The sequence below is a fragment of the Crocodylus porosus genome, unplaced genomic scaffold, assembly GCF_001723895.1.
Source record: "Crocodylus porosus isolate Cpor-Errol unplaced genomic scaffold, CroPor_comp1, whole genome shotgun sequence".
Lineage (NCBI taxonomy): Eukaryota > Metazoa > Chordata > Crocodylia > Crocodylidae > Crocodylus > Crocodylus porosus.
In genome coordinates, this window is record NW_017728936.1 from 4,874,931 (window position 1) to 4,940,000 (window position 65,070).

At 42.1% G+C, this 65,070-nt stretch overlaps 1 protein-coding gene across 2 annotated transcripts; it reads right to left on the reverse strand.

Annotated features, from left to right (window-relative positions):
* Nucleotides 1–12,633: 12,633 nt before the first annotated feature.
* ZBTB44 (zinc finger and BTB domain containing 44) lies at nucleotides 12,634–57,715 on the reverse strand. Of its 2 annotated transcripts, none has more exons than XM_019547008.1 (6): nucleotides 57,694–57,715; nucleotides 39,895–40,963; nucleotides 32,743–32,827; nucleotides 24,651–24,814; nucleotides 20,927–21,227; nucleotides 12,634–18,523 (listed from the first exon to the last, which is right to left on the reverse strand). In XM_019547008.1, exons 2-6 carry the CDS (start codon nucleotides 40,910–40,912, stop codon nucleotides 18,241–18,243), a joined length of 1,851 nt encoding a protein of 616 aa, XP_019402553.1. In that variant the 5' UTR covers nucleotides 40,913–40,963; nucleotides 57,694–57,715; the 3' UTR covers nucleotides 12,634–18,240. The 2 variants fall into 2 exon arrangements, with proteins under 2 accessions (XP_019402553.1, XP_019402554.1); XM_019547009.1 differs by having other exon boundaries at nucleotides 18,430–18,523; nucleotides 21,144–21,227.
* Nucleotides 57,716–65,070: the final 7,355 nt, after the last annotated feature.

Consider the following 65,070-nt stretch of genomic DNA (forward strand, 5'->3'; position numbering starts at 1 on the left):
GGCGCTATTTACACTTTGGGGAGGTGGGGAGTGCATCCGGAAGACCATGCACGTGCAGTTCGCAGTGCCTCAAAGCAGTTTGAGGCACCGCAAACCACATGCGGTGCACGTGCACCTGTTCACCATGCTGCTAATTTGTAGTAGGGTGGGTGTTTGTGACACTGGGAGATCCCAATGTTTAAAAAAAAAAAATGCTGCTAAAAAAGCCGTGCAGAGCACATGGCAGCAGTGTTTGCCCACAGAAACCAGAGCCTGGTGGGCAGAGACACTTGGCCAGGCTCCGAGCGGCTGGCTCGGTGCTGCTGCTGTCCCGGGAGGCCCCCAGGACCCCAGGCAAGGCTGCTGGGACCACCTGGGTCACTTTGCTGTGTGCGAATATGTGCCACTGCTATTTCTCCCGTGAAAAATGTGCATTCATTGGGAGGTGGCCAACTTGAGCAGCAGATCAGGGAAGGGAAAGGGATTGGAGTGGCACCGAGGGAGGGTGTGGGGATAATTTATAGCTCACCTGCCACAAAGGTTGGCCCTCACCGTGGACCTACAAAGACTCACCGATTCAGCAACAGGGTACCTTTAAGCTGGGTTGTCCTTCAGAGCAGCAGCATGGAGAAACTCACACTGTAGCTGTAACCTGGTCTGTAAAGGAAAATCAGTCCTGAGGGCTGCATCAATCTTTCACCACCAATAAATTCACCAGATATACATATATCTTTAAATCTACATTGGATATGTCTTTAATTGCACATTCATGCCACTGAGCCAACATCACACATTTTATGACTTGTGTATTATAGCCACAGTTGGAGGGAATTTGCTCAGGAAGGGATTATTAAAACCATTAAAAAAATCTGCCGTGAGCAAGCTGCCGAGTAACCCCCAAGCCTTTTGAAGGAGGAATCAAAGAGCCAACGGTCAGCAGCCACCCAGCACCGTCACTGTTGGCACCGAAGCAACTCCCAAAGCAATGGTGCTCAAGCTGTTCCAATTCAAGACACCCCTTGGAAAATGCCAGCTCTTAGTTTCCGTTTGTCTTTTGACTACAGAAAAATAATAGAGCAATTCTTCTGTTGCAAAGAATTGAGAAAGACCCCAGCAGGTCAGAATGCTTTTAATACCAAGGATCCCTATTTGAAATCTCTGGGTTTATCTTGTGAATCATGTTTGCATACTTCGCAGTGGTAACATTGCATCCGATAGCCCCCTTGAAAGGATCTCAGGGCACCCAGCACCATGGGTGAGACTCACTGTGTTAGAGGCTGCAGCGAAAGTTGGGGCCCCGCTGTGCTAATTCATACACACAGCAAGAGGAAGGTGGTAAGTTCTTCAGACCGGGGACCGGGTGGACAAGGCAGACAAAAGTGGGCAGGACCACCGAGGCAGAGAAGTGAAGCGACAGGACTGGAGCTTGGGAAACCCAGTTCACTGAGCCCCACTGCCTCGCCACAAAAGCATTTCAAGCTTGCCCCAAAAGCATGCTAGAAGCAGAGATCTTTTAGGGCTTTGCTCAAGCCTGTGCTTCAGTAAGTCAGGACCCACCAAAGGTGGCAGGATGTTTTGTGCTCAGGGTCAGATGTACTGAGACTGCTCATCCATTTTGGCTTTGATGCCCCACCAGTCCCTGCAGCTTCCCACCTTTGAGACAATAGGGGAGAAGAACTAGCGCAACCAAAACGTCAACGTACTTAAGGTAAAATTCAGCCCCGAGCAAGACTCATAATAGCAAGGATGCCCTTTCAGTGTGGCCTGTGTGTGTGCAGAGCACGCTTCATCCACAGATCTCAAAGTATATTGCACTTTTTTTCTTTTGCTGATAGAGGAACTGAGCCAGGGACTAGGGAAATGACTTGACCTATGTATCATGGCAAATCAGAGTTGGGAGCAGAATTCATTCAGGCTTCTTGATTCCAAGTCTGAGGGTTTTTTTTATCATTTAACCAATAACCAGCATCAGACAAAATGGAACAACCAAGAAGGGAAGTCTACGTTGCAGGGTCAGGTAAAGCAGCAAAGTCCCCCCTAAAAGGTGTGGATGCGCACAAGTCACGAGGCACCAGGGATTAAAGGAGGGGAAAGGAAGGAGGTTAATTGCCACCTATTTCTCAAGCCATTCAGGTTGGCTGAGATGACTCTGTCAGCAGCCCAGTAATTGAGCTAATGAAACACCTCTGGAGATACAAGAGCACAAGTTAAGTTCAGTCCTGGCTCAGCCGAGGCCTGAAGATCATCACTCAGAAGGTTGCCCAGAGAGGCAGCCGCTGTGTTTAAGGTGTGTGTGCGGGGGAGAAGGGGAGCTGCAAAACCAAGGCTTGAACTGGTTTGACTTGAAGGAGCAGGGACCTGGTTTCTTTCAATCAAGGCTGTTGGACTGGGGTAATTAGGCAGATTGCTTCGCTATTGACAGTCTCCCAGGACAGGAATTGAAACTCCTGTAACACAGCAATGAAATTTGCTAAACGTAGCAGAAAATCTCTTCCTTTGCCCTGCTACTAGGCTAATGACTGAGCCATGAAAAACAGAAGTTAATCACCCAAGGCTAGCAGGCAAGCAGACTGTTTCAAGGCTGTGCCAAGGGAAATGCAACTGGTTTGCTTGAAGGGGGTTACGAATACTTGGTCTGCCTGATGCATTTTTCAGCGCGTTGAATCTCAGCTTTCAAGGATAAAGACAGAAATAAAAAGATTTCTATCCTTTGTGGTCATGAAGAAAACCTTCCAAATGCGCACAGAGGTCAGCAATGAAGTGTTGCCTTCCTGAGTCTGCTGATAGCTTCCAACTGAGCTGCTCAGAAAACAGGATCTTTTCTTCCTCTGTGAGGAATTTTGGCATTTTCGAATCAGTTTCTGGTCCAAATCAGATCAAAAAGTTGAAATTTTAAAAAATTCCCTGGAATGAAAAGTTCTGGAGAATTTCAATTGGGAAATGACAGAACGGAAAAAAAAAAAAAATGGCATTTCTGCCTGAACCAAAAGAATTCAACATTTCAAGCCGAACATTAAGCCAAAAGAACACGAAAGCTGTTGTCTTGCTTTGAAATGTTAGTTTGAAAGAAAATTTGCTTTTGGGAAAAAATCACAATTCTTAATGTTCCTGTCAAAAAATGTTAGTTTCCAAAAACCCCTATAATTTGGGGCAATTTTCCACCTGAATGAGCTGCAGTTAACATCTCTGGGCTGCCAACTCTGAAGCCCAACACTGACCCTAATGAAAGGCTTTTTGGTGCAACTTAAAAACGAGTTAAGTCCATTAGGGTGAGGACTGGAAGGTGGTTCAAGGAAGGGAAGGCAGAGGGCAGGACACAGGAAAGACGAACGCAAGGGAAAAGAAGAGGAACAGAAAGGAGCAGTAGTTCTCAATGGTTTTCTCCCTGTAAGAGACAAAAATGAACTGAATAAATAATTAACATTTTCTATCCCCAATCTCTCTACAATCTCCCACTGACCTTTGTGGGAGAGTCAGCATATGTCTCCAGAGGAAAGGGAGCATTTCCAGCCTTAACATTATGGCACAGACATGGTATATGTAATAGAAGTGCTGGCCAAGGCTCTGTACTTAAGCCGAGTAAAGCAGCAGTGCTTTCTCTTTGTTATGGATCAAACATATGGGGTGTCCTTTCCTCCCCCCTAATGACAATGCTTCTTCCTTGGCCACAGAATGAATTTTCTAAGCACTCTCAAAGAAACCACTTAGTTGGATTAAAAATGGATCTTTTCAGAAATTGGGGATCTGCCTTTTTCTTTTTTGCAGGAATGGGGGGAAAAAATCTAATGTATCTTCATAGATTTGATAGACATCAGGGCTGGAAGGGACCTCGGGAGATCACAGAGTCCAGCCCCCTGCCCCAAGGGCAGGAAGTCAGCTGGGGTCAAAGGATCCCAGCAAGATAAGCGTCCAAACGTTTCTTAAAGGAGTCCAGAGTAGGTGCTTGCACCATTTCTGGAGGCAGTCTATTCCAGGCCAACACACTTGAGTTGGCAAAGGTGAGCGGGAGGCTCCCAAGAGCTGGTTCCCTCTGGTCACCTTGCTGGTGTTTCCTGCTGTCAATGGGAGGTGAAGTACCCGGAGCACACCGCTCCACGTCCTTTGTGCTGCCAGTCTGCACTGGGGCATGAAGGCTTCTGCAGAGACTTCAACAGCAGCTAAAGGTCACTGCCCTTTCAACACAGACCTCAGCGTTGAGCTTAACCGCTGTGACGGAGCAGGTTTAAAGCCTGGCTGAAGCTCACGCACTGACTTGCAAGGAGGACAGAGGACTAAAGTCGGCACAAAGTTGAACCCTGTGGCCTTCTCCATCTGCCCACTTCCAATGCTGCCAAGTCCTCACGAACAAGCCAAAGCACTTTCCAACTTCAGTCTCAGCTCCTGCACCAGGATGACAGGGGAGCAGACCAGCCAGAGCTCTGAATCCTTTCAGGTACTTTCCAGAAAGCGTGAAGTTTTTTGGTCTGCTTCCATTTCTTGCCAATGTCAGAGGACTAGCCCCACCCTTAACGCCCCAGGGACACGCCAGGAGAGTGTCTCGCACAATGGAAGAGGTCCCTGTCCTGGGATCTAACAAGCCTTGGGGACTTGGACAGTAAAGAAGTTTTCCCTTATGTCCAGCCTAAAATGGCTTTGGAGGAGTTTGTGACCATTGGTCCTTGTCATCTCTTGGGGTGCTCTGGTGAACAGATCCTGATGCACACCCCTGATATACTTATATGCTGCCATCAAGGTCACCTCTGAGCCTGTACTTTTCCAGGCTGAAGAGTCCCATGGCTCTCAGCCTCTCTTCATAAGGCCTATCCTGTTGCCCTCTGATCACGTGCGTGGCTCTCCTCTCTTCAAAATTCAGTATAATCTGATCTGGAGCTACAAGCCTCATTAGGGATTAATTTGAATTGGACAGTTATTTCCTAGGCCCCTGCCATAATTTACAATAGTGGTGTGATCAGGATCTGAGGAATGTTATGCCCCATGCCCAAAATCTCCTGCCCTGTGCCAGACATTCATGGCAGGAAAAGTGATCCAACTGTACCTCCAGTCCAAACCTTCAGATTGGGCAGGGGAAACCTCTGTCCAGAACACCAGGGTTGCCCTGTGCTCAATCCCAAAGCTCAGATGAGTACTGGGACTGGGCATGGGCAGCTCTAGATCCTGGAGACTGGACTGGGGGCAGGGGCTGAATGTCTAGGTAGTCCCAAACCGATGCCAACAGTCAGGTGATAGCATTGGCCCAATCATTGTTGATACCAGGGCTGTCCAAGTCCAATGACAACAATCAACTGGCACAGGTGAGCAGCCCCATTCTGGAATACAAGACATGGCACATATTCCACTTCAGGCACCTTACAAACTATCCACAAAGAAATTTTATATTATATGTGGAACATCATTATGGCTGGTTTGCCATTTTATGACACCATAAATTGGCTGAACATGTATATGCTTTAATTTATGGCACAATTAACACATGAATCATGGCATAAATGTAACACTTGCCAGATGCCCTACTATCACCACAAGGCAGACTTAAGAGTGCACGGATGCGTTAAATACGCACTGCTATAATTTAACATGTTTTAGATTTCTTTAATGTTAGACCTTGTTGCTGAATTTTCTGAGTTTGTAAAGTAATTGTTATGGGGATAATTACAACATTGCAGTGATATTGTTTCGCTAAATTATTCATAGATACTCTTAATCTGAACTCCACTTTAACTGCTCTCGTGAAAGGTACTTTTGACACCCCTAATTTATTAGCTCATACATAGTCATAGAAATACAAATCAATATACATTGCTCCCAGCCCTTAAATGTATCAGAACTGCTTCTGGCCACTCTAATAATGCAAGAGAGCACTACAATGATTTAAATGCTCAAAGGAGGATCATCCTGTGTTGAGATCTGGCATGGGGGTTATCTGACTGGTGATCTTGTGGTACCTGAGATACTTGCTAGTTCATCTCTCCTAGGGACTGAGGCAAGGGAGCTGCTGGGGAAGACGGTGGCTCACAGAGCTTAGAAGCTGGCTTCAACCCACACCAGTAGATTCGATTGTCTCTCAGCACGTCCAAATCAGAGGCACTCTTCAGAAAAAAAACAGGAAAAGGATTTCCAAACATGAGCAAACTCACTTGAGTGCAGGAATTCAGGCCTGGATCCTCCTGGTATCATCAAGCAACACGGTCTTCATCAGCCAGATTCTGCTCTTGGTGCACAGGTGGCTGAATTCAGTGAGGTTGAACCATTTGGACTGGCCAACCATTCTCCCACTGAGACTTGAGACAATGGAACCCAGTTCCCTCTCCCAGAGCTGAACCAGCCTCATGGTGCTGACAGTATAAAAAGCAGCAGCAAAAAGCTGCCTATTAAAGCTACTGCAGTGAACAGCAAGGACTCTGAATACCAGCAGGACAGATCCGCTCGATTGAACTAAATGACCACAACCAGAAGAATCACATTTTAGAGGAAACCTGTATCTGAATACAATCATGTATAATACAAACCATGTATTATTCAAGCAGCTGGAGCTTTCCATTTTGTATTAATTGCCCCTTTTCCCACTGTACGTGTTTCTATCTAATCCACTGATTCTTTATTTGTCCCTCCCCCACAGAGCAATGCATCACCCTTTAAAGGGTTACATGAAGCTACAGGGAAGGGTGTCTGTTTTGTGTTAACTTGGCTGCACCAGACTTTAATAAAGCACCCGTCACAGCTCCTAGCCATGCTGTAGATCAAACTCCTATCATTCTTTTTAAGTCTCCATAGAGAAAAGTGAAGTAAAACGTAAAACTTGACCTTCCAATACTTTATTTCTCAACCCGAAAAATGCTGGAGTCCAAGTGAACTTGCAGTTTTTCCCGTCCCAGTAAGAGTTCACTGTGATAGGTTAAAGTGTGTGGGAAAGCGCAGGGTAACAGCAAGGGCTGAACGTTTTCATGTTACTCAATAGCACCGCAGAGCTGCCATCCAAGCTGCTCAAGACTGGGGCTGATCTTTTAGAGAAACAACATAAGTGACTACTCGAAACTCTCAGCCTATGGAGAGTCTGTAGCTCAGACAGGTTTCGCGCCCCTGCAGCCCGGGTACTGCTGGTGGGTGAACCCACCTTCAACGCTTCCATGTAAGGACTACCGAAAACAACATATGGGTGGATCCCCTTGCCTGGCCCTGACGTAGGTAAAACTGGCCACAGCTCTGGATTCTGCAGTTTCTCTTGGTGCTTTATATATCCGGCCTGCTCTGAAGCATAGGGAAGCACTTGCTAGGGAAGGATTTGCTGGTGTGGGAGGCAGTCCTAGTTGTTTCTCCCATGATGTGAGCAGCTAGAGAGGCACCAGTCAGAAGCAGAAAGAAGAGAGAACAAGCAACCATGGGCTTTTTTTCTATCCCCCAGCTCATCCTAAATATGAGGAATTTCTCAAATCTATACAGAATGTGTCTTGGGGAGAAAGGAGGCAGCAATAGGATTCACTGGATGCAGAAAGATCCATCATCACATATGGTCTGGTATTGCTCTGCTACGTTTGCCTGGTGATGGCACACTGAACCTCAGTGATACTCACACATGCCTGCACAATGCCCTTAGGTATCGCTATGAAACACGGGAGAAGGATGTTGGGCAGTGGTTGTGTTTGGCCTCAGAGCACGGAAAGTCTGCGGTTACACGCCACGATGCAGAAGGTAGCAAGTTCAGTACAGCTAGGACTGTGTTTTTGCCATTACAGCCAACAAAATAAGGAACTCTTGTGCTCTCTTTATTTGAATGCATTCTCTATTCAAATAGGGATTTGGGGATAGGAAACATTCCTCTCAGAGATATCAAATGATCACTGTGCAGCGTACAACAGCCTTACTGACTTGATTTCCATTAAAGAAAAAGAATCGGGTTTGCCAGATGGTAAACAAAAGGAAACACACAGAGACACATCATCAGATGGTGCAGATCAGCATGGCTCCACTGAAGTCATCCACTGAAGATCTGGTCCCTATATGCTAAATAATTATTAAGAGTTTTAACCCTAGTAAAAGAAATCAAAATAAAATTAAATTGTTAAATTACACAGCTGTTCCCTTTCAGACAGAAACCATTGCATCTCTCGGAACAGGGATGTCCAACTGGAGTGGGCACAAGGGGTTAATACTTGGTCCCTGGGCTCCTGGCCAGCTGCTGCTCCCTGTTTCTCTGGATGCTGCTGCAGCCTGGGTCTCCAGACTCCCTGCTCCAGGGGCAGTGCAACCCAGAGCACCAGGGGAGCACATGGCACAGTGCAGTGGGGAGCTGAATTGGGGGGTCGTGTGTGTGTGTGTGTGCATGCGGAGGGGGGAGCAGCAGGGGGTGCTACCTGTACTGTGCAGTGGGGACGAGCCGGGGGCCGTGGGTCACGTAGTGCGGCCCACGGGGCCACGGAGAAGCTGGACAGCCTGCCTTGGAGCACGGTAAACGAGAGCTTGCCTTTAACACAAAAGAAGTTTTTAAGAGCAGCACACTTTATCCAGCTGTTCATCAAAGCAGCTTTTTCATCCCGGACTCGTGTTAGATTTGGAGAAGGTCAACCTGCAGTTTTTTTTAGTATTATAATTATTAATCTGAAGCATGACAAGTTCCCCAAATGGCTCCTCTTTTTGTTTGGCTTTTTCTTTGACTGTATTAATTTCAATTCAATCATCTGCAAGGTTACATAACAGTTGTTTATAATTGCTGTCACGTCAGCCCTGAGACCGATCGCTATAGCTCTGAAGTTACATAAAGATTGGTTGTTCTTTTTTCAAATTGCAGGAAAGACGAAGTCCAAACTTGGAGGGATGTTTTTGTTTTTTAAAGCTCTGCTATTATATAGTGCCTCAATGCCATCTTTCTGTGGAGTCTTATTTTACACAGTACATGGATCTGTTTACACACAAGAGCTCACCAGTCATATAATTCCATGAACCCCTTTAAAAGCTCAAAGTTCAAGGGTACTTGAACACATTGCACTCAAATAAAAGCAAGTCAGGGGAGATACTGGCAACAATAAGCCCCAATTCAGCAAAGCTCTTCAGGATGTATGGTGGACTCCATTGAGCGCACAATCCCTTGGCCTGCCAAAAGCACCAACTTTACCAGAACTCAGTGTGAATAATGCTAATTGCCCACATGAACAACTCACTAAGCCTTTTGCACCTTACTGGTACTCAGCACTTCTCAAAATCTTGAGCTTAAACAGCAGCCTAAATTTTCGACAGGACCCAGTCAGTTTGTTTTAGAAACCTTGAAATTGCTAACCCCAAACCAGTTTCACTGATTAGACAGTTCAAGGGATTACATTTACAATAGTGGGATCCAGATTCCCGATACACTTACAAGTGTACGCACTTAACTCACACACAGATTGACCAATATTTGTTTGAAGATAAGGTACAGGCAATAGGTGCCGTATTAGGCAGTAAAGCAAGTTGCGTGCTTTTCTGATCTGCATTTTCTGGGCCAAGACTAGATACAAGAACAAAGAGAAAGATGTTCCCAACTGCAATCCATGGGCTTACTTTCCCAGGAAGCCCACCCGTCAGCATGAAACCCCGTTGCTTTCTGTGGGGAACATAGTTTCTTAGAACCATCCCTGCTGAAGTTCGATGTAGGCATGTGGTCCCTCTCCCCCAGCAGAAAAGATTATTATAGAATATAGGCAGAGAGCCTTGTTGGAGACAAATTTGTGCCTCAGCTGAACTCACTTTCTCTCACCAAGCTTAGGAAAAGCTCCTAAAGAGGAGGAGGAGGGAATCAAAGTAGTACTAGTAAGAGCAAGGTATTGGATAGATACTTCAGCCTCTGGAAAGCTCTTAACTCTTTTCATGACAACCAGAATCAATAAAATGTACAGCAACACCACCTGTTTCTTTCAAGAACATTTTCTTTGGCAAGGGAAGATTTAGACAATTCCACACATTGTGTAAATCATTCATATTCCTAATGAATGCACATATGCAGATTCTGTGTGTGAACCTGTATTGAGGGTGGTATAGCTTGTTGAGAGAAGGAGCTGTTCTGATTTCTTTACTAGGTCTAGGTCTTTGATTTCAAATAATGTAGGCAAGAATGTAGGTCTTCCAAAAGAGAACATATGCACCTGGTTGCATAAGATGGGACAGCTGGTTTAACTGGGCCAGCAAATTAATTCGCCAATATACTTCCACCACTCAATAGTTAGCATTAACTGTTCTTCATATAATGCTAAATTCAACTTAGGCAGCTGTACATTTAATAAGTACTGGATGCTAGCCCCTGAATCAAGCACAGAAATAAGAGTGCATGGCTGAGTATGTGACAACTTTTGCTGTAAATTCATTAACCTTGCACTTCGAAAGAGTCCACATTTTTTGTTAGACCAGAAGCAAACAAGTTGCCATGGAGCCCCATTAATAAGTGAACTATGATGACCTGTACTTTTTGCTCAAAAGGTAGCCAGGGCTGGTGTTACACAGGTCAGGGTTGATCTCTTGAGCTGTTTCGTGCAAGGGGGTAACGATAAAGCTGGGAAGAAGGAATTCCCCAGGTTGTAACCCTAGCTGTGACAAAGACACCCACACCCTTGGACCAGTCACTTGCTCATTGAAAACCAGCAGCAAAAGGAAAATGCTTAGATGTCATGAATTGACGCTCACAGCAAATAATTGTATCATTATGATCAGTGCTCAGGAGACATATACACTCTGCCTGTGTGCGCTAGGACTGGCTTAAGCAAACGCCCTTAGCTAATTCACCTACTTCGGCCTTGTTATCCCACGGAGAAGACAGGTCCAGTGGTAGCTAGGGAGCTGGCCAGGGACTTGGAAGAAGCGGGTTCAATATCCCACTTTGCAACATACTTCCTTTGTGACCTTGATTTCCATCTCTGCCTCAGTTCCTCATTGGTGTAAAGGAGATTATCCTTCCCTATCCCACTGGGGAATTGAAGGATGCTCAGACCGTCCGATGACGGGTGCATACAAGTACCTATACTCATGACGAGTACATTGATAGGGGACTGTTACAGAAATTTAGGCATACACTGGGCATGTGGACAGTAGTGATACATTTGGATTCTGAGAACAGGCAAATTCAGCACGTTAGCTCTGTGACAGGAGTGTTTGTACACGGTACTGTATTGGTCTGGGGCATGTGACACTTTGTTCGGGGTCACTGCACTGTCCCCCTGCCAAATGAATGACTTCGTAGGCACTAAAGTTCTCCCTTACTCAGGAAGCAAGACCAGAAACATTTCAAAAGTTGCCAACTCAGAAAGTTAGTCTGAGCAAAACCTGTACAAAAAACTTCCCATCTCAATTATTGTTGCAATAAAATACACCAAAGATTTAGCTAAGATCTTCTAAAAGGAAAGTAAGAGCATGGAATATGTAGAACCCAAACCGCTTAATCATCCAATCTGAGGCTCAACATGACTGCTTACCCAGACTCTGGAATCTCACTGGCTTTTCCATTTACTTTTCCAATTCAATTTTCAGATGCTGAACACATCAAGGATTGGATTGCTAGGTTATTCAGATTTGGCAATCACACCAGCCTATAACAGGAATGGCAAATATACAGGTTTATGGGTAGAGTTTTAAACGTTTTAGCCAAGCAATTACAAAACTACTGCCTTGTCACTTGTTTCCAGCTCCACACAAACCCTGCCAGGGTTTCAGCTCAGCCAGGGAAAGGTGGATCTGCTGGAGGCAGCCTGATTTAAATGCAAAAGTTGACAGAGATGGTAAAGTTCAAGTCCCCTTTCTTTACTACTCCCTCATAGATAAACTGAGCTCCAATCAGAGACACTGCGCTGCTGTTTTAAACATCAGTTTTGACTAATCTGGATATGCTGGTTTCCACTGGCTTTCCATTAGAACAAGCCAATTCAAAAGGGAGCTCCCACCTCTTTTGGCAGAACACAAGCCAGAAGAAAGCAAGAGCCATTAACTAAGGGAAACGTTGCACATATTGGAAAGTCAAAGGGTGTCAGGTACTTTACTCTTAATGCTCTTTACTCATGCAACCTGTAAAATCACCCACTATTACTTTGTTTAAATGTACCCTGTCCGTCTAGAAAGGACTTGGACACACTGGGCACGTTTACACAAGACATTTACTGTGGAGTTGCCTAAGGCTGGAGTCAAGTAATAAACTTTGCAGCAGGTTAGTACTTGTAAATACAAATACTATTCTACAGTGGAGTTTTTTGTACTCTACAGCAACATGCAGGTAGACAACGAAGGGGCTAGCTGGGGCATGAGGGTGCTTCAGTTTGAGGGCCGCCTGCCAGCTAGCTCCGCACTGAAGCACTCTTGTGCCCCAGCCAGCCTCTCCGCAGCATGCTGAGCTGGGTCAGAACAGCCCCAGGCTGGCAGGTTGACCCCCTGGGCCCCTTGCCAGCTGGGGCTGCTCCGACCCAGCTCAACGTGTTGTGATCAGAGGCGCACATTCAAATGCGGTGCCTGGAAGCAATAAACACTGGCACAATATGCACCAAAGAGCTCCTACCTTACTTAATTTCTCTGAGCCAAAGCCAGCTCTAATGTCAGAGCCTGCAACTGGACTGAGAGAATTGCCCCAGTCCACAACAAAGCTGGATCTGGTTGTCTGTCTGTACTGTAAGACATACCGGTAGGGTTAAAAAATGACACAGAGCAAGTATGTACTCCATAAAACATTAATATTTTAATGAAAAATCTTAGCTTCATGTTTCTATCCAAAGACACTCAAAACTAGTTTTTCTCCCCACTTATTTTTGACCTATAATGTGACCAATCTGGAGATTTTTTTGTATTTTAAAACAGTTTTTTTTAAAGATTAAACAACCAGGCTAGCAAAAAGGTACCCAATACATACTTTTCTTATATCAAACAAGCTAGTATTTCAGTACAATATAACTATACAGAATATATACATTACACATATGATCACAAAGCAAACACTACAGGCTCAGAACAGATTGAAAAAACATGATATTCACATTGATTACAATAACTCTAAAAATGATTGTAACGTTGAAACGGCACTTAGTTTACAAAAAAGATCACAAAAATATATATAGCCACCAAGAACTATGGTTCCTGAAAAATACTAATAGCCAGATAGTATTATATAAAATGTGAAGTGTATTTAAACATCGTATACATTAAAAACCAAAACCAAAAAACAATTCTGTTAAGTCAATAAACATGCCAAGTAATCTAGCTGTGGCCAGCATCAACAAGAGAAGCTGTACTGTGTATGAGATGACAACTGGATATACGGCTGGTGACTGGAGACTGGCACAGTTAAGGGGGTTGCACTGTTACTAAAATGCACAAAGAAGCCCAACGATAATTTAATTCACATTTTTCCTCCATCTTTTACCCTCTCCCCTTTCAAGAGTTCCACCAAAGGCCAGTGCCCAGAGTCAAGGCACTGCAAAAGGAGGGTAAAGAAGCCACCCAGGACTTTTTTGTAGCCGGGGCTATAGTCAGAATATCAACAGCATGCATCAGTGAAACAAAATGGTTAGTCAAAAATCACTCCACTGGGGATTTTAGCAACCCCTCAGGAAGACTGGTTACAGTGTCCACATGGGCTGGCAGCACCAGAAACTGATTCAATTTTCTCTTTAGTGTAATCAGATCTGCATGTGAGCCCTGTGGGGTACTGAATTACTGTGGTAACACATACTGAGTTAACAAAAACCCAGAGCTTCATTTGAACAATTACCATTGCATTACAAAAATTCACATTTGTTTTATGGTATAGTCCCTATGGAAATTCTGCACCAACTCTTATTTGCTGGTGATGTGCGATGTGGCTGATGCACAGCCTGACTTTGATCATCTTCTTTGTGAATAAGATGCTATGGAGCTGACTATGCCTATAACGAGCTGAGAATCCTCCAAAACTGGGATTTCCTTTGTAAGAAAAATACAAAGCGAAGTTATTTGAATGGAGTTTGATATTCTTTATGCTGATGGGGTGAGAATAGCACTTTCTGCTGCCTGCCACAGACCTAGGACCAGAGGTTGCTCCTAAGCAAATCTACACAGGTTGCACAAAGCCACAGCTCTCCCAATGCATATAAGACGCTACAGGACATTCAGGATATGTCCTAAAAAGAGGCTGGCAATAGTCTTATGCTCTAATGTCCTGGGGCTGGACTGGAAAACAAGCAACCAAGTAGTGATCGAAGCCCTCATAAAAGAACTTAAAACCACATCTTAAAAACGATAATATTTATCCCGTGAGGAACACAAGGATTATAGTTTTATAAAATATATTTTTACTGCACTGGCAGCTATTACTTTTTATTTTAAAAAGCTGTAATTCACACCTTCTAGACTCAAGATACACATGAACCCAGAACCATATTAAAAGACCTAGTCAAACTAATCTCTCAGTATGAGAGACTCAACCATTTCATCTGCCAGTCAGACAACCCAAGTCAAACCATAGTGAGAAAGCCAAGCCACTGGGAATATGATGCTTTTTAACCCACACGATAAGGAAAAAGACGTGTTTGTTGCAAGGAACCGACACTCCATACAATACCTGCAGGAAGCTTAAGCTCCTCAATGAGAAAGTAGCACCTTGGATATCAATGGAAGCTGTGCAAGCATGTATGCATCCTACCAGACCACGACCTGCTGCAACAGCTGAAACAGCCACCCCTGACTCCTTCTCCTCTGTGTGTGTGAAAGGGCCAGTCTGTCTGTCCCTTCTCCAAGATCTATTCGGTAGGGTTTCTCCTCCCCTCCCTCAACAGAACTATCCTACACAATATGAAGAGGATAAAGATCCAGTACAGGTTCCCAGAATTTCACAGAAAGGTAAGGCTGGAAGGGACCTCAAGAGACCATCTAGTCCAACCAGGGATTGAACCTAGGACCTTGGTGTCATTAGCACCACATTCAAGCAACCAAGCCAATCCTTCTTGCCCCCAAGCACTAGAACCATTCACTCTGTGACAGCTGAGACCCTGCATTTGCAAGTTAGCAGCAGAGGAAATGTTTTTTCTCTAAATGTGCAGAGTACTGCTGGACACAAGAAATATATGCAAAAGCAAAACGGAGTCAAACTACTTTGTGAATACATCTAGAGAATATGCACTGTTAAAAGTTGCTGCAATGGATTCTACTTCTTTCAGGAAACAAAATTCCCTCTATTGGAAAGCTATTAAATAACTTACTCGTCAATGAAAATACAAATGCATTCCTAAGAAAAAAATTTATGGAAAAAACAGTACAGGAATCAAATGTTGGCATTCATGTGTTGAATGGAATTTATGTATTAGGCTTAATCCCTTGTGTTGTCTAAGGCACACTTCTTTTAGCTTACTTAGGCATTTAGCTTGTTCAGTCTGGAATCTAAATATCCAGCAGTAAAGCCTGATTTAAAATGCTCTAATATTTCACCTCTCCTGTGAGAGGCATTAGCACACTCCAAAGAACTATGCATTTCCAGAATGTCAAAAAACAGAAAAATGAAACAAGATTTATATTCCATTTGTATTCAATTCTTTGGAGAAGTGACACAAACTAACAGGAAACAATTACAAATGCCAAAAAACCAAAAATATTTATTGCTCTGACTAAGAGTGAACTGTACTGTTCCCTCAATTGACTCAGAGATTTAAAATAGTGAAAAAACTAAGCTTTCACGCCAACATTAGGGGTTTTGGTATGACAAGGTAAAATACTGCAGTGAACAGTGGGCCAATGACTCACCTGGCACTGAGGCACTGACACTAACTATACTCATGTCTTTCTCTGGAAGAACAGGTTAGAGCTATAATAGTCCTTGTAGTAGGTTTTCATGCATTCTCTATGGTATTCAGAAAGTAGTTTATCTTCTGATACAAAATTTATCTAAGGTGCATCTACTTTGCATCTGCACATCTCGCAATCATTATGTGTTGTGACACATTTTTTACTGGGTGGAAACCATCTGTTTGTGGCAGAAGGAATAGGTCCAGCCATGTTTGAGGCGATAAACAATTCATTACACATTATACTCATGGGACATCTGGAAAGTCTGAGTGTGCATATCTACCTAACTGTTTTTTGTATTATGACTAAATAAAAATTCCCACGTACGTGGACGAAAGACACCACACACATGAATTCAGTACCATACCCCGAACAGTCAAGATAAAGTAGGAAATGGGGAGAGAAGAATTTCAGCATGTATTTTTTTGGGGTGTTCATGTTTTTTTTTTTAATTACAGAAACTGAAAGTGGAAGAGAGGTGGCCTTTTTGATTCATCCCTTTCAACAGATACTGGGCTAGTTCTTAGCACAGTACCTTGAAAAAAATTATTTTCCTTCCAACCTCTTTACAAAAGACTTAAGAGTTAGATACACAAGATGAACTGCAGCCGAGAAATTCTCTGCAGCACATTTCCTAAAAAGCCTTCAGATCTGACAGATAAAACTTAGCTTTGTAAGGTGGAAAAAGCAGAATCTCAAATGTGTGCGTTTTGCTTAACATAATAGAGAAAACTTGTTAAATGTCTGTTAACACTGAAGCCTTTTAAAATCATACCAGAATGCAATAAGCTAAATCTTGATAAATGTAGAGTTTGACATCAGTGTACATTTTACAGATCTACAGAAACATAGAGCTGCCTACCTCACCATGCAAATAAATCTTGTGATCTAACCTTTGCACCTCCTCACTGGTTCTTCAATATCAACCTTTATGCTTCTTATTCAATTCGATGCTTGTGTGAGAGGGACTTAATACCAAGAGCATCTGACCCATGCCCTTGGGGTAGTCGGGTCAGGTAATGCTTATTCTGAGCATGCCATGAGTTGTAGGGACAGCTCTTTGTGCATCAAACCAGAATTAATTAGATCAGCAGCCAAAAAAAAAAAAATCTTAAAACAATTCCTAATTTAAATTTCTAAGTTTACTACAGTTCAAACTGCCTGCAACAAAATGAGAATCACCGCTTTGAGAATCCCATGGTCTAAATGTATAGTCTTTTCTAAATCAGGAAAAATGAAATTGCAAATCTTTCAATTTATTGCTTGCTTGAGCTGTGCATGTAGCTGGAGTAATGGTCTTTAATAAACCAACTTGGCAAGGGTTTAAAATGTTTTGGAACAGGAACAATTTATCATTGCTGTATAGGCTTTTTGTAAACAACCCCCTGTTGGGTTAGAAAGTTGGCCTCTAAAGTGAATAAATTGCTTATTTTGTCCAAAATAGGCTAATAAAAGTCCCAGAAAGTATACACGCATATGTATAAACATAAAAGTGTACAATAATACACAGAAGATCTCATTTTTTCCCTTCTGTAAACTCTCTCTAACCAGCATTTGGAGATTAGTGAAAAAGAAACATAGTAAATGCAATAAAGGAAAGTGACTAAGACTGCAACAGCCTAGGTAAGGTATTTTAGTTGGGAAAACTTTCATTTTTTCAAACGTGGTTCCCTTTATCAGAAGATACAGTAATGAGATATTTGTCAGGTTTGAATGGATTTAATACCTTTCAATCACTTCCAATTCATTATGCATCATTAGCTGTTTCCTGACAGAATATTTCTATGCCGTACCCCATATAAGCAGATTTGGGTAGGTTGTTTGAACGAACAGTTTCTAAAAAGAGTGGAATATCTGAAGTAGGAGTACCAGGATTGACAGAACTGAATTTGTCAAAACTGATTCAGAGACTGTAACAGGGACAATGCATTTTTAATAGGGTGGTACTGGGACTTTCAGAAATGCTTACCATACCCCAAAAAGGGGGCTACAGTAAGCGCTTTGAAAAACAGCAGGCACAAAGATGGGAAGTGTCATATTATAAAATAAGGATTAAAATGTCCACTCATAACTTAGTTAAAAGTGATTAGCAACTGATTTCCAATGCATCCTTGTGTTTCCCATTTTAAAACAATGTCCTCTGTTTTGTTTTATTTTCCTTTTTTACCAGAGGGTCTGCAGAAGCATGAGAAACTTAATGAGCTGTACTGACTGCGGAAAAAGAAACGATTAGAAGTTATTCGAATTGGTTGGTTCTTCTTTAGAAGTGTATCACAGTTTCTATGAAGTTCTGTCGGGATCTTTTTGTGCATTCAGTCTTAAGTATTTTCACAGAAGTGATCATTCAGTCATGAAAAATAATGTAAAATCTGTTGCAGTTTTCTGTTTAAAGTGTAGCTTACAAAGTAAAAAGGGAAAATCTCCCCACTTTCATTTTAAAAAATTAAATTAAAATGTACAGGACCAAACACAGGCACTTTCCAAAGAACAAATATGTAACCAAACCAAGAATTATTCAATAGTAATCGATGACAGCTCCGATTTCGGGGGGTCACCTGTGGCTGCCTCAGCACTGGCATTAGTCTTTGGCTGCTCTGGCACGTCTTCCTCCTTCTCTGCCAACCCACCCAGAGACCCCAAGGGGAAAGTGCTTTCACAATTCTGAGTCGACGAGACCTGCGAAATGACAGGCATTTGGACTGAGGAGTTGCTTTCAAAACCATGCTCTCCTAGCTCATACTGCCCAAGGGTCTCTTCTTGTTCCTGGTTTAAGTAGTCCGGTACTAGGAAATCACTAGAGAGGGGCAAAGGACAGAAGAGAATGTTATTTTTTTTTCAAAGAAACACCAGATACAGTTTTGCTCCCCACTGCATTGCATAGGGAAAAAAGTAACTAGTATCACACCGTGCCAACACGTTAATAAGGACATGCTTCAGTAAGTGTTGTTAACTTAGTTCTCGTTTATGATGACAGAGAAGCTATACTAGGATACCTACAATTTTGCACTGCTTTTACAGCCATACCTCCTGCAAGGCAACTTCATACCTAGGTTTGATCCCCCTGATAAGGATGAGAGTTCACGGATACTGAGGTTCTGCTTTTAGTGCTAGGGAAGGTGAGGGTCTATCCAATCTCTGCAGTGGGAGGTGGGAATACCACTGAGTTCTCAACAGCCTTCCCTTTTAGGGGAGACGGGCTATCAACAAAAGTAAAGAAGGATAAGGAAGAGCTCTCAGGCTGTGACTATCGGACAACAGTGGAACAACAGTATGCCAACAGAAAGCAACAAGCAGAGAATAACCCCGAGTGACACCCACTGCACCCAGTCAAGGTGAATGTCCAACAGCCCTGGAGACTGAAATCAGTGGAACACAGCACTGATGACAGGTCAAACTTTCCTCATGCTGCCTTAACAGTGATTCAGGAGGACTGCTCTGGGGACACTGAGGCTAGTTCTGCTTCTGTGGTTAACCTGGTCAACTATGACTAAGGGTGCCAGCTGTGAAGGTGTTTTTCATACCACTGACACCTATCCTGTTACTAAACAGAGGACTGAACTTCATTTTCTCCCCAGTCATCCCTTCACGGTGTGTTTTGGCACAATAGCTCTATAGATAATTGTCAGCAGCAGGGTGCTGAAATGTGCTCGGAAGAAATCTATTGAAAACCCATTACCAACATTTTCAGAGCACAGGCTGAGAGCATGATGAAAAGTTTTTCTGTGGATGTTTGACATCAGATATATTTATGCGTGAAGCCCCTGACTACAGCCAAAGCAGCAGAGGCACGCTTGAGTTTTAACGTGCAGTCCACTGCAAAAGGAGTGGATTCTACATCAATGGTATCTGAGATTCAATGCCCTTTTTTACTTCTGCATGAGAGGGTGTGCATTCCAAATCTAATGGGCAACAGGATAATAATCTATCCTCCCACGTCAATTGGCATTTTCAAACTAAAAAGAACAATACATTGCTAAAAGGAACATGTTTTAGTCTATCCAACAACAACAACAAAAGAATATACCACACACCACATCATCTTGGCACAGGAACGTTAACTCTAGCACAAGTGGCACCCTCCCAGAACTGTACACTCCAGCAGGTATTGAACCTTTGTACTTTTCAGATATGTATATTTTAGGGGAAAACAGCTGACAAGCAAAAATTTCCTGACTGCTAATTATTTTGAATTCTTTGGTTCTTCACTACTTGGATAATAACCAAATGTAACAAAGTGTTGAAACCTTACGTACGACAAAAAAGATAACATCTAGAAAATGCCTCATCTCATCACTGGGGAACTTTAGTTGCAACAGTATTATGAATAAAATTTACAATGGCTTTATTTAAAAAGCTCAATAAAAAGCCAACTTTATACATACGCTCTCCCTTGTGAAGGATTTTTTTTTAAACTTAATTTGTTCCCAAGTTTTACCATTTGATGGTACTGAGGTCTCTCCTCACCCCGGGTTCTCTCCCTTCACTTTCATTTTTAACCCTCTATTTTAAATAATAAAGTCTTTTTAACAAAGATGTATCCTATGTCATTGCGATACGACTGCCAGCTTGACCCCACAAAATGCACCTAGAGGCCTTTTCAAGCACCTTAAGTGACATGTTTGTCTGGTAAACCAATTTTGTTCTACCTAAACAAGAAATGTGCAGTAGGTCTACATGATCAACAGGACATACATCTTAAAGTGTGATTTTTTACTGGTTAATAATCCTAGAAAGAAGAACAGCGGAGATATGATCATCTAGAGTCACGCAGTCTCACACCAGAATATCCTCCCCTCGATAAAAATGACTAAAATAAAATCAGTGAACTTCTCTCATAACGGACAAGCCAAACTTTTTCATATATTGCCATCAAATTATTTATAAAATCCCACAAACATTAGTAGAGAATGTTACACTTAGCACCATAAACTTCCTTATGATTATTACAGGAAAAAGAAGGAAGGAGCCTAGTCACCACAAAGAAACCTGTACATATAACTGGATACTTCAATGCCTTAGAATATAGGTTACACACACTAAAAAAGCAGATCAGAGATAACAGATAGTGGTGCAAGAGTGAACGTGACAGCAATTAGCTGGCAACCTGATGAGAGGCGCAGCAGGCTGCCCTGAAAGCAGGAAGAGATGGTTTAGAAAAAGCAAGTTTTCCCTGTTAGATTTTTGTTGTGCACCTCACCTGCTCTGGAAGTAGTTTGCTAGCTCTGATGCTTCATGGTTCAGACTCCGCAGGTGAACGATTAAATTTCCAGAGTTGGTGAACATGGCGCCACATGTTTTGCACTCGTAAATCCGAGGCTTGCGGATAATATGCCGGGAAACCCGCATGTGGTGTTTATATTCCCCGAAGGAAGTGAAAGTGGCACTACATATCTGGCACCGGAAACAGCGTTTACCTTCGTGCTTCAGGCGATGCATCTTTAACGAGTAAGCTCGGGTGAACTTTTTCCCACAACGGTCACACTGAAATGGTTTAATGCCTACAGGGAGAGAGGGGAAAATATATGCTTTGAGAATCTTTTACACTCCCTAATGACCAGAAGGACAGCAGTCACAGCTGGGCAGATGAAATTCTGATTTTAGAGAGAACAAACCGATTAACCATTAAGAGACAGAAATGATTAGCATAAAGTTGCAATTTCTCAGAATCAGCCCAGAAATCCTTATAACGGATAGGTCCTTCTTAGTTCTTATGCAGTCTTTCTTCCTTATAATTTAAATCAGTTGAAGCTTCTGTAACTCAGAAACTAAAGAAAGAACTAAAGTGTGTGGTGCAGTAGTAGCCTTAAACTACTTATTGCCCATATATCTTCCAAGCTCAAAAGAATGCATATTTAAGCTACCCTTGGTTAGCACCTGCCAGTGAGCTGGCCTGGATTTAGGGGATTGCCTGAACATAGAGATGTCCCAATTCAGCACAGGAGGCATCAGAGAAGTAGTATACAGCAGGTCCACACCATCTGAGAAAACCTCCCTATAATAAAGTGATCTTGTGAGGGCCAGGAAAGGAAGCCTTGGCATGCTTTGCAGAGCTAAAGGTGCTCAAGGGTTGCCCTTCAAGTTGAGGATCTTGCCCTTAGTGTTTCACCTATATCACATATCCAGTGCTGAAGCCTTGGCTCCCACCTCTCTTGTCATTTACAGAAAATACGCATTTTGAAGTGAAGACATGGTACTGAAAGAAACATTTGCTCACTAAGTAATCACATCACAGCCAGGATTACTACAATACAAAAGGTTAACCACAAGAAGGTCCCAATAAAAGGTCTGAAATACAGGAATTATGGAAATTCAGAATTCAAGCCAATAATCTGGAAGTCAGATCTCAAATTCATACTAGTTCAAAGGGCCTGAATTAAGGATGAAGCACCACAGACCAGGCTAATTTTACTCATCTATACCTCTGCTTTCCTTATGTTAAAGTGAAACCCTTTAATTTTGGCTTCCAAAATAGCCTCAGTGTAACCTTAACTATAGCATTTGCTTTTTATAAACCTGCTTTCACATGGTTAACATATGAAAGTGCTGGCCCTTGAGACAGAAACTTTCCGTGGTTGCTTTCTGCCCCAAAGCATCCATTTTCTTGGAAAGTATGAGAAATAAATCTCTTTAGTTGTTTCAGTTAAGTTAAAATACTTTCAGTATTTAAAATGTTTAAGTTGTTTTTCCACACAAATAGCTAGTAAAAACATCTCTCTAATTTTGCATTTGAGACTTACTGTGGAACTGCTGGTAACTGGACCAACCTAAAATATTTCATACATGCTTGACTGATGCTGGTTAGGACTCCTACACCTAGCTGGGACGATTTAATAAGCAATGTGCATAGAATCATAGAAGTAGGGTCGGAAGGGACCTTATAGATCTTCCAAGTCTGACCCGCTGCCTGGGTGGGAGAAAAACTGGGCTCAAATGAGTCCAGCCAGGTAGGCATCAAGCCTCTTCTTAAAGATCGCCAGGGTAGGAGCCAGCACCACTTTCTTAGGAAGTTGGTTCCAGCTCCTAGCCACCCTAACTGAAGTAGTTCTTGCAGATGTCTAATCTAAACCTACTCTCCAATAATGTGTCCACTGTTCCTTGTCATGCCGGGGGGCGATAGGGGAAACAGTGTCTCCCCCAAACCCTTCTGGTCCCCCCTAGTGAGTTTATCGACAGTCACCAGGTCCCCCCTCGGCCTTCTCTTGTGAAGGCTGAACAGGTTCAGGTCCCGTAGTCTTTCAACGTAGGGTCTGCCCTGTTGTCCCCGGATCATGCCGGTGGCCCTCCTCTGGACCCTCTCAGTGTTGTCCACATCCCTCCTGAAGTGGGGCGCACAGAACTGGATGCAGTGCTCCAGCTGCGGCCTGACCGGTGTCGCATAGAGGGGGAGGATCACCTGGCTCTACTTGAGATGCACCCGCGGATGCACAACAAGCTGCGGTTAGCTCTGCCAACCGTGACCTCGCATTGTCGGCCCGTGTTCATCTTGGAGTCAATAATGACTCCGAGATCCCTTTCTGGCTCCGTGCTCTCAAGAAGGGAGTTTCCCATTCTGTAAGTGTGCTGCTGGTTTCTACCGCCTAAGTGCAGCACCCTGCACTTGTCAGTATTGAAATGCATCCTGTTTAGGTCAGCCCACTCCTGTAACCTATCCAGGTCTTGCTGTAGTCTTTCCCTCCCTACTAGCATGCTCACCTCACCCCAAATTTTGGTATCATCAGCAAATTTAAACAGGTTGCTTTTCACCCCGTTGTCCAAATCACTGATGAAGAAATTGAACAGCGCAGGCCCAAGGACAGAGCTCTGGGGGACTCCGCTGCCCACTTCCCCCCAGGTTGAATATGACCCGTCCACCACCACCCTCTGAGTGCGACCCTGCAGCCAATCTGCAATCCATCTGACTGTGCAGAATCAATGCCACAGTCACCTAGTTTTTTTTTAAATGAGGATGGGGTGGGAGATGGTGTCAAAGGCCTTGCTGAAGTCTAGAAAGACTACATCCACGGTGACACCTGCATCCATTGCCTTTGTGACCTGACCATAAAAGGCAATCAGGTTGGTCTGACATGACCTGCCCCTAATGAAGCCGTGTTGGTTGCCCTTGAGCATCATCCCTGAAGACGGCCCATCACAGATGTGCTCCTTGAGGATCTTCTCAAATAGCTTGTTTTATTAAAAGTGAAGCACTGAAAAGCTAGATTAATGGGTCATTACTTCATCTCTAAAATCACAAAACAGCCATTTTGAGCAGTAGCAGTTCTTGGTCTGTCTGGTCACTTGCCTGAGAGAAGATAAAATGACAAGGAAAAACCTGGGGATCACAATTGATGTAAAGAGGTAGCACTGACACAAGTCTTGTTGTACTGCACTGACTGAAATCACTTAGTTTATTAGGAAATAGGTTTCTACTAATTCTGTAAGAGTTAGGAGGCTATAACTGTATCTAAATCAGGCAGGCATGATTAACAGTGTTGCTGGTCAGTATTCTTTTCAATGTGAGTTTTCATAAACATCAGCAGACAGTTGTAACATCCCAAGGACTTCCTGTCTAGGCAACTGATTTAGTATTAAAAAAAGCCAATGTAGCAGAACATCTGAAAGTCCTTACATTAAAAGGCATCTTGGGTGTGCCTCAAACCTCTAGTTTTAGTCCAATAACTACTTCAATTAATATTTTTTAAATCCACACACAGTTCAAGCATTGTGACAGATCTCATTTAGCAAAAACAGCATGCAGACAACTAGCTAATCTCAGATTTTGGAGACTTCCCCCCACCCCCCCCGAAGGGGGATATAAAAAGCCCTCCTTCATGTGTGCACACAGAACATCAATTAAAAACATTAGTTCCACACCTGCTACACAACCAAGCAAGCTCCCTTGGGTGTATGTCCCACTTATTCATGGAAACAGTGACGTTTCTTACCTGAGTGGATGAGCATGTGCTGTTTTAAATTCTGAATGCGCGTGAATCGGACCCCACAGGTCGGACACTGAAAAGGTCTATCTGGACCATTTGGGCTGGGTCTCTCTGTGCTGCTGGTAGAAGGAGCAATGTAGAGTTGATAGGGATACTGAACGTTCTCCAAACTAAAAGGAAAAAATTCACTCATTTACAAGCAAGCTGGAGAAAAGTGGAGGTGGCTTGTCCAAAACAGCTTGAACTTCAAATCTGTTTGTACAACAAGAAAACATGATTGTCCTGTTTAAGCAACAAGTATTGTTTCCATTTATATTAAATTGTATGGATGCTGAAAGCATCTTCCTGAAAAACTACTGATCTGAGCCGCCCTGGAAGTTTCATGTTCACTGGCTTGCCATTATGGCTAGAAATGGAAACGGGCCTCTGATTTGTTTGATTACAAATGGTTTTTGAATATCAGTTGCACAACCTACTTTACTTTTGAGGTACGCATCCTCTTCCAAAGGTATGTAACTAATTGCAACTGGAAAGTGTACCCATAAGAATTCTTCTTCTTCTGGCAAGCTAGGGAAGCAAACAGTAATTTATTTTGTAGTTTCAGTGACATTTTAAAAAAAGGAAACTGAGGCAGAGAGCCATTTTTAGCTCAGGTCAGATTTTATGATTGATGCAATCATTTGCAAATGTTATGTAGTACATATTATACACAAGCTCAACCCATCAGTCCGCCAGCATGCAGTAAGATAATAAATGTCATTATTTCATACTGGCTATTTGGTTGATTCAGTCCTCTGCATGACAGGAGTTGTGTTAGGAATTTAAGAACTAGCAAACTGGTTACTAGGTTGGTAAGTAAAAAGGAAAGGAATATTTTATCTTCAAAGAAGTAAGTTACATGAAATGGACTACATACTTTCATCCATTCAGACTATTAAAACTGGGGAGGGAGGAAAGGGACTATAATGTTATAATCTGGCCTTCAACTTAATATTTTCTTCCTTGTAGACAGAGCTTAGTCACTTAACTATAATAGGAAATGTATTTGTGTTTCCCTGAAAATTTCCTTTTTTCAAGCAAATGAGGCCCATAAATATGTCAGCCTGCTCACAGTTTGGGACAGAACCTAACCATCACTGGGATGCCCTGTGCTGTGAAATCCTCTCCAACTAAGACAGCTTCCACAGCCAGGATAATTCAATTTTACTTTTCTAAATTACACTGTATTAAATAAACCCTAAGGAAAAAGCACGGCAAATTTTCCTACTACAGAACATACAAAATTCTTCCAAGAAAAAGAAATATAAATTTTTGGATGCTGATTTCAACTAGCGTTCTACATGACTGCTGGTTTACAGGCTGTACTGGACCAGTGGACGGTAAAAGTCATAGAAAGGAAATCTTCACATAAACACACAAATTTTCCTAGTCTTCATGATACAAAGCTCCATAGATTAATGAAATAGGATCAGGACACCAAAATAAGGTACACCCTTCCCGTCTTCTCCTGAAAAGAAATCAATTGCCAAACAAATGACAGTGGACCAAAGCCTGGATGACTAATGCACATAATTTTGGTGAATTTATGTAGTGACAGCGTGGTGGCTGATCAGCAGGTCACAACACATGATCTGACTTCTCAGTCATAAGATCACCAGCATTCTGACACATTTGAGCTGAATGTTTAACAAAAGAAAAGTAAATTCAGGAAATATTCTTAAGAGATGAATGTTAGGTCTACTGCAAAGAATACTGATCTGAATTCCAGGGACAACACTGGATCTCATTTGGGGATGGTAACTATCAGCAGGTCTACTTTAATGTAGTATAGCAAGTATAACACTCTTCCACAAGAGCTCAAAGAGGTTTTGAGGTCATGCTCCATGATCTGAGAGAGAACTGGAATAGTGAAGTATTTCACTTTGGGATTTGTACGAAACTCCCCTTTTAAAACATTCTGATGACTTTCTACTAGACAGCTGCTCTTTTTTCTTGGACATGCTTCTAAAAGCACTCCTAGAAGAATTCAAGGCTATGTTCAATTTTAATATGGTTGTTAAATTACAGACTTTGTATTAACCAGTAGAACGTGCATCACTTCATCGAAGTATCCATTTTGTATTCAGGGTGGCCCCAAATGGATGGATTTCTGCAGTAGCACAATTTATCTGTAGGAGATCGACAATCCAGTGCTAGTCAGACAACCAGATTCATTGCCACTCTCTTCTCATCTTTTGTATGGTCCCAGTGGGAAAGCTGGGAAGATAACAGAGGTACTGAATCGCCTTTGGGAGAGGTAATTTGCCACCTTACATCTCGGGTCCCAACACATAAGCCACGGGATATTTCACTGCTGTTTCCACATGTAAAACAGTCAAATCACAAGCTCAGCAATTTGGGGGGTTTGCTTCTCCCCCACACACAATGAATGAGGCTCTTCCTGGTTGCCAGATCCACTATTTATTCAAACTGCTACCAAGAAAGCTTTGGTGCCCATGCCCCCTTGCTAGACAGTGCCCCCAAAAAGATAAAGAGATTTTACTGAACCCAGGACAGAAGACATCCATTTTTCTTTTTGATATCATCCGTTTCCAAGTTTATTTATGACAATCCCCTCACGTTGACTTCCACAGCCACAAGAAATTTGTTATCCACATTAGGAGCAAAAGTCATTTTGTTCCAGTTGATGCTGCGTTCCACTTCTACAGGTAAATACCTATTTCTTGGATTGAACTGAGAACCAAATGAGCCTGCTCTGTCACCCCGGCTTGAATTCATCAGGATTGCTCAATCTAATTCACTGAGAAGATCCCTTCAAAAAGACCCACCCAAAAAAACCTGATCCCTTCCCCTCAAGGGAGCCGAAAATTTACAGTGGGTTTTTAATCTCTGTAAATGGACATGATAGGGTGAAATGGAGAGGATAAACAGGGATTATTGGATAAATTTCACGAACTCGAAAGCACTAATGCATGCCTGTTTAACAGATCAGTATTTCTTGCACGCTCCAAGAACTGTATTATCTTTATTTATGACCACCGTAATCTTCTGTTAACATTCTTCTAAGAGGAAAGCTCGTACCTGATTACTTATTGTCAGCCCAAACTCATTTCTCCAGCTCTCTGTATTATGGCTCTCTGGCTTCTTTAAATTATAACTCTTAGATGCCCCAAAATCTTAACACTATTTGACAAGATTTTCTCTTTGCACAGAGACCTGAATGCAAATATTATCCAGGAAGAGATAAATTATTCCAGTTTTTTTCTTTGCAGTTTCCATGGTTCACTGTTTTTGTTGGGGGGGTTTTTTGTCAGCAATTTTGTTGATGCTGGGGTTTTTTAGTTAATGAGAAACTGTGTTATGATTGTTGTTCAGTACCATGAGATTTACTGTGGGCTATGGTGCTTTATGAACATTATTATACTTTATATTAAAACCAAATATTAATGCTACCCTGATGCTGGAAGAAACCCTGAAGCATTGTAAAAATCAACTGGTAATAAGCAAAGTAGGAAAAAGAAAATGCTGCCATTCATGTGCAAGCTAGCCTGATTCAAACCTGAGGCTCAAGGATCAGTTCCCCAGAAGTTCTCCCTCTCTTTCCATTAAATAAAGCCTAAGTGACCCAGATAGGTGCATTTCTCCTGGAAGCCTAACCTAGGATATCAGCAGGGAATCCCTATGAGGCCTGTTACAACAGAGCCATATATTCCATTTCTTGGCAGCATCTAAGAGATATCCAGTGGTCTCCATCAGCAACGGAGTAGCAGAAAAGGTGAGAAGGTTGCGGAGCTCTGAAGTTGGAGGCTCAGTTGCTTGTGCAGGCTGTAGGGATTCCGATTCAATCTTTCACCTGCCGTGCTGTCATTTTGGCATTATTCCCTTCATGGCCTTGGTTGGAAGAGGGCAGAATTCAGTCTTCCCCTGGAACCAGCAAAGCTCCCCAGTGAAACACTTGAAAAAGAGGGAAAAAGCAGAAGATACCACCACACGAGTGGAAATGTGCATTTCTCAAGGGACAAGTAGCAGCGGCACTTCTTGTGCTGCTATTACTTGTCCTCAGGGAATGACAGTGCTGTGTGCATGCTCTGGCATGTGGCAGGTTACCCCAAATGGGGCAGGAGAGGCTGGGGCCAGCCAGCAGCCTTACCTGGAGTCCTGGGGGCCTCTGGGAGCTGCAGCCACAGTGCTGCTGCAGCAGGGAGCAGGGAATGTGGCTTTGGCCAGCCAGGCTCTGGTTCTGGGCAGCGCACACACTACTGCCACATGTGCTGCCCTATTTTTTTTTTGGTGTGGGTTTTTTTGACCCCAGAATCTCCCTGAACATGCAATGTGTGGCGCTGCAGACGGGTCTGCAGCGCCATGTACTGCACATCCATGCTTGTCTGGACATGGCTCCTCTTTTCTTTTGCCTCTGGCTCTTCTTGGCCTAGCTCACCCCTTGAAGCCTGTTGTGGTGCCAGGCTCTGCAAATGCCTTGAAAAGGGAAGAAAAGCTAACAGCACAATCTCCTCAGAAGACATACCACCTTGGGATATGACTGGAAACATCCTGGTACCTTGACCCACATTATCTGTAAGGCAGCTGACCTTCAGTTTAGGATTTTACTCAAACAGTGCTGTAGCTGGACGGGCTGAATGGCCACCAAATTCCGCTAATGAGGCAGGTAAGACCGGAGTAGGAAATTCTCCTGCTGCTGGTGACAGAGAGGTCTTGGTGTGTTCCCAGACTGAAGCACCGATTTGTAACGGATCTATGGACCTGTCCGCAATAAACACGTTCAATTTAAAAATAATACTTGATCTCACCCTAATTCTCTACTTATATGCACTTCTTAACCATTTCAAGCTGTAAGAAATGGGTGTACCATCAGATAAAAAAGGGATAACACTGAAATGCAACAGATACCAAGTGTCCAAAAATGTTTTGTAACAGTCACATAAAATAAAAGCAGCAATTTAAATAGCCCCCACCCCCAATTCATTTGGGAAATGAATAAGAATATGGAAAATGTTCCAATCATCTCAGTCAAGAAAGAAATTGTGTTAATTGTAGTTAAGAGTTTCACAACCTAAGATCTCAAATTCTATCAGCAATTTTTCCTGCTTTGGACAGTCTACAAATGCACGTTCAAGCATGAAAAACTAAATCCCAACAAATGTAAATATCAATATTCTAAGTTTATTTAAAAATGTCCTGTTTGTAAAGCAGAAAACAAACATTTTGAACAAATGAAGACACTTATTATGATTAGACCTTACAAGCCTTAAAATATTTTAGTGTTAGTAATCTACTTCGTAACTGGTATAAAGACCAGTAAAGCTAAACCAGTCATACAGTCATATTATAGATCCACATTATAGAATTTTATTACAATCCAGTAACAAATCAGCAGAAGAAAAAATACTACAGAAATCAATTCAGTGACAGCAGATGAAATACATAACAATCACATGTGCCCCATTATACTGCAAGTAATAAACCATATGACCTGCCTGAAACAAGTAAGTTGCCAAACTACTGTATTACACACGTATAAACTAAAAGTAGTAAGTCCAGGTAGTCAATGGATAATTGTGTTAAATAATTATCACGGAAAAAGATATTTTACATGACAACACACTTTACATTGGAAGATAAAACTCTTACTGATTACACAGTTTTATTTTACATTTAGGTGGACAGGTCTTTTTGCTTGTACTTGAAGTAGAAAGGAAGCACATTCCAGCGTGTCTGGAGAACTGGAGTTTTGAAAACCTACATTAATAAAGCAACCTCCAATTTAGTTTTAAACTAATGATCCACAGAGAAAAAAGCCAGTAAGGAAAAATAACTGCACATATATCAATCTGTTAAACAAGTATGCTTGAGAGCGATTCGGTCACAAACTCTACTTGGTGACAAAAGCATAACACAAAGCCCTCATGCTTCTTTCAGACAGTCAAAAATTCCTCCTGTTCCTGAGAACCTGGAGGAAGTCTGAACTCTGTTTGGAGATACGGTGCTTTTAGAGTAAGCCCAGGATATTCTAGGTAATGCTTCTCTACAGAGGAAACATTCAGACTCTTCTTATTTTTTTTTTTTTTTTTTTTGGAAGTGAGGAGTGTCAAAGATAGCAGTAGAGGTTTTACTGTACTCAGAACATGATCTCCATCTCATTCTAGAATACATCTAAATGCCACATTGTGAATTGAAAATAGCCAGCTTACTGTCCTGTGGATAAAAATCAGGACACCTTATAAATACACACATTCAGGAGAGAAAATAGAGTGTGCACCTCAGAAAATTAATATAGAAGTTATATAGCTCAAGATGATTTTTGTTGACTGTGAATTACTGAACAGAGCAGAGCCAGAAGGTAGCAATAGTAAATATACCCAAATATATATCTTGATTGAGAATCAAGTCGGGGCATACATAAAACAATGCTTCCTACTACAATCAAGTCAAGGATGAACTACCTGAGACTTAGAAGTTCTAACTTAAACATTTAGCTGATTTATAGGGCATGCAAAGGCATATAAGATGTATTTGAACTTATAAAATACATTATTTGCTTTAAAAAGCTTTAAACTGGAATGCAGAGTTTTGCTCCTAATAAACCTACCCAGCCAGCAGCGCTCTCAGAATGATATGCAATACAGAAAATCCTACTGCATTTTATAGAGGGGCTTATTCAATTGGACTTAGGAGTTTCCAAGCAAAGGTTCAATACGGGGAATAAACTCATATTTTTCTCTGTATGTAAAAGGCTTTCATTGTGACACTGCACAATTTTAGAGGTCTCATAGCCTTTGAATCTTCCATGCAGTTTTGGCTTATTTTTTTTCCATATTTTTAAAAAGTGTTTGAGATTAGCTGTGGATGATTAGTGCCTGTGCCAATTTGAATGTGTCACCTGGTATCTTTTTTCTACCATTGGTGGAGATATAACAGATCTATTTTGGATTTAACAAGTAGTTTAAAAAAAGAATATTTAGGAGTTGGGGTTATCTTTAGCTATTATTACTCATAACTATATGTGATAGTTATTTTATAACTAAATTTGCACACTTAAAGGTAGCAAATGGATACAGCCTTTTCTCTGTCATAGTCTTCTCTCAGCAGCTCTGATTTTCTTTTAGGTGTAATCCTACAATGAAGGAGGCTCTATGTGCACCTGCCAACAGGGTTTATGTACTAGAAAAACACAGCTGCTGAGTGATAAAACCTTCTCTCTAACACAGAGATTGTAGCATAGCCATGGTTCACTTCCTTTCCTCAAAGTTCCTCCCCTAAGTAATACGTAAAAAACTAGGCAGATGACATAATAAAAAGGTTCATTTTGAAACAGAACAGCTAGCTGCATACCATACCTGACATAGCCACAAAAGCAAGGACATAAAACATTAAATTTACCTCTACTCCCCCGAGAGCTATAGACTTCTCTAATAAATATTTCATATACTTCCAGCTATGAAACATAACCTTGACTTAACCCACCTACATATGCCAGGATTCCTTTACCCACCCTTTAGCAAGCTTCCTATTCCAAACACAAACTACTATATTATTACAGGGGTGTAAGTTGCCAAACTACTGTATTACACACATATAAACTAAAAGTAGTAAGTCCAGGTAGTCAATGGAGGTTAAAGGCTGCGGGTCCTGTCACATTCCTTAGGGCAGTTATAGAAATAGTGAAATGTGTGCCTCTGCATGCAAAAGCTAAGATGTACATGTTGCTTTGTGGCATTATGTCAGATATAGAACATATGAAGCAACTTTAGCTGTTTCTCAATGACATTTTTCTTGCTTATTAATAAAGAACAGTGATGAAGATAGCACACGACTATGGGTATCTGTCTCTCATCTCCAGTTCAAGTTGAAAACTTCTGAAATACATAGGAAATGAAGAGCAACAGGTAAGTAAATATCAACTTTCATCACCTGCATTGTTCTAAAGCATCTGCAGCTTCAGGCACTGACCGTACTTTGATCAACAGAGAAAGTGTACGTACGAGCAGCTAAACATTCAGGGATTACAGTTGGGTAAGTTAATTATAGCAACAGCATACCACTTACTGCAGAACAGTTTGCACACAATGTGGGTACATACCGATCATCATCATCTGCATGAGTATTAGTGCCAGAGGTACTTTGGAGTGTGGGTAATCCTTCAGTAACCCCCTCATCTATTGAACCTGGGCAAGGAAAAAAAGAACATCAACTTGCAATTTAATGGAAGTAAAGTAGACAAACAGTGCATAACTGCACAATTAAGGGTGTCATTAAATGACAATGATTTCTTCTGCACTAACACCTGTAAAGCAGAAAATGCTAATTTAGAGTGAAACTTACCTGTGTTTCACCATTTATTTCCACCATCTAACGACCAATTTAATCTTGCTGCTGTTCTACATCTTGATTTCCCCTGCCTTACACATTCGCCATATGATAGCTTTATTAACAGAATGCCAATCCCAGGCTGTAGGTGCCCTTGACAAATTAAAAAATGCAATCCAAAGGAGATGAAACAGTAGTATACCAGCCACCTGTCACTGAACGAGAGATGCAAGCACACAAAATGGCTCATTATGACTTCCAGCCAATGTCTTGGCAAATTCAGCTAAAACGAGCTTTGGAAATGAAATCTAGTCCAAATTCAGCACTAAACCAAATCCTGACACCATCATTCCACTTGTACACTCAACTGTTGCTCAAAAGGGTCCCTGTTGATGAGAATGGAAATTTCACTAGTGTACGAGGTGATCTTCCTCCTACCTGGTAATGCTGTTGGGGTCCTACACCTGCATTGGCAGAACAAGTGCACTGAACTCCCCGGGACCCCGCATGCCTCCATTCCTTCCAATAAGCTCTCTGTGGCCATTTTCTCAGAGCTCTTTATTTCAGGGATGACCTGTGTCTTTTAATCCCTCCTTTCCTTATGGCAGGGACAATGTGCATCCTTTAATTACCCCATCTCCACCGCCTATCTTGGCCCAATGCCAGCTCTCTCTGTATGCCTCAATTCCTTCCATGTCATGGGCTTTGTGCTTGCAATTCTTCCTTCCATTGCAGAGAACTATATTTTCTTCTTCCTTGGCCAAGGTCTGCTGTACCCCATGTCCTCCAGTGCCCCCATTTCCTCCAACAATTTTTTTTTTAAATTTCTGATTGGGAAAAATATTTCAGGGTGTCTTTTAAATTATGCTGGGGCCATGGACAAAGCCAAGATGCGAGTGGGAGATGTTAAGGTGGAAGATGTTAATGGTTGCCATCAAACTTTCTTTTGGACTTAGAGAAAAAGTTACAGCCCCAGAGAAAGGTGGCACGTGCTGTGCACTAAGGAGGTAAAGAGGCACCACCCCATCAGTCCTTCAGCTTTCTGATTTTCACCAGAAGCAGAGAGAAGCCATTTCAAAATTCCTCCACTGCATTCGGGGAGATGGACAAGGAAACAAAGAAACACCACAGAGCTGAATGGGAGACCTTGCTCTGCGAGACCAAGTAGCTGTCACTGTTTTGCAGCATCATTCTGCATGCACCCTGCTGCAGGACTCCTCTACTCAAACTTTATAGTAGCGAACGTCTTAAATCCTGTATCCCTTGCCAGTTTGGTCTTATGGCTTTAGATATTTTAGGAAGTGCTGCATCCTGAACCAGCTTATGGTCCAATTACATATAACCTGTTACTAAGCTTAGTCCTACTATTTAAAGATATTTTAAATCATAAGTTCCCTGCACCACCCTAGCTGAGAATCACTGCTCTAGTAGAAAGATCCCTCTGTGATAAGCTATGCAGTTTATGACCTGAGACCAGACCCCGTGTCATATTTCCTCAGTAGAGGCAATTCATTTTTCCACGTCCACCACTCACATATACCGAGTGCTGCTGGCAGTTTGTTCTCCAGAGAGGTCGAGTTCACTGTGTCTCCTTCACCCCACCATGCAGCAGAGACTGACTTTTTTGACCTTTAGAGATTCTGTAAAGCCCGACTACTGGGACAGGCATTAGGAGATGGCTCGAGAGAAGAGGACTTTAATGGTAGGGGGTGGAACCTGATGACTAACCTCCACCAGACTTAAATGGGAGTAGGTCCATGGCCATCCGCTCTGAAGTATAACACTAGAAAAAACAAGTCCCAAGAAAGCTTACAAAGAGACTGAAAGGAAGTAGGCAGATACCAAAAGAAAGATGCAGCGCCACTCATGAAAAGGAGACAAACCTGATGGGAAACATCTCTGACAGCCTTCTGAAGATAAAGCTCTTAACATCAAATTTAAAACCCTAATATGGTACAGCTTAAAATAAACTGGAGCTATTGTTGGGGGTGCGAAATTAGATGTTATACAATCTGTAAAAATAGAGAGATTCATTATTGGCTTATTTTTCTCCTTCATGGTAAAGCCGACTCAAAATCTACCACAAAAATAAGCATATTTGCTCTTGGAGTTTTCATACAATACCCTTATCTCTGTAATGGAACTGATCTTAAGGAGTTATGAAAATGTCTTCTCAAACACAGCGAGCGTTGCTACCATAATGACTTATTTATAAAGCTCTCCTGCTTGTATCTCTAGCATTATAAAGTACTCTCATGCACTGAGTGATACCAAATATAATAAACTGCAAATGAATGATTCTTGTAGTTGCCTGAACAGTGAATAAGGGCTCTCTACAATATCAGAAAGACAGGCAGGAGAGCTTTTATAAATGCATTATAAAGTACTGAGATAAATATATGTAATTTTATAAGGAAAATGCCTGTATTCAGGGAAGAGAAAGCTGTATTTTAACACACCTCTCTGACCCCATTCACTACTATAATATTACTGCAAAAGGCAACACCTCTTCAGGAAATAAAAGGGGATTGACATTGATGTGCCCTGTGCTGCCACTATGTGTATTATACTTCTGGTAAAGTGGAAATCCTGCTCTACAGCAAGAAATTTGCCTTTCGTTAGGGGACAGCAAAATAGGCCTATAATCAGGATGTTTAATAGCACTGAGCAAAGAAAGTTAAATGTAAATTCAAAGGCAATTTTGTTTTGTGGTCTTGGATCAAATTTTTTCCATTGTGTCTGCAGCTCTCAATGTGTAAGGCACTGGATCAAAATGTAGTTCTACAGACATTTAATTTTAAACATTACGTCTGGTTAACAAAATGGTGTTCAACAAAACACAATTCCTTCTTCTTAGTAGGATAAATATAAAATGGGGCACCTACCCTCAGTGACAGAAAACCCAGCCACAGCAGACAGTAAACCTGCCAGCAACTATATAGCTACATCACTGCAAGCTGATACTTCCTTGAACCTGGGTGAGCAAAGTTGCTCGTCAGCAGATGTCATTTTATAGGTAATGAATCTTGACTAGGGCAGTGGTTCTCAATCTTTTTAGAGTCAAGGAATCCCTTTATAGGCTTGAGACACCCTCAGAAAAAGGAAGCTCTTAGTTTTTACTCATTATTTGACTAAAGAAAAATAATAAAACAATTCTTCTGTTGCAAAGAACTCAAAAAAACCACAACAGTTCTTTCAACACTATGGATTAGGGATGTAAACAATTAAATGGTAATTATATTAATACTGTTCAACAGGCCTGTGTGACGCTTCGGTCCCTGATTCGATTTGGCAAAGATTCGGCCATTGAATCTCCGAATCTAAATCGAATCAGAGGACCCTTTAATCTCTCCAAATCAAATCGGAGAGATTTGGAAAGATTCAGTGATTTAAACACAGCCACAGCTTTACGTGTTTTTTCTACATACCTCTAGGTAGCAGGGGCTCGTGAGTGCTGCGATGGTGGGGTGCATGGAACATCCCACAGAAGCGTGGGGGGCTCCCCAGCACGCTCAGCCGCAGACCCGGAGGTGGATCAGAAGCACTCCTCCCCCCACTCGGTGACTGGTGCCTCCTGGGTCTGGGGGGTTCCCCTGCAGTCAATCACTGAGTGGGGGAGGTGTGTGGGGGGGGGTCCCCCAGTGTGCTCCTTGTTGGACCCGAAAGTGGACCGGCAGTACTTCCAGTCCACTTCTGGCTTTGCCACCAAGCATGTGGAGGGCCCCCCACACACTCCTGTGGGATGCTCCATGTACCCCAGCATCACAGTGATCACAAGCCACACTGGTACCTCAAGGTATGTAGAAAAAACATTTAAAAGGTGTATCTATGGCCAAATCGTTGATTCTCCAAATCAGCATCTAATAGTCAGATTCAGATTTGGCCAAATCGAATCAGGGACAGCGATCCAAATCAACTTTGGGCCAAATCTGAAAAGAATAGGGCCTGCTTCACCTCCCTCCCCCCACCGTTTAACCTTTACACCCTCCCCTTCCCTCCCCTGGCTCAGTGCTGCAAGCTGTTAGGGGAGTAGCTTCAGCAATGGCAGCCCAGAAGGCAGTGTGGATCTGGGCTGTGGCACTGCACGGCTGCCGTTGCAATGAGGGAACTAGCAGTTACCTGGGGGAGTGGAGCTGGCCCAAGTTGCACAGAGGAGCCGGCAGGTCTTCAACAGGAGCAGGTGCAGTGGTTGGGTTGCCATCATGTACTGCAGGGGTGGGCTGCATGGAGCTAGGCACCCCCCTTTCATAGCACACACAGGCACTCCCACCTGCCAAGATAGTTGTGCCATGCCATCCCCAGGTAGTGCCTCTAGTTTGCAGGTACCCAGAGCTGTGAACAGTACCCCCCCCCCCCAAGCTCTGGCAGCTGCCACTCTGCAAGGACCCGCAGTGGTTCTCCCAGCCTGGGGGCATGTGGTAGACAGACATGCCACACAGGATCACACCTGCAGCATCCACCTGTGGGCTGAGTGCCCTCTGCTAGGAGCAGTGGCATTAGGGCAAGCCCTCAGTCAAGAAGGAGGAATACAGCACTGGCCCAGCTGCTGGTTTCATCGGGAGAGGAAGGGACTGCACTGCTCCTTCTGCTGCAGGACCTTTTAACCGATATAATTACAAGAGGTCAAACAGGCAATTTTTTAAACAATGCTTACACTCCTACTATGCATTCCCAATTGACATCTCTAGGTTTACCCTGTGAATCATGTATGCACGCCTAGCAGTGCTAACACTGCAGGGCAGCATGCAGCACCTTTGAAAGGATCTCAAACACCCCAGGATGTCACTGCAGCCTGGTTGAGAATCACTGGACTACAGCAATCTTTAGCAGGGGAAGGAATTCAAGTGCACACCGTAAGAATCTGATTGCGGGCCAATGTTTCCATGGCTTCTTTGGTTCAATTTCAGCATCCCCTTAAAAAGGAATTGTTATATTACTCCTTGGAGTCCCTTTCTCTACGATCTAGTCCTGGTTTCACTCTTTTGTTCTCATTCCTGCTACTGGCTTACGATAAAAACAGTTGTCTTCAAGCTGGATGCACATTTTTCTGATATTGCTATTTTTGCTCGTTTTAAAACAGATGGCATCTAATACATCCCTTTCCCCTGAAACTGTTCAGAAATAGATTATACTGTTTCCTTTAGATCTTGACTTGGTATAGTTTATTATTTCAGAGTACCTGGATACGGTGAACAGAAAACAGTAAAACTCCCTCTTTTTAGCTGCACCTGTAGCCTTTCCCCCCTTCCCCGATTGCTTCCTGTGACTTGTCCAATTTTGTTTGTTGCAGTTCATATTTTTCTTACTGATACAGCGATCTGGTTTCCTACTAGTGTTATGTTCATTTAATGACTTGCACCATTGATCTCATGTCTTTAGCAATTTCTTTTCTAAGTTACTGCGGTAACGAGTAAAGGCCTGGGGTCAAATTGCAGCAGTTCAGTGAACAAGTATGTTTTTTTGGCAGCTTCCCAGAAAACAAATGTCTTCTCTCCCTTTAATTTATGAACTACACACAAAATTCTTTTGCAAATTAAGTACAAGAAAATTAACAGTGTTTATTTAGACTGATCGCACATTCCTCTGTTTGTACATACTGCCCAGAGGACTCACAAAACCAATGCTTGTAAAGTCCAAGGCAGGTAACACACTTTAGTTTGGACAAAAGTGTTACCATTATAAAACGTCAACACATAAACCATTCAAAATAATAATACACAAAAATAGTATTACAGAAAAGTACTGAAGCACATGCTAACATGTACTGAAGTTCCTGTTTCCTTAAAGCAATGGTATAAAGGAAACAGTATGCTTACAGTGGTCACACATCTCACCCTTCCAAGGAGGAAATATCAGTTCCTACTCTCTCCAATGAAGGCATGGCACCAGACAAAAACTTTAGGGTAGAGTTAGAGTACGGGGCTACATGGAGAATCTTATTAACAGCATTTAACATTTATGTTGTTTGAATCATGCAGAAACAAAGAATTTTCAACTCAAGGTTTTCAAATAAACCAGAGTTTACTGAACTAAGCCTTTAATAAACTAATGCCATATTCAGCTCAAGTCAATCCATTAATACAGAACTAAATAGACGATCTGTGCAACTCTGGCAACCGTACTAGGAACGTTACAAATTGTCTGTGCTTTGACTTATTGAGAGAGAGAACTGGATTGTTACAGTGACAACCTCTCTATGTGAACTATTAATAGCCAACAGCTCACTAGAGGCACCCAATAACAGCTTCAAAACTGTCTTTCATGAAAAAAAAGGTTACTTTTAGCTTTGCGTAGCACAAGGACTGGGATTTGTGATTAAAGCCCACAGAACTGGAATGATATGACAGCACTCTTGTTTTTGTCTGGAGTGTTAAAATGACAACTTTCCAACATGTATTTGGCGACTTATTATAAGAACAGTCACCACTGTACCCACATTGACACAAGGCCTTACCTTAAAGACACCATATTACCCCTTAACACCTACTGTTACAATACTAAAAACACCAGTCTATCCATCATGGCATCTGGATGGACTCTAGTCAAAACATTTGGTACTGTTACAAACAGAATATTCATTTGAAAAAATACTTAAATGCACAACCTGTAGTATAAGTGCCACAAGTGGCATGGGCAGCCTGTGTGTAGCATGCAGCAGATCAGGTAGAGAGCCCAGGGCAGGAAACAGAGAGCAGATCAGGCACAAGAGAACTGGAGCAGTACTTGGAATAGGCATGAGGCTAATTTGCTCAAAAAAAAGGTTGGTCCCCACTGCACTGGTGCCTATCAGAACTCAGAGTGCCAAAATACAGTTTAACCAAACTACAGTGATCTAACAGAGTCAAGCGGACTTCCTCAAATCAAATCACATCTACATGTGCATTTGTGTACATAGATTTATATTAAAAAAAAAAAGTGACTATACCTATAGAGGAAGACTGCGGGCTGATCAGGAGATCTTCCTGAACCTGTTCACTTCCAGGGACTGTCTGCTGATCACTCAGAGAGCTCTGCGATGCACTGACAGGCTGTGATACTTCCTCATGAACCTCCTCATCGCTTAACCTTTCCACTTTGACACGCACATCTTCTTCAATCACAAGAGGTGAACTGGCCTTTGTGCTCTCACAAGTTACATAATCAGTAATTCTTCTGGCTGCCTCAGATGGACCAGGCATTTCTAAAGTCCTAGAATTCTCTACTTGCTTCACCTTGTCAGACTGAAGTCTTCGATCAATTCCAAAAGGAAAAGTCCAAGGAAAAGCTAAGGAAGAGTCTACAGGCTGATTTCTGGACTCTGGGTAGGAAGCTGAAGGATTCAGCACTTGTGGGGAATTTGTCTGTGTGTTACACTTAAGTGGACTCTCAGGAGACATGACTATGTAGCTTTTGCGTTTTCTTCGGGACTCTCGGCACACAGGAATGGTTCTTTCCACCACGCTGCATTCGGAGGAAACTGGAGAAAGGCTGCCATCTCGAGAGGCAAAATTGCAGTTTGCACTGCTTTCTTGTCCTCCATCAAGCACCTTTTCTTGCTGGCTGTTCGGTGTATTCCATAAAATGCTTGACTTCATGAACTCTGAACATGTGCTGGCAACACTGAACATCTGCATATAGCTGGCTGCAGCCAACACATCGATAATATTTTCTGTGTTAATAGATAGTGTTGCTGTGTATGCATATTCCAGGAGGGGTATAAAGCCAGTTACTGTCACGTGATGCAAGTCTAACACACTCTTGCTGTCATCTTCTGCTTGACCAACAAGCTTGGAGCGAAAGAAGTCACTGCAGGCTGCCAAAACCACCTTATGTGCCCTGAAGATTTTGTCCTGCACGCGAATGGTGATGTCACAGAAATGCCCATCGTTGCGAAGCATGTTTAACTTGCCAAGCATCTCCTGGCTGTGGGCAGGTGAGTTATGAGTAAATGTTTTTACACCCATTTTTCACCCTTCTGCCAGTACTCTTTCACAATGCAAGAGGTTACCAGTGTCCTAAAAGGAAGACAAAAAAAGAAAAAAAGAAAAAAAAAATCTTTTGTCACTTACAGGAAGTGAATTTCTACAATGAGAATGGAAAGTTAGTGACTTATCTAGAGAGATTTAATATGAAAGAGTCTCTCCCCACAGGGGGCAGACTATTCCATGGGCAAGAAGCAATGACAGGATTTCACATTAAGTTACCACTACAGAGAATATATTCAGTTATTCATACTTTTGTAATAATGCATATGAAATCTGAAAGCTAGGTTATCTGAAGTCAGTCAATAATGTGAGCAATAAACCCACTCAAAAAAAAAAAAAAAAAAATACACAGATGATGACAGTATGATAACAGGAACAATTAAACCACCTTGCTAGAGTGAAAATACGGAGTTTTGGAGTGGTACCCGTGTCCTAAATTTGTACTTTTGCTTTCTGGGCTTGGGAATCTGTTGCTTACTGCTTTCAGACATAAAAAGACTTTGGGAACTGATTCTATAAACTGTGGAAAACATCTGTTTTGCCACTGTACAGAAGCAAACAGACTCCTTAGTGCAAGTATTAAACAACAGAAGACCTTTATAGCGTCCATAGTATGACTTTTCAGAACACAGAGTTCAAACAATAAACAGAAAATGTTTGGTAATAGCTAAGCTGTGTTGCTGGTGGTGCAGGTACTAACTGCCTAGAGCTGCTTTTAATAACTAGCTCTGGAATAGGAAGAAAGGCTATTAAAAATTCCGTCAAACACAATGGGTTATAAACCTCAAAGTAAACTGTGGTACGCCTACCCCCGGGGGTATGCAAGCCATCTCTGGAGGGTACACAGGAAAAATTGTGTAATGGCAGATTTAATTTTCATTATAATAATAATTGACATTTAAGGGGTTACAATATAAAATGCATGTTGGTAGGGGTATGTGGGCAGCTGGTAAATCCAGAAGGGGGCATGCAATAAGAAAGAAGAGTTTGGGAACCTCTGTTACAGACTAACCAAAGTATATACGAGTACAAGCTTGTATGGGCTGAAGCACACTTCATCAGCTGCTGTGAAAGGACGCACAAAAAGCTGCTTATAAGGAAAGTGAAATCTACTCAGTCTTCTACTTGATTTCAGACCAACAGGGCTAAATAAGACTCTGGGCAGAGAGACGATCTGAACCACTGTAGCAGCCTCAAAACTGCAAGCCTCTGATTTCATGGTGGAATCTGTTGATTGGTGACCCCCGACTGTTCCCTCATTACCAATGTGGAAAGACAGTGCACAGAGCAAGGCACAATGTGTCTAGAAGTCCCCTGCAGTGGACCCATGTCATTCCTACTGCCTCCAAAGCCTTCGGTGCTGGCAAGTGAAGGTAGAATTTGTCTCTGTAAGAGGAAACCTAATTTTTCAGACTATTTTAAATGTGCATGGTGCATTGCACTCCAAAAGAAAAATGGCTATTAGTTTTACTGTCCCTTAATGCCCCAAGCATGCATTCTTTACCTGACCAAAGCTCCCAAAAGTGGGCTGCCATTTTACTGCATATTCTGTAGGTTTCAGTCTTTTCTGTATGCTGCTTTAATCCCAGATCCCTCCATACTTAAACTGGTTACCGTCAACATCATATCTGGTTGGCTAACACTGGGAAATAACCTTTTCCTCTCATGACCATTTTTCTTTCCCCTGCAAGCACACACAGTCAGCCCCTCCAAGCCACTCCATGCAAGTGAGTCCTCAGAAGGAGCTTAATAAGGCCCTGCATAAACACAGACATGGCTCAGCTTACAACACTGGAGTCTCAAAATATATTTAAAGGGTGGTTGCCAAAGTCTCCAAGTGAATTTCCTTCATTACTCACTCACTCCATTATTAAATATGAGCCATATTTACACCTCATTTTGTCTCATTCCTGTTATTTCACTCTTCATATTGCAAACTGCTTCAGATAAAGAGAAATAAATGTTTCTCCCCTAGTCTCCTGAAACACAGGATCAGCTTACCAACATTAGATCATCACATGGCTTATCAATTTCCATAACTAGAAGTTATAAGAGGAACATTAACAATTTATGAAGGCTGAGTCAAATTATGAGGGCAGCTTGGATTTAAAGTGAAATTTCACACCACGACAGAAGGAGAAGTTAAGCACAAACAAAACACTTTTTCAAGCAAAAGAAACATATCCCAAGTCCATACTGACCACAAGGGGCATCTGAAGATCCAGACCGTCTCTTCTTACATGAATCAAATGAAAACCATATTTAATTGATCTGAGACCAACACATTACAGTAAAATCTCATAACTGCATATTATAAAGTAGCCCGGGGGCACCCTTCCCTCAGATTTGTCAGTAGCTATGGCAATGCCGCGGCACTCCACAACACTTCGGGACTATTACTGCTCAATGAACCACTTCACAAATACCAGTGTACAAGTAACGGGCTAGTCATCAGGCACAACGTAGACTATTTAGAGACAATTAATGTTTCAAACAATCATTAAGAAATGAGTAAATAATGAAACTGACCAAATATTTTATGTAATAGCCCCCAACCTCCATTTGACTGACTGCCTCTCCGCTTTGCTCATTCTGCTTTATGGTTACGAGTAATTCTGCTCCTTAGTCACCAAGTGCTGCACTCCACTCACCTCTGTCCAATTTTGTTCAGAACCAGTTCTTGTATCCCACTCCCCCCCCCACCGCGCCCCCCACAGCTTCCTCTCCCCTTCCCCTTTCATCTGTTTCTTGCTTGACCTCAATCTGATAGTTTCATAGTAGCAAGGGTCAGGAGGGACCTAAACAGATCATCTAGCCTGACCCCCTGCCACAGGCAGGAATGAATGCTGGGTTCACAAGACCCCAGACGGGCGATTGCCCAACCTCATCTTGAATTTGCCCAATGTAGGGGCAAGGACCACTTCCCTGGGAAGTTGGTTCCAGATTTGGCCACCCTAACTGTAAAATATTGCCTTCTGATCTCTAACCTAAACCTATTCTCCATCAGCTTATTACCATTGTTCCTTGTCACCCCAGGTGGTGCTGGGGAGAAAAGGGCTCTACCTATTTGCTGTTGATCTCCCCCGATGAGTTTGTAGGCAGCCACCAGGTCTCCCCTCAGTCTCCTCTTGCTGAGGCTGAACAGGTTCAGGTCCCTCAGTCTCTCCTCATAGGGCCTGTCCTGCTGCCCTCTCACCAAACGGGTGGCCCTCCTCTGAACCCTCTCCAGGCTGGCCACATCCCTTTTAAAGGACAGCGCCCAGTACTGGACACAGTACCCCAACTGCAGCCTGACCAAAGTCACAGAGGAGGAGTACCATCTCTCTGGACTGGCTTGAGATGCATCTTTGGATGCATGACAAGGCATGGCTGGCCTTGCTGGCTGCGGTCTGGCACTGGCAGCTCATGTTCATCTTGGAGTCAGTAATGACTCCAAGGTCCCGTTCCACCTCTGTGCTTTCAAGAGGGGAACTCCCCAGCTTGTATGTATGCTGTGGAGTCCTTCTCCCAAGGTGCAGCTGGTTACTAAGCTTAAGATAAAATAGGTGAATCCAGTAATATGCAATAATTGGATGCAAATTTATTACAGAAACAAAAAGCCTACTACCAAACTACATGGGATGCTGCTCTACTAACTCTTCTTTGTAAACGACTTGTGCCCACCCCTCACTGAACCACTGCCACGCAGGCAGATGGTTCCTATGCTTGGACACACACGGCACACATCTTTCCAAAAAGAAACCTTGGAGTGAAGGGAAAGGGGGAGAGGGAGGAAAGAACAAGACTACTTATACAGTTACCAAAGAGGTATAATTTGCAACTAATTTTAACGTTCTGTATGCAAAGCCTGAAACTACTTTTGGTAAATCATGCATTTTAAAATCCATTATAAATTATTCAATAGTTTCATTCTATTTTCTAACCTATGAATGACAAATGGTCATTTTGTTATTGCAGTAAGTCACGTCAGGGAATACAGCGTTGAGACAGCACACTTTTGCCTCATGTTCAACACCGGAGACGTGACAATATTCCAAAATGACACAGATTGCCGTGTCGTATTTCTAGTGTTAAGACATGCACTACCAACAGCTGATAATTCATAAGCAAGAGTATTGCATGATGAAGAGTTTAAGAGAACCATTAAGACAAAACCGAGTTTCTGCATATCGTGGCTCACTTGTTACCTGACCGATGAATGATAAGGTGCTGGAAGAGCGAATATCTTCTAGCCACAGGATGAAACAAAACAAAATCTCTGAGCAAGGACTAGGATGGCACTGTGATAAAAAACACTAATTTTCTTTCCTTTGCCAACAGCTTGTGACTGAACAGCTGGACTTCTCACCCCTCAGAAATAAAATCCAACTCACTGCTCCTCTCTCCCATACTGTATTACATTACAGTATTTCCAAATTCAACAGGTAAAACCACTTACAATAAAGCTTAAAATACTGCCTCCAAAAGCTTAAAAAAAAAATTTAATGCAGCAGCAGACTAGTGCTACCAACTTTGCCCTGACATTTTCATTAATAATTCGTGAGCTAAATTTATCCAGAGGACAGTCCTGGTCAGGCAATCTGCAGAGGTACCAGGCTGGACATCGGGGGAAATTTAGACGAGAGTGCTTCACATCAGAACAAGGAGAATCTTCCGACTTGCCAGTTGCTGGAGAGGCTGATAATAGTGGAAATTCTCTCACGCGTTTTTAAAACAGTTCAGTCTAACATGATTTTTAATTGGGTCAGAGCTGGGGCTTAAGTGATTTAAGCAGGCCTGAGTAAAGAAAAGAAGTCCATGCCTAGCAAAAAGCAGACCACTAAACATCTGAACAAAAAATATGCACCAGTACACATCTTCCAAAGTAGTTCTGCTTAGTTAAGACTATTAAAGAGGTGTATACAAAGCTTTTTCATGCGACAAACAAACATGAGAACACATCCTGCACAATACGCAATGTAAAGAAATTGAAGGTCAGACTTCAGCATTGTCTATCTTTCACATAATACCTTTTCCTTCTTACTCATCTCGTTTTATCTCCATTTCCTGGCTCAAACTATTCTCTTTATGACATGAGTTATACAGCAATCTCGTTTTTCTTTTCCATGCAGGACCATGGGTCACCAAATATACACCTGGCTTAAAGGAAGGTTCAGTTCTTGACTTCATTGTACCTCCATACAACAGAAGTGAATTGGGAGCTATTCCTTCACAAAGACACCAAATCATCCAGGATGGCAGCTGGAACTGACAAAGGTCTCCCACTTAAATGGAACTAAGTATTTGCCAGATTTGTTTTGAAACAGTTTTAACCCAGTTCAATAAACCCAGCTTAAGCCCTATTGTGGACAAGACCAGTTACAGTAAAAAGAAAGGCAAACACAGCAAGATTTCTTTGCTTGCAGTGACCTCAGCCTGCAATACTCACTCTAGCACAATGGAATCTAGGGAATGCTAACCTGTAACCTCTCAGGGCAGTGGGTGAATACATCAAGGCAGTGAGCCTTCAAGGTAAGAATGTAATATTTTAATACTCCTATCTCTGGCAGGATGGCATAGTTAAGATCACAAGCAACCTAAAGTAATTGCAATTTATTTAGTTACTGCCATAAATATCATTTACAATAAAACTCCAAATTCAAGTTGAGCAGTAACATTTACATGAAAAGTTTGGGTTTGTTTGAAAACCAAACAAACATTCAATAGGTTTAAACAGAAGTTAGAAAGAAGATATTACACCTGTGGAGATAGCCCTAATGTAATGTTTCATAATTAGCTTCTCCAAGGTAGGGCAGTTGCTCACAGATGCTATACAGCAATTCTAGTGTTTCAAAATGAAGATTTGAAAATATTGGGGCTAAGAACTGACTCACCCTAGAGCAGTTTCATTCAGATCTTTATAGTTGCATCTATTTACATTCCTTACTTTAAAAAGCCCATTGAACTTTCTATCACTTGCCTTGATTATTGATCTTTCACAAACAACCCTGATGAAAGTTTTCAAATGATGGGACAACATATGTAACTTAGTTTATAAGAGTTGAGCATCAAAGTATTTTTGTTTGATATGATTCAGCCCCAGAACCATTGAAAAGGGATTTTTGTGTGTGTGAGTGGAGGAATAGGAACAGATAAAATGCACCTTGCAAGGTGGTCTCTTTAAACTGTATCTGAGGTAACATCTCTCCCATGAGTTCCTAAACTTTTTGGCTCATGTACCTCTACCTTAAAAAAAAAAAAACTGACATCTCTTTTTCTGCACATTTATTTCAGACCGTAGTAGGCTTAAATATATTCGGCCTCTATAAAAAAGTAAATGCCTATGGAAATCTAAAATGTTAAATTACTGCCTCTTATAATTACAATGGGTTTTTGACAGTGCATCAAAAAGGCAACACATTAAAGCAGCCATCATTGTGATGTTTTGCCTTACTTAATTTACAATAAACAAATGTCACAATAAACAAATGAGATATTTTGGTATGACACTACAGTCCTGGGCTAAATTTTCTTTTTGTCTAATTAAACAAAAAACCAAACCAAAACAAACAAACAAGCAATCACCTTTAGTGAGAAGTGTGTATTAGGGATATAAATATAGTTTAAAACATGATCCGTTTAACCTCCTCCAATTATACAAGTTAAGACCCGCTTGGACACAGCTGCTGCTGGAAGCCGCTCCCTGGGGTCTTTGACAGAGGGGGAAGGAGGCAGCAAGAAGCCCCACCAGGCAGCACAGCCCACATGAGGCTGTGGGTGGCAGCGGCAGCAGGGGAGGGGCTTTCCCAGCCTGCTGCAGCCCCCAGCACGCAGGGAGGGAGGTAGCAGACCAGCTATGGGTACCAGTGCCCCTTCACCTCTCTCCCTTCCTCCTGCCCTGCCACCTTCCGGTTCCTGCTGGGGCATGTGCGGCACCACACAGCTTCACTTCCCCTCTTCTCTGCTGGACTGTGCCCTGCTCTGCACTAAATGATAAGCTATAACCAGTTGTCACTGAGCTTATAGGCTAAAATATTAATTTGTGAACTCTCCATAACGAGATCTGCAAGAAAAGTTTGGACAGACAGTGGCCAGGGAGGATATAGGTGCAGTTATGCCTGTTCCACCTCCAGGTATTTCCTATGTTGCTTGGTTTTGCTGGTTGCCATATGGGACCAGGAGAAATTCTGCCCCCTCAGCCCCCTTCCTACTACATCTGCCAGGTTTTTGTTTTTAAGCCTTCGTCAGAGGCATCGGGCGTTGGGTGCAGCCAAGGATGAGGATTTTGACGGGGTGTGTGAATGCTCCTGCTGGGGATGTAGAGCCAGAGGTTCCTGGCTAGAGGGCCTTGCCCCTCCAATTAGGGTCAGACCAAACACCACATTTGGGGTCAGGAAGGAATTTCGCCCCATGGTCAGATTGATACACACTGTGGGGTTTTTGCCCCTCTACGATTCTAAGAAAACTGGGTGTTTTGGTTGAGCTTGTGCCCGTAACTGTACTCACAAAGCTAAACCACTACAAGATGCATTGAAATCCACTTTAATTGCATGCACTAGTGTGTAGCAGTTTAACTAAATGGGTCTGAAATCACTCCATTATTGAAACTTGTGCCATTCTGTGCATACACCAGCACGCTCCAGTGCTCTCAACCTTGTTGCCTCACAGCTGGGGCTAATTTTCCACTTTGTGGAAGACAAAGATCAAACGGGTCTTGGTTTTTCACCCCACTGATTTGTTCAAAGGGTCCAAGTTGTTCACTGTGCTTAACCTGGAAGGTGCATTGGCGAGCATTTTGATGTGGTGTTGGTTGAGTCTCCCGGGCTGTTCTGTGGCCAAAAAAGAGGACACTGGTTATCAGAAAAGTCAGCTCCACAACTTTCACTGACATGCAGCATTTAAATTAAAAAGTGAATCGCTGGTTCATCAGCATGAAAACCCTCTGGGTTCCTCACGTGTAGGTAAGTCCTAGAGGAGGCAGGCAGAGTTTGCCAAGGACTTTTCTTGTTGCTGCTAGGAAAAGATCACATTTGTTGCTTCGCAGCTCTTATAGGACACGGAAGGATTTCAAGGAATCCAGACTCTCCTTTCTTGCTTTGAAAAAAACAAACTCTTTTTGTTGTTGTGAATAATGTAGTCAAATTGTTCGCAACCAGGGGACCAAATAGGATCAGATCCAGGAATCTCTTCTTAAGCAGACCCCTCAATCTCCCCACCACCCCAAAAACCCCCTCAAAAGCAAACAAACAAACCACAATCCAGAAACTGGAAACAGTTCAAAATGCAGGCAGCCAGCTGCTATTCTGCTGAAGGATCAGGCAAATTGTTTTCCTCTATCCACATTTTTATTCACCAGACCACCTCACCTCAACTTCCCTGTGGAGAAAGTAAAGGAGCACCCATGGGCCTCTTGCTTTCCAGGTCCGTGGAGACCAGGCTCCAGAACAAGGAGTTTCTAGTCTGCCGTTTCCTTTACGGGAGCCCTTCAGTCGTGGGCCTTCCCACATCTGCAGGTTTTTCCCACTCTGAAACAGCTCTGCATACATCTGTCTGTCTAGATGGGAAGGGATCTGGCAGCATGATATGGAATTTTGCAAGTTCCCCTTAGTAGCCTCAACAGATCATCATCCAACAGTAGTTGTATCAGAGGCCCTGTTTGGAGGTATGTACAATGCACTAGATTGTTATTCCAGCTCTGAAGAACAAACTAAAGGAGGAATTCTTCAGTGTAGCACCAATGCGCCAGGGTGCTGGCCCGAATATCTATCTAGATGCATGTGACAGCCACTCAGGAATCCAGCCCTTCCCCAACCCCATTTGTCACAGATAGGAAACTAGATCTGAAAAAAATCCAATGCAACACTTGCAAGGTCATATGGTGAAACTGCAGGTTCATTTGGTAAAAGTGGCTAGTATTCCTCCCTCCTCCTCCCCACAATGTATTATTACTGAGGAAATTCAGTAGCTGGGATTCTTGATTTGGCTACAGTCATTCACCTACCCATGATCGTCCAATGCAGCACAGAAATATAAACACAACAACTCATTACTTTCATTACAAAGTCCCTGGTGTACCAGGAACATTCATACATGACCTTCATAGAGGCAACAGTGAAATACATGAAGACATATTCAAGATCATGCAACCACATATTAATTTTTCATACTGCTGTTCTAGATGACCCCGCACACTTAACTGCTGACCTGGCTTTATGAAACTTCCTCCTAATGTACGAATGAGAAATAACTACACCGTCAATAGGTACAAGATGCTAGTGATATATGTTACACTTCTATCAGGCTAAAAACCTAATATATATGCCTGCTTACCTTCAGCCACAAGCTGCTGAAAAACATGATTTCTGTTTTGGTGGCACAGTGCATCCTTCAAAAACATTTGCAGAAACAAAGGAGGGTTTGGGGCCCAAACTGCCTGCAGAGGCCTAGCCACCTGCCTCTTTCAAGAAGCCTAGACCCATATGGAAACATTAGTGCAAAGAACCCAAGAAATGACCAGTACTCCCATATGCTAAGTCTATGCAAGAGGAAATTAATGGATGAATTGTCAAAGTCTTTATTGTCCATGTTATTATTGTCATGAAAATGTTACTTGGGGAATACAACTGCTTTTGCTTGAGGCTGTGGGACTACAAGAGACACTAACATTTTGTAATCCTAACATATGGAGGGGAGGGCATGGCGGAAAAATGTATAGCTTCAATTTTTTTTTGAGGTATAAAAACATGACGCTAAGGAGTGGAAGTATAAGTTATTTATTTAAAAAACACAATGTTATTGTAGCCAGAGATGGTAAACCACCTGAAATCTTGTAACAGAATAAATCTGAAATGATGATGCAGCCACATTATAAAAACAAGACCAAGACAGCAATTCTAACAGTAAAAATAAAACTAACTTCCAAATGTGAGAACATGCTGCTATAATTCACATTTCACATGAAGACTTGACGCATGCTTTTCCAGCAAGTAACACCCGAGGCCTAGTCTGTCTGTCAGGCCTGAGAGTTGGCAAGTCTTCATCTCTTCGAGACACCGGTTCTCTTTTCCTCTGCATTCTCCTAGGGACAAATGCACAGGCTATGGCTGAGACACGATATTGCTGGTAAAGGGCCCATGTCAAATACTCCAACTTTACATATTCCAAAAAACATAGCTGCATAGAAGAGAGGAAGCACATGAGGCAAATGGAATAGGGTGAGACTTGAAACATTTTGGTGTTAATATTTAAATCTCTCAAGCTCGTATCTCAGGAGCTCCCTGTCTCTTCAGATTTGCCGAGGTGAACAGTCAACCATGCTCTGGCTTGTCACTCACTCACTCCCTCTCAGCAGCCTAAAATCTGAAAACTGCAGCTGAAAGTAGCAGTCATGTTTCTGGCCAGCATCCCTAAGGATGTCCAATTTGAATTTTTTTTATTTATTTTTTTTTTAAAGAACAGGCCTGGGAAAGGTTGTGCGAGAGGCCTGTAGTCTTGTTGGGTGTCTACGGCAACATACTACTAAACCTTTCTAAGCAAGCAGGCAAGGGAAAGTTTGGACATTTAACCTACATTTTCTAATTTCAGTATTGGATCTCATCCATGCTTTTACCTAGAGATAGATGGTATACTCCCCCCTTCCCATCAAGCTTCTCAAAGGTTTGCCAGCCACGGTAATTGATAATTAACAATTTAAAATAGTCTTTAAAAAGAGGGGAAAGAACAAAGTCAACCACACAGGAGGAAAAGAAACAAAGAACGCTCAGGGCAGCAGACTATTTCTACCTCCATCAGGCTGCGGCAATGATGGAAAACATCAGTTTGTTGCACATTCTGGAACGAGAGCGCCCAGGCCTTCCAGAAATGGGAAGAAAGCCCACGAGTTATGCAGCAGACATTCTGTTAGCGTACAGACAGATTTGCTAGATACATGGAAAGTGTGTCAAATGTAACAGAGAGAAGAGGGGAAACAGACCATTCCCGTAATACTAAAAAATAAATAAATGGAATATTAAAATATAGGAAGCCTCATCTTTTGCCACAGGAATGCATAGTGATCATATGTGAAACCAGATTAAGGCAGTGTCTGCACCTCAAATAATTCTGCCTACATTGCACACATGCTGTGCATGCAGTGCACTCTTTCACCACTTGAGGCACCCTGCACATTACCAAAAAGTCACTGAGGGTACCAATTGTTTATAAATCGCGATGATAAGAATATATTAAAAAAAAATTTTTCAACCAAGTTATCAAGTCCATGTGAAGCCATGGAACTATCTAGATTTCACATTTGGCTTAAAAACGCTACCTGCAACTCCCACATTTGGGGAATGTGTTATAACCAAGTTCAGCCACTGGAGGAGTCCACAAAGCCTCTCCCTTTTTCTTCACTGCTAGATAGGGGGTCAGAACCATTCCTGTAATATGGATGACTACAGAAAACAGACACTGAGTGAAAGCAAGGAAACACTCCCTCCTCCCTGTTACACCCAAATATACCATGCGGTTTGCGTTCAATTTTCTTCCCCTGGTTGCTCCCCCCTTGCACAAAGATTTGTAGGTACACTGACCTGTTTACCATCCTAAGCTGTGTCCCAGAAGACTTGTAGGTGATAGTAATAGGATAAGAAGGTTGGGTGCGGTATGGTGGAAAGGAAATCCACAATCCAAAAAAGGTTGGAATAGGGATACTATCCAAGACCACCAGAAGACGAAAAAATCTGCACTCTTATAAAGCCATATCAATTCATAACTGCCACTTCCAGAAAACAGTGAAGTTCCCCACAGATATCAAATGAAGAAATGTGACAAATAAAAAGGAACTTGTTGCCAGGCTGTGCTCTACACTGCAGTTTTCTTCTGCAGAGTGCATCAGCCTGAATATTCCTGAATAAGCCCTGAGATTCAGAAAGAGTTCTTCAAACCCCTGAAGAAATCAAACATCACCTGCCCAAACCTAATGATTCCAGGTACCAAGGCCACATTCATTAAGTACACCAGCCTTGTACTTGGGAAGTCTCGTGAGGCAATTCATTCAAGGAGGAAATGCACATTAGCACATTTCTGGATTTATTATTATCCTTTGTCTTCTTGTAAGCCACCTTTATTTCCTTGGATTTTCTTTTAACACTGATCTCTGGTCTGGACAACTCCAAGCTTTGCACTTTGTTTTGAACCTTTGGTTTTGTTGCAGGAATGCTGCACCAGTTGCATCTCAGACCAAAAGAATCAAATTGCTAAATGCCTACAGCTGAGAAACTAGAAGCCTATTGCCCACAATAACAGTGCCACACCAGACAGATGAAAAGTACATAAATTAATACTGAAGCAGTCAGTTGATCAGACGCAATAATTTGGCTGCTGTTACAGCTGGAAGATGTGTGGCCATAGAAGGCACTGACACATGCACCACTTATAACAGTTTAAAGTGTGGTTTAAATTTGAAGCAGACAGACATACGTCTGTTAAACTGATATAAATCCACCCAGAATGGTTCAGAAGTGTACCTGGAAAATACAAGTACTATTCTGAACTGATTCAGTGTGTGGACAACCAAGTATTTTGTGACAGGTCTGGTTGGTCCTCTAGGTATCCCACACCATTGCAACTGGCTGGTCTGGTATGCAGCCCAAAGTCTTAGCAGAACTCTTAGAGTGGTGCCTCCCTTTCCCCTCCCCTTCCACAACAGACTTACTAGCTGCATGCAGCTCTTCAAGCTGCCAGGCTCCTTCCCACCTACGTGCTGTGCTGTGGCTGCGCACATGCATGGGGTGTATCAGCCACATCAGGCCAACTTCCGATTCAGTCAATTTTCGTTATATTGGTGCTGATCCAATATCAGACCGATGTATCGGTGCACCTCCAATGGATTCCTATTTGAAATCTCTCAGTTTAATTTTGTGAATCATGTTTACATACCTAACAGTGCTAACATTGTGAAGCAGCCCATGGAACCTCGTGCCATGGGACCATGGTTGAGAATTGCAGACATAAAGGCTTAAGACCAATCTGTCTGGCATACTGCAATATGACAGCAAGGGTTAAACAGATCCAATTCATTCACGGTAATGGTCAACCTTAGAAGCAAGTCCTAGGATATGTGGAACAAGCTGTAGATAACCTAATCACCTGAGAGATTTGTAATTGGCTATAAGGAGTGCTGGAATAATACTAATACTGATACCACATTAAACAGCCACAACTTCTAGTCCAGACAAAACTGAAGGATTAAGGCAGATCAATTTTTAGGTATGTAAACCATGGCACTGGTGCTTTCATTAGAAAAAGTCTGAAGTGCTACAATTTTAATCTGTTTAATTACAGCCAAACTAGGCACTCTCTCCATTTTCAAAGAAAAGCTCTAGTTTAAAGAAAGGAAGGTAGTCAACAACATGCAAAGATTGTTGCATAGTCATTTTATGCTTGATAGCTGCCAGATATCCTCACAGCACTAGCATGCCTTTAATTTCATTTCTCAAATATTGAATAGTGAAGTTACAATTATCTCAATTTAATATAATTTCTAGACCTTTCAAAGATCAGTAACTAGATACAATGTAAATATTATTTCACATGGAATTGCAAAAACTTGGGAAAAACAAAGGACGAAACCACATGCCCAGCAAAACCACAACGCTGCAGATATGTATAGTAATTTGCTACACCCAGACAATCAAAACTCTTATTCAAGAGGCCAGCAAGAAAAATTCCCACTGTGCATTTGTTAGAATATGAATGTATGGTATTTGAGATGTCAATTAAATCAATTACAGCTTTACAGCATTTCTTTGCTATAATCTTGATAGAGGGTTTCATATTTAAAAACCAAGCAACAACCTCCCCCAATAGCGTTCTATCCAAAATATAACAAATACCAAAACCTCCCCCCACCCCCGGCCCCAACATATAAATCTATCACGTTTAGGGTAATTAGTAACCAGTTAGTAAGCACTTCAGTGCCAAAATTCATATTAATTAAAATATCAGTTAAACTCCTAAATTCAGAAGTTTCCAAGAGGCTCTACTGAAGCATTAGATTGAGAGGACTATACCCATAATTTCCAACTTAGTCAAATGGATAGATTAATGGACCTGCTTGCTTCCAACACGCAGGTATATTTTAATGTATATGTCCTGTAATATATTCAGCTAGGACACTTCACCTTGATTGTTAACAGAATACTTTCACAGCAAAAGCACTTGAAATTACATACGGCTTTATTTAAAGCAACCAACAACAAAATCTTGACCTTTACTGTAATGTTAAAATTAAAAATAATATCAAAACATAAAGTTATCTGGTTGGGCACATACTTTCTTCCATGAAGGAGAAAGAAAATTCCATTTGTCTTTTTGGATGTATAAAGATGCGCACGAAAATTCACTTCAACAAAGTCTGACTTTTTGCTGGTATTATAGCATGACAAAATTGAAACTTGAGCAACTGAGGATTTGTCTAGACAAGAGCTTTACCTCAATTAAACATCCGTTTAACTGGAGGGAACACGCATTTGTAAACGTCAGTCTAGACACTCAAAAGCATTTGTTTAGGCATCTACAAACATATTTACCAATTACAGTTGGCTATCAACAAACTTTAATTTTTTCCACCTATTTTGAACCCCAGATATTAATCAAGAGAAGGATATTTTTCAAAGCTTCCTCCTCCCCATTTTGCAATTGCTCAAAAAGTGCAGGGCAACTCTACTTGGATTTGTCCGAGGCATTCGACTTAGTAGCACATGACATTTTTTAATTAAAAACTTGCATGACACAGCGCTAACAGAGCATGCACTGAAAGGATTAAAACAATTCACTGACCAATCAAGATGGAGCTGTTAATGGAAGGAAAATAAGCAACAGAGAGGGAAGTTTCTAGCAGTGTCTTTCCCCTCCTCCCTGCCTCTCAGACCCATTCTAGGTTCAATGCTAATCCATTTTTTTTCCAATGGTCTCTAAAGACCATATTTCCAAGCTGTAGTCCTCAGACCCTAGCCTTACAGAAAAACATAGGTAAGTGGACTGAAAGAGGCCATGCACCACCAAGCTCTTCCAAGTTAAAGGCCTGAATATGTTCCAAAAATATCAGGAATCACTAATCAAATAATGTATGAACTCTTGACTGTTAAACTGGCAAACAGCCAGTACTGGTAGGCTAGCACATTACAAGGAGGACAGGTAATTGTTGAACTGCCCCGAACTGCTTGATCCAATGGTCACAATCAAACAAAAATACCCTTTAAGAGTTAAAAATGCAAGGCAATACATTTGGAAGCAAAGATTGCAGAGTTTATGGAAAAAATGGGAGGCTTTGCCTTGAAACAAGCAATTGAGAAGGGCTTAGAAGAGGGTATGTATAATTGCCTCAACTTAAGGTTTCAGAGCAATTCTGTTCCAGAATGAAGTCTTTGGATGTATAAAAAGGGCAATGCCAAGTAGAAGTAGAGAAGCAACCTTCCCTGTGTGTATAGGGTTGGTAATAGCACAGGGGTGCACTGATAAAAGATTTTTCTGGCTGATACCAATGGATGATTATTAACCAGCCATATCGGCCGATATTGATCCAACAGCTGATATGTGCAGCTGCTTGGAGAGTAAGTCTGTGGGGGGGAAGGCGTGTGGGGGGGCTCCCCATCACTGTGTGAACCCCTGGGGGAGGCATGGGGGCATATGCCCCCCAAGTTTGTGTAGGGTGAGGGACGGGCTGCTCACTGCAGGCTCTGGGCTGTGAGGCAGGCCACGACTGCATTTGGGGTAGGCGGCAGTGGCGCAGGAGGGGAGGGGGGGATATGGGGAATTTTGAGGTGGATGTAGCCTACCTCGGGGCCCCCCGCTCCTACTGCCGCCACTGCCTGCCCTCTGTCCTTGCCCTGAGCACAGCCCCAGCTCAGCTCCCCCCACAACGAGAAGAGGCCAGCACAGCCCCCAGGTGCGAGACTGCAGCAGGCAGCCCACCCTTGGTCTGCACACAAATCCAGGGGGACCATGCCTACCTTGGGGATGCACGCAGTGGCGGGAGGTGCTCCACTCCCTGCACCCCCTGGATGAGCCACCCATGGCTCCATCCTGTGCCCCACCGCAGCTGGGCAGCACCTGCCTCATTTCCTCCCTCACTGTGGCAGCCTCAATCTGCCCCTCCTCATGCCCCATCCCCACCCCCACCGAATTTCTGGCCGGACACTGCTGTCTAAGCTGCCCAGCTGCATTCCTGGCCATGTGCATGGCGGCTGCATGCATGCACACTGCATTTAATCAGTGATATTATCACCTACACGGGCCAAAAAAAGCTGATTGCCGATAATAACATTTTTCCTTTTATTGGTGCAGATCTGATATGGACCGATATATTGGTGTACCTCTACTTTTCTACCTTGTCAGGTTTCAATATTTGTGTTCAGAAGGCCGTGGGAAGGCTGAAAAGCATTTAGAGAGCCAAAAAACCCAATCCAGGGAATGGTAAGCACCACACTGCAAGGCTTGTTTAAGGAGCTCAGCCTATTCTGCTTATCAAAGAGAAGGTCAAGAAGCAATGTCACTTGCTGTATGCAAGTACTCACAAAAGAAAGACATCTGAGGGTGTCTGGGGGGCAAGCTTTGCTACCCAGCTAACAAAAGCATATAAAAGATCCAGTGGAAGCAAGCTGAAAGATTTAAAACAAAAAGATTTTTAAAAAGGGGGGGAAGGGGAAAATCAATTAAAAAAGCAAAACAGAACACTTAATTTCTTAGCAGCAAGAATGATTAAACCTTAGAACAGCTTGCCAGCAAAACTGTGGACTCACCATTGCTCAGAGGCTCAGCTGCCTGGCTGATGTGCCTTGCTCATATGCTCAGGGTCAACTGAAATTCGGAATTGGAAAGAAGAAATCTTACCCAAGTTATACTTAAGCCTACCTCCCCCCACACCTTCCTCTGGTACATGGAGCATGGATCTCTCTCATTAAAACTTTGGCAGCACAGGGTCTCAGACAATGCCGGCACCTTTGTCTGTCATATGGCACCCAATTGTTTCAAGGACTGAAATGCTTTAATTTAATTAAGTTACTGGGCTCAATATAGAGATAACTCAATGAAATGTAACAGCTTCTGATACACGGGAGATCAGAAGTCATCTTATGACTCCTTTTAGCATTAAGCTATGAAAGCTCTCGTTCCCTCCTACGATTTTGAACTGCTCTTGAGGTCCTAGTATACCACAGTGATACAGCCTTCCCAGCCACTTCCTCCAACAAATAAGCAAAAGTCAGACTCCTCTTCTAGAAGGCCGCTTTTAAGAACATCACCACTGACACGGTACAAATTGGGCTCCAAAGTTCACTTTTCACCGTCATAAAAATCAAGAGGCAGCAAATTCAAATCCTTGCTGATATTGTTTTGCTTGAACAGTAGAGCTGAACTGGTAAATTCAAGTATCCAGGTAATATCTTTTAAGTAGTCCACAAAACCTTAGTGGAATTTCTCACTATTTTCTGAATTTTCTAACATCTGAAAGTTGTATGGAGATTAGACTGGTTGATAAACTAACTAATTTTATGCAAGATGTCTGTATTTACAATGATAAATAAACACCCAGTGTCTGCCTTGATTATACTGACTATACAAAATTGCTCTCTCCCCCCAGGTTTGCAAGCTTCCCACTAAAGTTTACTAGCACAAGGTTTTCTTTAACTTTGAGCTCACATAGCTTCAAGTGTTACTGTAACTACACTTGAAGAGGATTAGTCACTCACTTGCCAAAGTACAGGCGGAAATACACTTCTAACGCAACAAACTGTAAACAAACGGTTAGGATCACTATTCTAGATGAATAAAAGCAGCATATAGTTCTTCTCTTCATTATTTATACTACATTTAGTGCCCACCTGCACTGAGATACTCAGAAAAAATAATTTTTTAAAAGGAGATACATGAAACCACATTAAAACCTGTATGGACCAACTCATTTAAAATTAGTCACTTTATTTCTGAACAAACATACCCACAAGGATTTTAATGCTGTTTTTAACTAGCTGACCTCAAATTCACACCCTTCATTAATTCAGATTAAACTTTGCACAGGCATCCCTTTATATGCTAACTCTTACTCCAATTTCATTGTTTGGACAATAAGCACCACTAAAGTCCATTTCATTTCTGAGCTTAGATTTCATAAGTTGTTGCTTTGAAATAGTCTTATATTTGGGTAAATAAGCTATCTTGAATACAAGACAATTCCCCCATTAGATTTCATTTATGGAACACCTATACATTTGTTATAATTTTCCAGGTATAGAATCCAATTCAAGGAAGTTTGCCTTGAATTTATTCCTTCCCACTGCTAAAGGAGGTAAAATAAAGTGCGTTGGGGGGGGGTTAAGTCAGGCAGCCCCTTTCCCTCTGCCCTCCAACTTCTCTCCTCCACCACATTACTATCAGAGCATGCTCTCCCTGTGCACATGGAACTGAGGGGCTCATTTGAAAACACTGATTTTGAAATAAAGATACCTGTAGTAATCTGCATATAGGCAAACTACTCAAGGTATTCATAGACTTAGTTCATCTAAAAATGATGTGCATTTACTTTTCAATTTTTTAAAACAAGCTGCTGCAAGTTTTATCCCAGGTACTCAATAACTACATGTTTAAGCAGCACTTTTGTATCTACGTATCAATAGTACAAACTATGCACAGTATTAGTCCAGAGCCAAAAGGCTCATGATTTATCATATGGTTCTTTGGGCTGGGCCCCAGTAGAATCCACAGGATTTCCAGCCATGGTGACCCCACAGCCCAGCGTTGCTCAGTGCAGGTACTCCAGATATCTCCCCTCTCCCTGCCAAGGGTCTATGGGCTAGTTAGTTCCCTACTCACAAATGGAACCAGGTGTTCTTGCCACAAGTCCTGGGATCCTCCAAAATGTGTATGCAGATGAGGTGTGGGGTGCCCTCTTGGAAGGAGGGAACACACTAATCACATGTGACAGGCTGAGAGAAGGGATAACAGGGCCTCTCACCCATACAGAAGTTTGGTGACATTTGCAACATATAAGGCTGGTGAAAAAGTAGGAATCACTGAAAATGAGAAAGAAAGGTGCTGCTCAGCTGTGGGAGTGAAGAGGAAGTCAAAATTTATTCGAGGCAGTGGTACACCATGAGCTGAAAAAAAGAGTCAGTGCTGAGCACAATGGGCACTACACATCTTATTCAGACAGGCTGCACTAACCTATCCTTGTGGAAGGTTCCCATCCGCATGTTGTCCCAGTATGGGCCGTGCACTTTTACAAGCATGCTTAGTATTGGCTGCATTTAAATCAACTTCATAATTTGTTTTCATTATTAAGCACATGCTGTGTCTGGCAGCAGTTTCATGACAGGCAATTAATTTAATGCAGTAGGTTTTTCCAATACGTGAATAAGATAAGGGGCTTTCTCCCCCCTCACCGCCCCCCTGATTCTGATCATGGGAAAAAGACCTCACTTTATAGTTGAGTAAATATGATAACCGTTTGGTGTAGAAATGGCACCACACAGTTCATTCAGATTAGCACATAAAATGAACCTATAGGATGTTCTCTCTCTCACCCACACACACTAAAGTGTCAACCAACATGCAACAGGAATCACCGTACACTGTGTCAGAAAAAACCTCAAAATATTAAGTTATTCTGCCTAGCGTCTCCCCTCTCTTCCCGATTTTTGTTACGCTTTTATACCAAATACTTCAGCCACTTTAATGATAGTGAACTGGGAACACTGAGGACAGTTCTGAAAGCCAGCCCTGCAAAAAACAAATATGCAATACAGTGGAGGGAGATATACAAGTCAAAATTCAATTTTGTTTTCTTTTAAAAATGCAGCACAATCATTGCAAACAACATAGAAAGCTCCCAAATTTTCCACATGGCAATAACTTTTTAGTAAAACAGTAAAAGAGTTTGAGCCAATTGCAGGAAATGATTTTCTTTGGTTATATATAGGGTTTCAACTAACATCAAGTTTAGAAGCTCCAAGCACAAACCATTCAAACTTGTGTGACGGTGGACCTTGCCTCTCTGTATCCTTTTATAATGTCCCAAAGAGCTGTAAGTACCCCGACTTTCCCGCCTGCCATGTCTTAGATGTTATTATATGTTCTGCTTTATGATGTGACTTGTCAGAAGGGTTGTTATATATTTGATGTTTTATTTTACTCTTTAGGTGTCTCTATTAGGAATCTCAGTATTATAGAGGAAAACTTCACTTGATTATATATATCGGCAAGTGTGTGGGAATATATATTATATAGATTCACAATCAGATGCAAATTAACACTAGTTTTTATCTTTATTCTTTATAACACTATAGAAACTTTCACTATCTTTAAACAGAAGTGGTCCTTTTTTCTTTTTTTTTAGAGCAGGCTTTTCTCTTCAAGTCTTGTTATTTCTCACTCTTTACTTTTGCTATCCTGAGTGCGTACCTTTCATCTGGTGTGTGCCTGAAGTCTTGAATCCTTGTGGTCAGCACTCAGTTGTTTTCACTAAGCTTGTGGGAGCGAGTCAATTCACTCTTCGCTTTTTTGTTTGTTTACTTCTCAGCGCGGCCGTGTCTCCGATGCCTTTTCAGGGATGCGCCCCTCTCTGAGCTCTGCTTGCTCCAGCCACGAGAAAAATCCTGGAGGTAAGTGTCTTATCTCCTGGATATCATCTTCCTCCCTCACTTTCTCCTTCAGATGCTCTTTTTTTCTTCTCCCTTTCTCCTCTTTTCTTTCTTTTCCCGGAGCTTCTATCCCAACATGGCAATAGCTCCGGAAGCAGTGTTCTCCGGCTCTTTTTGCCGCGTTGCTGTTTACTCTTTCACATTGCGACAGAAATATTTATACTTACACACATAGCTTGAGTAAACTCCATCCCAGTTTTAAAAAGCTATTCGTGGAGATGCTGTGTAAAGGAAATCTGAAGCAAAGTGGGATGCTTAGCATGCTTATTTACAGGTCAAAACAATTCATAGCTACACTAGTGTTTAAGCTCCAAGGAGAAACCAAAACACACTGGGGCATGCTTCAGTATGCACGCTCTCCTGCATGCTTTCTTTTTTTAATTACACTCCTACTTGCAAAACAAGTCCTGTTGCTGTTAACACAAACATGAATATCACCAAATTCAGTAGGATCAGAAATGCTCAGATCTTACCAGCCTTTGGAAAAGTTGCACACGACCCTGGGCTTTCAGACAGGGTTAGATAAGTTTCAGATCAATTCTCTTCTCTGAAAAATTCCTTCTTTAAGAAAAAAAGGGCCAAGCTAGTTGGGTGATTTCCCTAGCACTGCCACAGTCAACAGGACTTCACTGCATGAAGAAAACAGTGCTTTCGCACCCTATACCCCCATTTAAAACAATCAGGTCTATTCCTTCACCGTAGAGAAACACGCTGTTATTCAAAGAATTATTATAACAAAACTGAACACAAGGTAGCTTTTCTTCATTAATTTTCATACCAGGTAGCCAAGTAAGTGTAGAACCATGATTAATGAAATACAACTATTAGGTTCTTACTGTGGTATGAAGCAAAATGTAACCCTCCACCTTACACCTACCTCCCTTTGCCCCATCCCATATCAGTGCCAAAGCTGAAGAGAAAGCTGCACTGACAGGAAGCTTTACACAAAACTTTGTATGCTTGCACTTAGACTGAATGGAGTGATCAAGGCAAAAGTCACACATCATGCAAAATCCTCACACACAGTAGTGAAATAAATTACCAATCCAGACAGCACGGCCTGGGGCCAGCTAGTCAGCATCCAATACACAGAAGTAAATACATAGCCACCTTTGCAAACGGAAGTGGCTTTAAGGAATCCTAAACAAGTTTAAGCAAGGCAGGAATGTGGTTCTGTCATCACTCTTTTAGCATCGAGAGTTGGCTTTATTTCCCTAATGAATCAATTATGGAGGCAAAACTAAATGCCTAAGAGGAACTCTTCTTGGCCCTGGAACCTGAAAAGTCTCCTGTTTAATCTACAAAACAAGCAAAGGGTGAGAAACAGCAATGTATGTGGGAAGGTTACAAGATGTTTTCCCTGTACGTGACTGAACCCCGACTTGGAGGAACCACACCCGTGTTTAAGACAACAGGTCAGTCGCCACATACCTAGTCTATGCCTCTACTAACATTGCCAAGAAATCTGCATAAGCGTGGGGCTGAGTGAGACGGGTACTTTTCCACTCAAAACTGGACTCAAGTTTACTTCTGGGAACATGATTTTTAATGTTCATCAAGGTGCCAAGACAAGCTACAAAACACTCTGCTAACGTTGTAAAGCACACTTCAGAAGATAGTAACAGCTCTTCCCCATTACCGACATGGACTGGCCTCAAGACTTCAGCCTGGAAGAAGAAAGCTTCTATGAAGCCCATAGCGATCCGCAGAGTCCTCCAGTTCACTAGTGGTACACTACCTGTAAATGCTACCAAAAATATTCCTCAGGAGACTTATTCCTGGCAAAACCCCATTTGGTTTACAGGAAAACTGCTTAAAATAATTTTTATATAAAATATGCAGATCTACAGTCCACACAATAATCTGTCATCTAGTTCAGAAGAGCAATCTTCAACCAATCTTAGCAGCCTATAGATATTCAAGAATGCTTTCAAGCTGCCTAGTAAAACTGCTTATTGTAGATGAATGTAGGAGTAATACTTCTTACATGCAAGCTAGTGCATACTACATTTAGTTATACTAACAATGCAGACAGGTACATCAGAAAAAACAAATGTCTATTGTAACAGAAAGTTTGTGCTCTGAGGAACATGCCTTAATTAATTCTTTTGGAACCAAAGAAAATATTGTTCTGTGAACAACAGTAACATTTAACAAACCATTCCCTGGCAGAAACTTTGGTTTCTCTTAACTCTTTAAATTGTTTAAAACTTGTGATTTATATTAAAGGATCTAATATGTACTATACAGTGGCTGCCTGCAAACAATGTATAGCTTAAGTTGCTTCCTCCATAACTTGGTTAGAGGTGGAAGCTAGAAGAATTGCTGTCAAAGCTTTAGACCCCTCTTCTCCTCCTTCTCCCCAGCTCTATACAGGTAACAGTGAAACCCGTGTTGATTTTTATGCATTTGACTCTGTGGACTGTCAAAAAACAGTTTACACAGCAATGCTTCAGTGCTTGTTTTTGTCCAATGACATCACTAGGAGTATCAATCTTGCTCCTAAGCAGACAAGTTAACACATGGACTACTAAGGAGTTTGAAATAAGGGCATGAGCTATTTAAACAGATCTACACAAGGCCGTCTTTCATTTATAGGTTGGGCAGGGAATTTTCACTTTTTTACAGTACTTTCAGTTTTGCCAGATATTCAGCAGATTAGCAATTTAGTACTTGCTATTTCAATAATGGAAGTTCACAAGTAAGACAGACACCACCTAACTTCTGCATTCTTAGATAATACTTTTTAAAAGGCACTTATATCTCTGAAAATGTTTTGTGAAGTTGCTGCCCTTAACTAAGACAACATTTAAGTCTTGTACCCTTCTCATGTCAATGTTACTTTAAATAAGTCCTTTCAGTCAGAAGTTTTTGAGCACTTAAGGCACTGAAGGATTCAGAATCCCCAAATTGTGGCCATCTGCAAAGGCTATATAATATGAACAGGGATAATTCTTTTATAACTAACAAGTTAAGGGTATGTCAGTGAAAAAAATCACTTGTCTCACACACACAGCAAGTATACGCAGACCATATGGTCACAAGGTATTGGTTTGTTTAGCTGACTACTGGCTGGTACTTCCCCTTCCTTACTACTGGTAATTTCTTCCGTACTTGTCTGTTAAAACAAGAAAGCATAGAGGTGCTGCGGGGAAACTGGCTATTAACAAAAGAAAAATGCTACTGTCTCACTTTAATCCCAGATATTGGGGTGATGGGTGCTGCAAACACACCGTCACCACTTAGCATAGCAGGAAACACAACACAAATCTAACACATGTGCCCATAATGGATCCCATCAACAACTCTTCCATGTGTCCAGTAACCAGGTTGTGGCCATACTGGTCTAGAGGAAAAAGCAAATCAGGGTTCATGGACAGAGATGATATCTTTTATTAGACCAGCAACATACTTGCAAAAAATTAAAGAATTTTTCTGCAAATATCTTGTGGGTCTAATAAAAGATATCACCTCTGTCCATGA

Excerpts from the sequence above, each read along its gene's own strand:
- ZBTB44 (XM_019547008.1), bottom strand. The coding sequence starts at position 40,912 with ATGGGTGTAAAAACATTTACTCATAACTCACCTGCCCACAGCCAGGAG. Across the intron at positions 32,828-39,894 it reads CCCGCAGTCTTCCTCTATAG|GTTCAATAGATGAGGGGGTT; the intron begins GTATAGTCACTT and ends TTCCTTGCCCAG. Across the intron at positions 24,815-32,742 it reads CATGCAGATGATGATGATCG|TTTGGAGAACGTTCAGTATC; the intron begins GTATGTACCCAC and ends TTTTCCTTTTAG.